Raw genomic sequence first — 72,089 nt, 5'->3', positions numbered from 1 at the left:
AAACAGACGCCATCTTTAAAAAAAAATCATGGTCCACATTCCCGGGTGTGGGAGCCTCAGTAGTGTGTGAGCAACCAAGGCTGGCGCTCGCAGCATGAGCGCACAGCACTCCTGTTAAACGTGTGACCACAGCATCGCCTAATAATGTCATAATATATATATAACTTGTATTATTTAGCCATGATAGTATTATAGAAGAGCCTGAGTGTGATAATGACTGGGTACAATGTTCAAATATCAGTGATTCAATGCTGTTCACGATGTTCACAGCGCTAGCCACAGCACCACAGCATTATTTTGTCCATTTAGGAATCTTCAAACTACTTTTTAGGTTTCTTTTCAAAATAAACTTGTGGTCAATTATTCATTTACAGGAATTAGTGACCAGGATTGTGGTTATAATTAGCGTTGAGCGTAGTATTGTGGAACGAGGAATTTTGGTGAGGGAGGTAGGGAGAGAATTGAGGTAGCCTCACTATGTGGCAGCCACTCTTGTTTTGCTCACCATACTAGCTTCATGGTTCGCTATGGGGAACACACATGTACATGGGTATATACAGTGTGTGTGTATAGTGTAATAACAGCATCAGGAGTTTGAGTGAGGGAGGGGTGGCTGGGTGTGGCTGCTCACACTCGCAGTGTTCTGAGTGTGTTGATGGTGAATGTATATAGTGTGTGACAGTGTATAGTGTGTACATATGTTGTAAATATACATAAATGAACATGAAACATTGGTGTGAATAACTGTATGATGGTAGGAGGAATGTTGGCAAATACAATGTTGGAGGAGTGAGGGAGGGCTGGCTGGGTGTGACAGCTCACACTTGCGGTGTTCTGAGTGTGTTGATCGTGAATGTATATAGTGTTTGACAGTATATAGTCTGTAAATAGATTGTATATATACATAAATTAGCATGGTACATGGCAAATATGTGCAACATATGTGTATACAAGTGTCATGCACGTAGCACAGTGTCCTCGGACAGTACGGATGTTTTACTGCCATAATATAGTGTATGTGTTCATTATACATAGGATTAGCACGTAAAAACAAAAAAACAAATAAAATGTATCTGGAACTGTGCGCAAAAAATTAACAAAAATATATTCGCGGCAACTGGCGCGCCCCACCCCGGGCACCCTACTGGCCCCGGGAGTGTACGTCACAGGCGAACGGAGAATGATGACGTCACACGCCAACTTAAGGACCCCATAGCAGCCAAAGGACGTACAAGTTCGAATTTCTTTTTACATACCCATACTGAGGGAAGGGTTTTTGATACTAAAAAAACGAAAGAATTTTTCAAGAAAATTTATTTCCTGCGCACTGGGGGGGGTTATCATATTTATAGGCCGCTCAGTTAAAGGGTTAAACATGCGACATGAAATAAAGTAAGGTAATTATCAGGTGAAAGTGCTAATTCATTACGATTATATAGCACTTGTGAGGAATAAAGATAAGGATTTGGAAAAAACAGAAGGAAGGAATGTTGCCTAACCACTTGAATGACCGGGATTGAACGCTGACCTGCAAATTTCACATGTAAGCCATTATTGAATGCCACCGAGGTCCTTTCAGTATCATTGTAACTATATAGCTAGCCAGAGCTTGTCGACAAGGGATGTCGACTTGGTAGCATGTCTGAGCGGTGTTATACTCAAATTGAATGTCTGTTGAGACATAACCAATCACAGGCAAGTAGGCCTCTGACGTCATGCCAGACACAGTCACCAGCCGTGCTCCCAGCAGCCTCAGTTCTCCTGACAGACCCAGAGTAGGTGGACCTCGGCTGGCCAGATATACACCTTGTTGTCTCGGTCAATAAATATACAGAAGTGCCTACTGTGTCTACATTCAACCCCGCAAGGCAACGAATATGTTACACTGTCCAGTTATATTAAATTATACAGTAAAGACATAGAATTTACTGAAAATTATAAAGTATACAATAAAAAAAATTATTGCAGTTGAATTTGTTGTGAAAATCAATTTATGTAAATTAATATCTGTATAAAACTGTGTACGAGTTGTAGCAGACTAAACAAGTCCTTGAGGCTCCTCAAACTTGTGCCAGTTAGGCCTTTTCTCTATCCATGCCTTAATAGATGGCAGGGCCTTGACACGATCCATGAGTTCTTTAGACTTGGGAAAACTATCCAGAAGCCCTGGCAGATAATCCTTGTACAAATCCAGGTATGCTGCCACGAACACATCCACCCATGTCATCTGTAAATAACCATATATGTATAATGTCTATCTAAATATACATACTGCTTTAGAAGGTGATAGATATTTAATTAAATAAGAAAATATACCCAATGCATTCTAATGTAAGTATCATCATCAACGCTTGCTAAGCTTAATGTTTAACCACTGGGCTGCTCGGCTTCCAAATACAGCATCCACCCTGTGTGCAGGAAATAAATTCTCTGGAAAAAACCAGTGTTGAATGTAATGAAACGCCATTTTCTGGGCGAGACCCGGAGGCTCTCCGGAGCTATCCAGGCTGATATGCTAATGTCAGACTTTAGCATCAGTCATATGTATGGAGTTCTGTGGGCCTACCGGGGACCATGGCCAGAACCTGGCCCCCTCAGAGAGGCAAGGGGAGCAATGGCCTATAGAAGCCCCCGTGTGGTTGGAAGCATTCTATGTCTGCCATCGACCGGGTCAGGCACCCAGAAAGATAAGTATCCCAAAACAAACCTCTATTCTGGTGAAAATATTGCTACCATAAGCCGAACAAGTGGATAGAACTCCCCCTAAACGAAACAAGTAAACGATCATGACGTCACACATCGCCACGCCGCTGTCTACGCAGCTCCCCCCCTCTCCTCGGGAGGGGGAAGGGGGTGCCCTAGACCCCACACACCGGATATCCACCCTTAGTTCTTAGGCTGGATGTCAAAACACACGATAAACCGCCAACCGGAGGGAGGGAGGGATGCCGAGGGAGCCTCCGGGTCTCACCCAGAGAATGGTGTTTCATTACATTCAACGCTGGTTTTCTGGGGGAGCCCCTTCGGCTCCCTGGAGCTAATTACTCAGAGGAAAAACATAGGGACTTACCTGGGAGGCGGTCGCTGCTCACTCTTCAACTCAAAATCTAGACAACTAGCTGCAACCGCTGACCCAAAGCGACACAGGCCCGACTAGGCCCAGGAACATTCACGAGATAACGAGCAGCCAGGATCCTGTTTGATCGCCAAAATCCCCCCGCCCGAATGTCAGCCCAGGACATATTGCCAAAGACAGCGGCAAGAGCCGCAAACTTGTGAACGTCATGGGCACGGGGATAGAGTGCAGGCTGGCTAGCCTTAATAATCCTACGGACGACCTTGGAGATCTGTACCCGCAAACAGGGAAGAAGGGAAACCGAATCAATCCAAAGCGCGTTCACGAACACAGAAGCTCACATAATGTATAGGTTGTGTGAGGTCTATGTTCTCCTATTCCACATTCCATAACATGGCATTTATTAACATTAAATTCCATTTGCCAAGTGGTGCTCCATATACTTATTTTGTCCAGGTCATCTTGAAGGGCATGACAATCTTTTAAGTTTCTTATCCTTCCTATTATCTTAGCATCATCAGCAAACATGTTCATATAATTCTGTATACCAACTGGTAGATCATTTATGTAGACAATAAACATCACTAGTGCAAGAACTGAACCCTGTGGTACTCCACTTGTGACATTTCTCCAGTCTGATACATTGCCTCTGATCACTGCCCTCATTTTTCTATCGGTCAGAAAATTTTTCATCCATGTTAGAAGCTTACCTGTCACCCCTCCAATATTTTCCAGTTTCCAGAACAACCTCTTATGTGGAACTCTGTCGGTGTAGTGGTGAGAATGGTTTGGAGGATGAGGGGATGATGGAGTGGGGAGGACGAGGGGACGGGGGAGGGGGGAATGGTGGGAGGACTGGGGGACAGGGAAAGGTTGCTGTGGCTCAGCAATGCACATGCGTTGCTGAGCCACAGCAACGCGTGGCCGGGTACAGCTAATTCTTGATATTTATCTAAACATGTGTAACTAGTACTATCAGCACTAAAGTACTTTGGTGCTGGTAGTGTTAAAGTGCTTAATTGTAAGCACTTCAATTTTGTAGTACCAGTGATTAAACTTGTTGTGCATACTTTATGTTGCTCTAAAAACCAACCTTGGCATTATATTTCTATTGCAAATTTGTAATCCAGTCAGAGACTTAACCCTTCAACTGCACAGCACAACTTGGGTTATTTTTAGGTGCAGCATAAGATTTAAGACTCCCACGGGTATATGGTGGGCTCACATCCTCTTCTTCAGGGTGAAGAAGAAAAAAAATATCGTCTGCATCCCAACATCCCTGCATCATGTTAGGGGGCCTGACGGCTGAGTGGATGGTGCTCGGGATTCGTAGTCCTAATGTTCCAAGTTTGATCCCTGGCAGAGGTGGAAACAAATTGGGTAAGGTTTCTTTCACCCTGATGCTTCTGTTCACCTAGCAGTAAATAGGGTCCTGGGAGTTAAGACATCTGCTACGGGCTGCTTCCTGGGGATGTGTAACAAAAAGGAGGGCTGGTCGAGGACCGGGCCGAGGGAAAGCTAAGCCCCGAAATCATCTCAAGATAAACCTCAAGAAGATCCCTCCTGGTTGTGAGAGCCTTGGCACTCAGAGAGCAACCAAGGATATCACATTCAGCAGAAGCTCACAGTACTACTGTGCAGCTATGGACCATAGCACCACTTGAAATGAATAAAATGAGTAACAGCACTTATTTTGTGATCATAGTGTCATAGATGATATTGATTGTGATACAAACTATGTACAAGGTTTCAGATATCAATAAATCAATGCTAGTTATGATGTTCACAGCATGAGGCAGACTTTCGGCCATTGTTTCGTGCATCTACGTCTCATGAAATGAACTCGTGCTCCTTACAATATAACCTTGTGGAAGTGGATTTATATTCAGGATTTAGTGACAGAAATGTAGTGATGATATTAGCAGTTCTCTGGTTAGTCTTAGTGATGTGCATTGTATATTAGAGGCATTTTCTTTCTTCAGATGGTGATGTCTGCTGGCATCATCTGCTCGTATTATGTGGCTCTATGTTGTGCTTTGATTCCATCCACCGCACCCACCAGAACTGCTTATTGGTTCGTTACGGTGTTTAAATATGTTGAGAGAGTGTGAGTGAGTGAGTTATTACATTATATACACAACATATGTAATGTTGTGTATATAATGTAATAAGAGCAAAAACTGTATGTTATATTGTTCAAAGAATATAATATTTGAATTTGAATTAGTAACATAAATATCTGTGTGTACCAATATTTTACAAGTTTTGTGATACAAATATTATTGACATCCTAATGCATCATTACACTTCAAAAAACCATGGTAAAATCATTTAAAATACGCAGAAAATACTATACTATATTCATGCATGCTGAGACAGTATCATGCAAGCAATGCATGACTTGGCTGAACCCCGATAACCATTATATAAGATTATTACACTCACAAGAAACACTTAGTGATTCGTAATGGTGCATGAAAATGTAGATAGTTATACTGTACTAGATATAAAGTGTATATGCAGTGTAAGAACTGCAGAAACATTGTGTTTTATGGTTCTAAGAATATAATATACATGTCACTAATATGTGCACCATATTTTTAAGCATAGCATTTAAGTATTTTTTAGCATAGCATTCCATACATTTAATTATATAAATTTGTAAAATTACACACTAGTCAATAGTTTTATCCTAGCTGCTGCGAGAGACGGATGTGCGTCAGGAGCGTTCCTGGAGGTTAACTTGTGCTAACCACTATAGCGAACCAGTATTTGTGCTTATCAAGCAAATGGAGCGAACTTCTACTATGTGTACAGAGTCTGAGTGAGGATGACATACAATACAACCATTTCAGGTAGTAATGAAAAAGTGGCAGACTATAAACACATGGGTAAGAAGTGAAAGCATGAGTAGTTGGGATGAGAAATGACTGAAAAATTGCAATGATTTATGACAGACAAGACCAAGATCTTTAATTACTCTCCAGTCTCAAAACAGAAGTCTCACCCGACAGACGCAACAGGACTGCACACAGCAAGATGGGCAGTATACTGGAAGGAAGTGGCTGTTATTTCCCTTGACATGTTAACTAACTTTTCAACAGAATCTAGAGTGGACCGTTCAATTGGCCAAGGAATTTGATGAATATGAACCATTATTTAAGGAGGGTGTTCACCGGCCCTACATAACGGTTGGGACAGAAGAGGCAGTGGAACATATATCGTCTGACGGATTTAAGAAAGAATATTGTTTTGGTTTCTCCTGAAGTGGGAATAATTTACACTAAAGTATTTTAAGTATCTGACATACCAGTACTCGGATCCTGAATTTCTTCATCTCAACAATGAAAGTATTGTGTGGGCTAAGAGGAACATTATATATGGTGAAAAACAAAGCCAGATTAAAGGTCTTGTTAAAGGGTGAAAGACTTTTGTACAAGGACTTGTATATAGGAAAGTGTCAAAATATATTGAGGAGCCTACATTATACATGAAGTATTCTCGTTGAGAACACATGGCTTGGAAATGCCAGTTTGACCCCAGATGTTGGTAATGGGGTAAAATGCATGCATGACTCGTGACAGTGTAGTCAGGATTGACAAAGGAGAATTTTGTTTTGCCCTCTTACTGCAATTGTTGAGGCATTCACAATGCTGGTTCCTCTCTATGTCCCATGAAGCCCCTTGTGAGAGATTCCAAGCCGGCACCGGTAAGTAGGGGTAAATGAATTCTCCCAGGAAGGCAAGATCTGACAGCAGGAACAAGGAAAAAACAGTGGTGAGACAATGATAGCCTCTGTGACCAATGTTTGGGTGAAAGGAATGGCAATTAAGGCTAGCCTAGTGGCAGTAGAAAATGAATCTGAAAAAGTGTACCCCCATGGTGAAGGGCAGCGTTGTGAACTCTGCAGTTGGTACACGGATCTTGGAATACCTCAAAGTTGGACAAGAGAATTGAAGCTCTAGAAAAATTAGCTATGACAAACCGATGGGGTGTAGTGGGGAGTGAAGTGAGGAATGAAATGGAGGGGGAAGAAACTAAGAAAGAGGATGGAGTATCATGGATGGAAGAGTTAATGGAAAATTAACTATCTTGAGGTTATCATGAGATGACTTTGGGGCTTAGCGTCCCTGTGGCCATGTTCTCGACCAGGCCTCCTTTTTGTTACACACCCCCAGGAAGCAGCCTGCAGTAGCTGTCTAACATCCAGGTACCTATTTACTGCTAGGTGAACAGGATGTCAGGGTGAAAGAAACTGTCCATTTGTTTCCACCTCCACCGGGTAAGAGCAAGGTGAAAAAGTAAGAACAAGAAGCAAATATATATATAACATTAGAGATCTCTCTTAACCTTTCTAACAAACATGATCTAACATAAGCTTACCCCTTTTTTTTCTTTTTATTTCTCCTCTTATTCTTACGTTCCATTTTCCATCACCTTATTATTACACCCATCCCATCCATACCCCATTTTGCTTCTTGTTCTTACCTTTTTGCCTTGCTTTTACCTCCTAGGAATTACCTCTTCTCACTTGCTTCTCACCTCACTCTTGCCTTTCTTATGCCTGTGCCTCACTCATTCCCAACCTACTAGAACATTTCCTAGTCCTACCAAATAGTGGCTTCTCCCAATAGGCCACCCAGCCTCCACACTGGGGACTTACGGACCAACCAGCACCCTCACAGTCCCTTACATCATGTGCAGGCATTATTCCTAGTCTTATTCGACTAGTGGAGAGGCTTGCAGGACCAGACAACGATTTGTCAAGGAACTCAATGCGCTGTACCTAGCCAACGGCCGGGAGCCTATCATCGCCCCAGATGCAAGTCTCACTGCCTCTACTACCACTCCGGACACTACCACCAGGATAACCACTTGGTCCATCTCAACACAGACTCCAGAACCACCCAAGACCCAGGTGGCACAAACATGGGTATTTTCCCTCTCCAGCTCCCAACATTCATACCATCACCATCTCAGCAGACATGCTGTATACAAATACTAACAGCACCACCAACGCTCCTGAAATAGCTTCTACCACTAATCCACAACACCAGAGCCTACCTTGGGCTGCGAGACGAAAGACAAAACCACCCACTATGGATGTTATGGACTCCTCAGCCGAGGAAATCTTCGTAGAAGCTCTACCGCCACATCACAAATACGACACTCACTCAGTACAAGACCTCCTCATGGAGGCCACCTCCAACGACAGCATGGCCATATCAACTCGCAGCCAGTCTCAGCCAAAGAAAAAATGAAAGACCTAAAGGTCTACACTAACCTACTAGCTCCATAACTGGTACAGCCAGCCCCCATCCCCAAATCTCCAGTATCAGCTATTGATACAGATAATCGCTCCAAGGAGCCTCCACTTACGGGCTCACCATAGCCTGTGCTGCGTGGAACTTTTTGTTCTAAGTAGCTGAATCTAAAACAACAACAACAATCCCTCGCCCCCATCACAATCGACTTGATAATGGTCCAGGACGGACCGAAATGTTCCCATCGCCTCATCTTCTGGTGTGTGGTTTTGTCATCATTTGCAAAGATTGTCTTCTCATTGGGGCAAAGGTCATTGAGGGGTCTTGGGGTGTGAATTGTGTCCTGGGTGGATTGGCCTTTGGTCTGGTAGTGACAGAGGAGACCTTGCTCAGAAAAACTGTGCTGCCTGGGTTAAAAATAAAGTTGTATTTATTACACTGGACCTCAGTCTGTTTTGCTTTCTTATTGAGATTCTTTTCCATTACAGTGTTCCTAAATGTATCAAACATACATTGAGACATGTCATCTTGCTTTTGATTTCCATTGCTGTAGACTGAGGTTTCCCTATGCCAATGGCAGACCCCTCTGTAGAATGTAACTTGCAACAGCTTTGTAATGTGTTGCGATAAGTTGCTCTTCCTTTCCTTCATTTTCTTTTCTACCCTGTCCCTCTCCATAACTACCTTACAGGAGCGAATCCAGCCTTGGTCGGTGATGCGGGCCTCCAGTATCTGCACGAGTTCTGGCAGGCGGGTCTTCACTTTTTCCCACATGAACTGTTGCTGCACCTTGTCCTGACGCATCCTAGAATTACATTTATTTAGTTGTAATTTAAATTGCATTTGGAAGTATGGGGTCAAAACTATGTACAGTACTGCATACTCTTATACATATGATGTCAGACCTGTATATACTTACTTGATTTTTGACAAGTATACACCTGGTTAGCTCCAATGTAAGTATACACTTACAATGTAAGTATACAAGTAGCTCCATTGTAAATGTAAGTATACATTTTCCACCTGGTTAGCTCCAACCCTAAAGTTCTGCACCAGGCCCTTGTGAATCATATGAATGCCTTCTGGGAACTAGAAGGATTGCATCTTGGGGGGGATGGCCACAGCTTTAACGAGCCTGGTCTGAGGACTGGTTGTATTTTCTATTCTTTATTTACCTTGTGGATTGTCTGTTTTGGTTTGCCTACCTTTTGAGTGGCCTTTCCTTGGCTAGGGTGATCTAGTATTACCTGCTTTTTGTACCTCTATAGAGGGGGCCAGGTTTTGACCTTTAAACCCCCAGTAGGCTTACAATGACTCGTTAGGGTCTGGTGTGAACTGAATTGGTGGAACAATCCACAAAGGGCCAACTTTGGAGCCTCCCTGAAAATATAAAGAATTGAGTATTGACTTACTAACCTAGCAAAGAAAGTGAAAGCAACATGAGCAGATGCATCGTGGAAGGCCTCGACAACCTCCTGCTGGAGTGCTGCTTTCCAGATGTCAGTGGAGGCCAGGTGATGCTTCTCCCCCAGGTAACGACAGATGGTGGTGGTCTGGTGCAGTTGCTGTCCTTCACACACAAGGACGGGAACACGGCCCCACTCGAACTCTGACACCAAGAGAGGGGACTATTTACACACAGAAAGATCCAGCTTGGTCTCTTGAAATGAAAGTACTTACAGTATCTATGTGGTCAGTAGTACAAATATGCCGTCATGGATCACCAGAAAGCAGACTTTTGTATTCTTAAATTTGAACAAACGGGAAAAGTTTTTTATATTTACGTTGCTAGTAAAACCTAGGCTAACCATCTTGGTCTTCATACACACTACTTGATGCTTAATATAAAATATACATGTGCTATACCAGACCTAGAAATATTTAATTTTAGTTTTAGTTTTCTGGATGTTATTTAAAAATAGTACAAAAAGTGGTGTTCCGGGCCTCCATTACAACATTTTGCTACTTTTGCCTACATGGTTACACAAAGTAATATTTCAGGAGGCTTGGTTAGAAAGATCTTAAGTTGAGACAAGGAAAAAATTTGAGTAGTGTGTGTGTTATTTTATATATATATATATATATATATATATATATATATATATATATATATATATATATATATATATATATATATATATAATGTCGTACCTAGTAGCCAGAACTCACTTTTTGGCCTACTATTCAAGGCCCGATTTGCCTAATAAGCCAAGTTTTCCTGAATTAATATATTTTTTCTAATTTTTTTCTGATGAAATGATAAAGCTACCCATTTCATTATGTATGAGGTCAATTTTTTTTATTGTAGTTAAAATTAACGTAGATATATGACCGAACCTAACCAACCCTACCTAACCTAACCTAACCTATCTTCATAGGTTAGGTTGGGTTAGGTTGCCGAAAAAGGTAAGTTAGGTTAGGTTAGGTAGGTTAGGTAGTCGAAAAAACATTAATTCATGAAAACTTGGCTTATTAGGCAAATCGGGCCTTGCATAGTAGGCTGAGAAGTGCGTTCTGGCTATTAGGTACGACATATATATATATATATATATATATATATATATATATATATATATAGTACCTAGTAGCCAGAATGCACTTCTCTGCCTACTATGCAAGGCCCGATTTGCCTAATAAGCCAAGTTTTCATGAATTAATTGTTTTTCGACTACCTAACCTAACCTAACTTTTTCGGCTACCTAACCTAAATTATAAAGATAGGTTAGGTAGGGTTGGTCAGGTTCGGTCATATAACTACGTTAATTTTGTCTCCAATAAAAAAAAATTGACCTCATACATAATGAAATGGGTAGCTTTATCATTTCATAAGAACAAAATTAGAGAATATATATTCAGGAAAACTTGGCTTATTAGGCAAATCGGGCCTTGCATAGTAGGCCGAGAAGTGCGTTCTGGCGGCTACTAGGTACGACATATATATATATATATATATATATATATATATATATATATATATATATATATATATATATAATATATATATACACAGTATATATATGTATATATATATCACCTCACCCAAATGCGAGTATATAAGATAAAAGCTGTGTAAATTATAGCATAGTAAAACTCTTTAGTGTTTGCAGGTTATAGTTGTGTGTGTGTAAACTAAAGTCTTTGAAAATGTAATAAGTTATTACGAAATGTGTTCAAGTATCGCGTCAGACTAAAAATAAAAATGAATTTTGGAGAATTGATTTTTCAATTACCATCGACAGTGAAAAGAAACATAAGAAATATTGAGAAAATTCGTGTTTTCGAACGTCATCATCACATTAGACAAATGTGTATCAATGATCCTACCCCAATCGCCCCTTACTTGTTCTACCAAAAATGGATCTAAGTTATATAAGCCACTGCTAATGTTCAAATTACATTCTTTTGTAATCTGTATTAAAGCAGATTCAATTATGTTCCTGTTTTAAGTGCTTTCACAATTCGTTATTGAATAAGACATTTCCCAATCAATTTGGTGAGTATTTTCTGACAACTAAACAAAGCATTAGACAATTGGCCGTGTCTTACAGAGTATTTATGTTTCGAATTTCTACATTTTAAATCTCTAGATGTTTGTCCAACATAGAACCTCTTAGTCTTTACAAGGTATTTTATAAATGACACAATTATCACTACAAGGTCTGTTTCTAACTAATAGTTTACCAACAATATTGTCGTAGTTAAACAATACATTTATATCAAAACGTTTCAAGGCCTTCACCATATTTTCAAACCCAGAGAAATATGATAAACATAACACATTCTTTGGGCGAATTTGTGTTATGTTTACCATATTTCTCTGGGTTTGAAAATCGGCACCATCACCACTAGAACTCGTCACCATCACCACTAGAACTCATCACCACTAGAACTCGTCACCATCACCACTAGAACTCGTCACAATCACCACTAGAACCCATCACCATCACCCCTAGAACTCATCACCTTCACCACTAGAACCCATCACCATCACCACTAGAACCCATCACCATCACTAGCACCCATCACCATCACTAGAACTTGTCACTATCACTAGCACCACAGGTGCCAGCTAATATCACCAATCACCCTCCACCACATCTAGAACAATAACAATCATTGACACCAATATAACCGGTCAGTGTTATCATGACCTCCACATAGTGACTACCACCATCATCAACAGAACCATTCACTATTAATACCACCACCACTACAAGAAGTCAATATTACCAACAGTCCCTGGTACTCTCTCATTACTACTCATACTCCGCCCAAGTAAAACAGAAACAAGCAACACTTAGTGGGCCAGCCAGAGGCTTACGGCCCGCGCAGTGGGCCAGCCAGAGGCTTACGGCCCGCGCACCCTGCAAAAAATAATAATAAAAAATCAAAATAAAGATACTATCACCATCACAAATACATCACTATCATCACTAGTATCAATCACCATCGCCAGTGTCAGTAATAAAAGTTACTATCACCACTAATACCAGTCACTATCACCACTACTACCAGTCACTATCACCATCACTGGTACCTGTCACTATTACCATCACTGGTACTAGTGACTATCACCATCACCTCTAGAACCAGTGACCCTTACCATGCTTCCTGCCTATCCAGTTTTCTAACAAGTCTATCCTCTCCTCTGTGAAGGGGACGTCGAGGGCCCTCAAGATCCACCTCACGGGTTCCCCTCGAGCCCGAAGGTCAAGGTAGGCCAGGTGGTAGGTCATCCTCGTCCTGCTGGAGGGTAGGGAGTAGTTAGCAGGGTGGTAGGTGCTTCTGGACCTACTGACGGAGGGGCAAGTTATTGGTAAGGTGGTAGGTCAGTCACCTGCTGGTGGGGAGGGGTGAGTACAGTGTGTCACTACTGGCTATATGTGTACATCAGTGTGTTTGTGTAGTCTGTGTATGTGTAGTTATCGTGTATAAGTAGCCAGTGTGTATATATATATATATATATATGTAACCAGTGCGTGTATATTGCCAGAGTGTATGCGAGTGTATATATGTAGTCAGAATATATGTATACATAGTCAGAATGTATGTTAATATATACTGCAGCCGGTTTTCATTTACAGTAGACATATTTAATTGAATATTCAGTGTTGATTATTTCCTGTTTAAGGCTTCTATCCCTCTGACTAGTGCTCTTGCATCCTTGTTTAATTGGAAGAGAATTTCTCCAAATATCATGTGTGTTTGAGGTTGACTAAACGAATAAAAATTAACTGTAGAATGTGTTACAATTATTATAAATTTACACAACGTTTCGAACCAACAAGGTTCATTCTCAAGTGAGGAGACAAGGTTGGTTGATGAAAGTTAAGTCACTCAAGAGGTGACGCCGGCATGAATAGCTCGTAAAGGAGACAGGAGTAATTGTTGTTTTAGATTTAGTTACTTTGAAATGAATGTGAAAAAATAAATAAATGTCCATGTAGCACGGACTATAGTGAGCCCGTAATTGAGTTCGGTTATTCGCGATAACCTCGTTACTGTGATAGGATGTTGTTGTTGGTTTAGATTCAGCTTCTGGGAACAAAAGTTCCACGTAGCACGGGCTATGGTGAGCCCGTAGTGGACTTACCTGGCACAGGAGCGAGGCTGTAACTGGGGGAAGGGGTGACATAAGTTATTGTTGTTTTACATTTAGCTATTCAGAACGAAATGTCCATGTAGCACGGGCTATAGTGAGCCCGTGACAGTTGTGCTAGCTTCAGGGGCTCAAGAGGCTCCTCTTAAGTACTTTCGTGTCATTGTTCAGGCAAGTTGTGTCTGCCAGCTGGTCGAGCGCATGATTACTGAGCGTCTCTTGTAGTTCCTGGAACATTGATACCTCTTCCCCGCCCAATTTGGGGTTCGCTTGTTGCCTCATGATCGATATCTTTTTTTCAGTTTCTCGCATACCTCATTATTATTGTCTATGAGCCCCCCCCCCTTATCTCCTTAATTTGGGTGTACGGTCTTGCATTGATATTTTTTTTCCCCTTCCTCCTTATATGACTTTTGCAGCAAAGCAATTTTCAAACTGCCTCTCAGCTTAATTCTCTCCTGTCTTGGTTGTATTTATTTATAGTTCACTTTAGTTGCTGTGTATTGTCCTCTGTTCCTAGTTCTCATTTACAACATTTCTATTGTCTCATTTGCTGTCTTCCATTCCATCTATCTTTCTCGTGCTCGTGTAGTCCCCTTGTCTGTAATCTCTCTTCTTCTTCACCGGGTTTCTTGGTGTAGCCAACTGCTCCAGCGCCACTGTGTATTCAAGCAGCTGGCCAATATTGTGTGTGTAATCACCTAGTTGTGCTCTCAATTAGATGAATACCCTGACATCGCCTCTCAACTGTCAATCAATCAACTGTTACTAACTACTAATTTTTTTTTTTTTGACACACATCCCCAGGAAGCAGCCCGTAACAGCTGTCTAACTCCAAGGTACCTATTTACTGCCAGGTAACAGAGGCATCAGGGGGAAAAAAAAACTGCCCATCTGTTTCCGCCGGCGGCCTGGATCGAACCCGGAGCCCTGGGATAACGAGTCCCAATCGCTGTCCATTCAGCCACGGTCCCTAGATACACGGTGTGTGTATTCACTTAGTTGTATTCACCTAGTTGTGCTTGCGGGGGTTGAGCTTTGACTCTTTGGTCCCGCCTCTCAACTGGTGTACAGATTCCTGAGCCTACTGGGCTCTATCATTTCTACATTTAAAACTGTGTATGGAGTCAGTCTCCACCACATCACTGCCTAATGCATTCCATCTGTTAACTACTCTGACACTGAAAAAGTTCTTTCTAACGTCCCTGTGGCTCATTTGGGTACTCAGTTTCCACCTGTGTCCCCTTGTTCGCGTACCACCAGTGTTGAATAGTTTATCCCTGTCTACCCTGTCAATTCCCCTGAGGATTTTGTAGGTAGTGATCATGTCTCCCCCTTACTCTTCTGTCTTCCAGTGTCGTAAGGTGCATTTCCCGCAGCCTTTCCTCGCAACTCATGCCTCTTAGTTCTGGGACTAGTCTAGTGGCATACCTCTGAACTTTTTCCAGCTTCGTCTTGTGCTTGACTAGGTACGGGCTCCATGCTGGGGCCGCATACTCCAGGATTGGTCTTACATATGCGGTATACAAGATTCTGAATGATTCCTTACACAGGTTTCTGAAGGCTGTTCTGATGTTAGCCAGCCTCGCATATGCCGCAGACGTAATTCTTTTTATGTGGGCTTCAGGAGACAGGTTTGGTATGATATCAACTCCTAGATTTTTCTCTCTGTCCGTTTCATTAAATACTTCATCTCCTATTCTGTATCCTGTGTCTGGCCTCCTGTTTCCACTGCCTAGTTTCATTACTATGGATTTACTCGGGTTGAACTTTAGTAGCCATTTGTTGGACCATTCACTCAGTCTGTCTAGGTCATCTTGTAGCCTCCTACTATCATCCTCTGTTTTAATCCTCCTCATAATTTTTGTATCATCAGCAAACATTGAGAGAAACGAGTTTATACCCTCTGGGAGATCATTTACATATATCAGAAACAGTATAGGTCCAAGGACTGACCCCTACGGGACTCCACTTGTAACGTCTCACCAATCTGAGACCTCACCCCTCACAGTGACTCGTTGTCTTCTGTTGCTTAAGTACTCCCTTATCCAGTGGAGTGCCTTCCCTTTCACTCCAGCCTGCATCTCCAGCTTTTTCACTAGCCTCTTGTGTGGTACTGTATCAAAGGCTTTTTGGCAATCCAAAAATATGCAGTCTGCCCATCCCTCTCTTTCTTGCCTGATTTTTGTTGCCTGGTCGTAGAATTCAATTAACTCTGTGAGGCAGGACTTGCCATCCCTGAACCCATGTTGATGCTGTGTTAGAAAGTTCTTTCGCTCCAGATGCTCCACTAGCTTTCTTTGCACAATCTTCTCCATCAGCTTGCATGGTATGCAGGTTAGGGACACTGGCCTGTAGTTCAGTGCCTCCTGACTATCCCCTTTCGTGTATATCGGGATTACATTAGCTGCCTTCCAAATTTCTGGCAGTTCCCCTGTTGCCAGTGATTTGTTATACGCTATGGAGAGTTGCAGGCAGTGCTTCTGCTCCTTTTTTAGTATCCAAGGGGAGATTCCATCTGGGCCTATAGCCTTTGTCACATTCAACTGTACTAAAAACTGCCTTACTTCCGCACTGGTAATCTCAAACTCTTCCAGTGGTTCCTGGTTAACAACTCCCTCTCTTATCTCTGGAATATCTCCTTGCTTTAAGGTGAAGACCTCCTGGAATTTCTTATTCAGTTCCTCACACACTTCCTTGTCGTTTGTAGTGAATCCTTCTGCCCCCTATCCTTAATTTCATTACCTATTCCTTTACTGCTGTTTTTCTCCTGATGTGGCTGTGCAGCAATTTAGATTGAGTCTTTGCCTTGCTTGCGATGTCATTTTCGTATTGTCTTTCTGCCACTCTTCTCATCCTGACATATTCATTCCTGGCACTCTGGTATCTTTCTCTGCTCTCCAGTGTCCTGTTATTCCTATAGTTTCTCCGTGCCCTTTTAGTTTGCTGCTTAGCTAGCCTACATCTCTGATTAAACCATGGGTTTCTCATCTTCATTTCATTGTTTTCTTTTTGGACTGGGACAAACTTGTTTGGTGCGTCCTTGCACTTCTGCGTGATGTAATCCATCATGTCTTTGGCCGTCTTTTCCCTGAGCTTTGTTTCCCATGTTATATCTGTTAGAAATTTTCTTATCTCCTCATAGTTTCCCTTTTGGAATGCCAGCCTTTTGTTTTCAGTGCCCCTCCTTGAGTTCAATAACCCTTCTTCAACCAGATACTCAAACACCAGTACACTGTGGTCGCTCATTCCTACTGGGGCCTCAAAGCCGATTTCCCTTATGTCGGAGTCGTTCAGAGTGAAGACTAGGTCGAGTCTCACTGGTCCATCATTGCCTCTCATCCTTGTGAGTTCCCTGACATGTTGGCTTAGAAAGTTCTTGTCGCCACCTCCATTAACTTGGCTCTCCATGTATCCTCTCCTCCATGCGGTTCCTTGTTCTCCCAGTCTATCCTTCCGTGATTGAAGTCAGCCATGATGAGCAGATGGGATCTATTTGTACAGGCAGCAGAGACTGTTTTCACCTAGTTGTGTTTTGCGGGGGTTGAACTTTTCTCTTTTGGCCCGCCTCTCAACTGTCAATCAACTGTTTACTAACTTCTTTTTTTTTCCCACACCACACACACACCAGGAAGCAGCCCTTGACAGCTGACTAACTCCCAGGTACCTATTTACTGCTAGGTAACAGGGGCATTCAGGGTAAAAAATAAACTTTGCCCATTTGTTTCTGCCTGGTGCGGGAATCGAACCCACGCCACAGAATTACGAGCCTGCGCGCTATCCACCAGGCTACCAGGCCCCATAATTACCTAAGTGTAATTACCTAAGTGTAGTTACAGGATGAGAGCTACGCTCGTGGTGTCCCGTCTTCCCAGCACTCTTTGTCATATAACGCTTTGAAACCTCTGACGGTCTTGGCCTCCACCATCACCTCCTTCGTGTGTGTGTGTGTGTGTGTGTGTGTACTCACCTAATTGTACTCACCTAATTGTGCTTGCGGGGGTTGAGCTCTGGCTCTTTGGTCCCGCCTCTCAACCGTCAATCAACTGGTGTACAGATTCCTGAGCCTATTGGGCTCTATCATATCTACATTTGAAACTGTGTATGGAGTCAGCCTCCACCACATCACTTCCTAATGCATTCCATTTGCTAACTACTCTGACACTGAAAAAGTTCTTTCTAACGTCTCTGTGGCTCATTTGGGTACTCAGCTTCCACCTGTGTCCCCTTGTTCGCGTCCCACCAGTGTTGAAAAGTTCATCCTTGTTTACCCGGTCGATTCCCCTGAGGATTTTGTAGGTTGTGATCATGTCCCCCCTTACTCTTCTGTCTTCCAGTGTCGTGAGGTGCATTTCCCGCAGCCTTTCCTCATAACTCATGCCTCTTAGTTCTGGGACTAGTCTAGTAGCATACCTTTGGACTTTTTCCAGCTTCGTCTTGTGCTTGACAAGGTACGGGCTCCATGCTGGGGCCGCATACTCCAGGATTGGTCTTACATATGTGGTGTACAAGATTCTGAATGATTCCTTACACAGGTTCCTGAACGTCGTTCTGATGTTAGCCAGCCTCGCATATGCCGCAGACGTTATTCTCTTTATGTGGGCTTCAGGAGACAGGTTTGGTGTGATATCAACTCCTAGATCTTTCTCTCTGTCTGTTTCATTAAGTACTTCATCTCCTATTCTGTATCCTGTGCCTGGCCTCCTGTTTCCACTGCCTAGTTTCATTACTTTGCATTTACTCGGGTTGAACTTCAACAGCCATTTGTTGGACCATTCACTCAGTCTATCCAGGTCATCTTGTAGCCTCCTACTATCATCCTCTGTTTCAATCCTCCTCATAATTTTTGCATCGTCGGCAAACATTGAGAGGAACGAATCTATACCCTCTGGGAGATCATTTACATATACCAGAAACAGTATAGGTCCAAGGACTGACCCCTGCGGGACTCCACTTGTGACGTCTCGCCAATCTGAGACCTCACCCCTCACACAGACTCGTTGTCTCCTGTTGCTTAGGTATTCCTCTATCCACCGGAGTACCTTCCCTCTCACTCCAGCCTGCATCTCCAACTTTCGCACTAGCCTCTTGTGTGGCACTGTATCAAAGGCTTTCTGACAATCCAAAAATATGCAGTCTGCCCACCCTTCTCTTTCTTGCCTTATTTTTGTTGCCTGGTCGTAGAATTCAAGTAACCCTGTGAGGCAGGACCTGCCATCCCTGAACCCATGTTGATGCTGTGTTACAAAGTTCCTTCGCTCCAGATGCTCCACTAGTTTTTTTCGCACAATCTTCTCCATCAGCTTGCATGGTATGCAGGTTAGGGACACTGGCCTGTAGTTCAGTGCCTCCTGTCTATCCCCTTTCTTGTATATCGGGACTACGTTAGCTGCTTTCCAAATATCTGGCAGTTCCCCTGTTGCCAGTGATTTGTTATACACTATGGAGAGTGGTAGGCTCAGTTCTCTTGCTCCTTCCTTTAGAACCCAAGGGGAGATTCCATCTGGGCCTATAGCCTTCGTCACGTCCAACTCTAGTAAACACTTCCTTACTTCCCCACTGGTAATCTCAAACTCTTCCAGTGGTTCCTGGTTAGCTATTCCCTCACTTACCTCTGGAATTTCTCCTTGTTCCAAGGTGAAGACCTCCTGTGTGTGTGTGTGTGTGTGTGTGTGTGTGTGTGTGTGTGTGAGCGCGTGCGTGCGTGCGTGCGTGCGTGCGTGCGGGAAGCTGTTATCACTTGCGACACTCCCGGAAAAACAAACACATGCTTCCATGCGGGGTTCACTCTCCGCTCACTAGATTTTTCTCTTTGATCTCTTGTCACATTTCTTTATCTCTTTCCACCTTATACTCCTCATTATCATCATCGCCATCATCATCACTATCATTATCGTCGACTTCATCATCAACGTTATCTTCATCATCAGCATCACCGTTATCATCATTATCAGTATCATCATTATGAGCATCGTCATCCTCCCATACTAATCATGCTTCCTCAAATTTTCACTCATATTATCCCATTGTTTACCAAACATTCACATTACAAGTAGCATCAGTGCCTGAAGCTGCCACTTGGGGTCTACAGCATTGAGGAGGAGCGTCCCCTGGCAGGTACCTCACCATGCCATGATTACCTTGTCATGATTTCGGGGGCTTGGCGTCCCCGCGGCCTTGTCCCCGACCAGACCTTCGACGTATTGTGTACAGCTCTGCGGGGATAATAACAACACTCTTGATCACAGGTCCGAGCTCCTCCCTCGACTGTTGTGTCGTGCAGAGTGTAGCGGGGAGTGTTGTGGAGCAGGTATTATATGCGCCTCAAGACTGCTGGTAATTCATAATCTCGCTAGGCCAACCAGTTTCAGGATGGCAAGATGGCACCTATTTTTCTTTTAGGTAAATCATTAGTGCTAGTACCAGTTCCTATGATACGATACGCCGGTTCTAATTGAGTGGTTTTTGATTAGCTTAATTAATTAAGAACTACTCTAAGAATCCGGCTTTGAAGAAAGTGTCCATAGAACAGAGCCAGATATACCCCAGTTCTTGTGAGCCTCTTGTTGAATCACTTGTGACACTAAAGATTATTGATGTGTGTATTTGTGTGGGTGATTAAATATGTATGTGTATATATGTATACGAATATATATGTGTATGTATATATGTATACGTATATATATGTGTATGTATATATGTATACGTATATATATGTGTATGTATGTATGAGTATATGTACATGAATATATAACATTAATAATTTTGTAACTAGCGTCAAAAGATTGTTATTTGCTTAGCTAAACGAACTATAGGGTTTAATTCCTGAACCGATTATGTGCCTCTGTAATCCTTTACACCACCGCTCACGGGATGGGTATGGGGTGCATAATAAAGAAAGAAATTGAAAAGAAATTGAACTCTTGTGGCTTTGTCAGTGAGAGGTGGTTGTGTACCCGGCCAGCGACGCCGGCCAGCAGCAACCCTGATCTTTATCTCAGTCAGTGACAGTCACTCTCTGTTGACACATAGGTCACAGGTTCAACAAGAGCTCACTTGCAGACTTTATGGCATAATTTTGTTGGTAACACATTAACAAACATTTTAAAGATAAGCAAATTTGTGTGAGTTATAGGGACATTTTTTCTGATCTGGTGATGGGTGAGGTTTCGGAGCTGAACAGGTGAATATCGATATAACGATTCTGTGAAAAATTAAGTACATATGCTCTATAACATCAGACGGTGTGATGGGTGGTAATCCTTAGCAACAGACGGTGTGATGGGTGGTAATCCTTAGCAACAGACGGTGTGATGGGTGGTAATCCTTAGCAACAGACGGTGTGATGGGTGGTAATCCTTAGCAACAGACGGTGTGATGGGTGGTAATCCTTAGCAACAGACGGTGTGATGGGTGGTAATCCTTAGCAACAGACGGTGTGATGGGTGGTAATCCTTAGCAACAGACGGTGTGATGGGTGGTAATCCTTAGCAACAGACGGTGTGATGGGTGGTAATCCTTAGCAACAGACGGTGTGATGGGTGGTAATCATCTACTGTTTCCTGGGAAGGCTACAGTAGATGTTACTGCTGAGAGCACTACGAGTATTGTGAGGGCTGGCCGGTGGTGAGCGGCTTATATATGCAGCCAGGCCTAGAGTAGATGGCGCTGATGTGCAGGTAACTATCGCCGTCAGTCTTAAATAAGCTGTTTAGCTGGTCAACCGGCGAGTGGCACTGGGCCCCAGACAGCAGGTGTCCAGGTGTCTCAGGTACTAGAAGATGGGGGGGGGGGGTCTTGTCTAGACACAGGCTTCTGAGCACGTATTGTTGACGTAGTTTATATTGATGAATAGGCGGTAAAGGAATAGGCAGAGTCTACTGCCAAAGCTGGAGATTACCGTAACAACTGCGTGCTGTGCTCGCATTTAAATCGTCGGTCCTTACTATGTGGCTGCTATCGCAGGGTAGGATACTGATTGACAGTAGTTATGAGGGTGTCCAGCTGTGAACATTTTTCATTGATGGCTTCACGGTCGTTACTGCAAGATTCAGGGAAAACTCTTCTAAGGTCCTTGGTTGCTTCACATTTCAGGAGATAGTGAAGTAGTGGCTTTTCTGTGATTGTTTGGCAGAAGATGCATTTCCTCTCTAGGTTCACCAATCTCCCAGTTGCATCTGTAACCTAGACGTAGTCTATATAACCGAACTGCTATTTCCCTTTGTGGATATTTAACCTGTCTAACTTGGTTGCCTGAAGATACCACATTGCAGAGGGCGAACCTTCTGCTACTCTCTGGTGTAGATGGGCTTTGTTGAGGTGTGAGAGGTTTTTGGTGATGGTGTTTTCATGTACTCTAGGCTGGGTTGGATTCTTTTGTGGATCACTGGATGACGAGTTGCCAATTTAGCAGTATCATCGGCTTTCTCATTTAATGAAATTCCAACATGGGATGGGATACAGTTTAGGGAGATGTTGAGTCCTTAGCTACTGCTCTTAGATACAAAATGGTGGTAATTATTTCAACGTTATCTTTCCACAGTTTTTGTTTCATAACATTTGAGGTGCAGCTTTTGAGTCTGAGTGTATGATTGCATTTTGAGTGTTTTGTGCAATCACAAAATGCCAATGTCTGTTTTATGGCAAACAGCTCAGTTTGGATTTATGGTACTGGTCCTCCCAGTCTCCAATATGCCTGTTCGCTGTCCGTGCAAAGGCACAGGCACTCTCATATTTTGTGTCCACTGATCCTTCTATAAAGATGTGGGTGGCTCCTGCTACTGCAATGTTGCACATTTGTTTTTCAAATATGTGCCACAGGATTGTTTTATCATAGGCAGCCTTGTTCAACGGAAGACCTTCAGTTACTATTTAGAAGGTAGGCTCCTTCCACGGTGGGGAAGAAATGTAGTTTGGGTGTCATCATCTCTGTCAAGAATCATGCTTTTTAATTGTAGTCTGTATAGGACTTTCCCTGCTCTTGCAGCCCAAGAGTTACCATTGTTTTGGTCAGGTCTTACCACCAAGGTCTGTCATACTGAGACTGGATCAGGGGAAGCAATTATCTTACTGCTTTACATAGCTTTTCTTTGAGATATTCTTTCTTGAAGAGTGGGCAAACCCGGAGAGCTGAGGTTCAAGCCTGGTCCACATTGGGGCTCCCAGTGCAGCTCTCATAGCATTGTTTTGGACTTCAAGCTTTTTCCACTGTTGGTGTGATAGACTTGTGAGTGCAGGTGCGGCATAATCGATCACTGATCTGAATGCCTGTACATAGTATGTGTGAAGGACTTGTAGATTGCTTCCTTCAAAGAGGGAGGTTAGCGACCTGAGGATTGCCGTCCGGGCCGCAGTTCGCTCTCTCAAGGCTTCAGCCTTAACATTTATGTGTCTAGGATTTCTCCTAGATACTGATAAGTGTCCACCCATTCAATTGGTTGACCCTGTACTGTGAGTTGGCTGGGAGGCTTCACTATTTTGATGGGCATGGCTTTTGTCTTGGTGGTGTTGAGTTTGATACCAATCTGCTTTGCCTCTTCACTGATGCAGGCGCATCAGTGGGTGCGCTGCATCCCTTCCTTTTATGATGATGACAAAGTCGTCCGCGTAGTTTAGCAGCCTGCAGTGATGTGGGAGTTTCAACCTCATTATTCTTTCCATTAAACAGTTGAAGAGAAGGGGGCTGAGAATGCCTCCTTGCGGTGTACCATTTTCATGTGTTTTATATTCATAGACTGGGCCATGAAGTTTCACTCTTGCTTCTCTGTCTATGAGAGTTTTTGGTCCAGGAGAGCAGGTTGTCTTTGACCTATTTGTCGATGAGGCAGCAAAGAATAGCTGGGGCGCTAGCCAGTTCAAAGGCTTTCTCGAGGTCCAGGAATATCAGCATTCCTGGTCTGTCATTCAAGTGGGCTAACAGAGTGGTAATACATTCCACTGTGCCAAACCCCTTTATTTATAGGACTATATATATCATGGTGCAGTTTAGGCATTTTCCACTCCAGTCTGTTGAGTGCCATTCTGTCAGCCGTCTTGGCTGCACAGCTTTGGAGAGAGATGGGTCTGGGATTAGCTGGATTTTTGGGTTTTGGGATCGGCACTATATCTGCTCTATTCCAAGCTGTAGGTCTAGTTTGAGAAGTCCAGGTTAAATTAATTACGAAACAATTACGTAATTGTTTACGTAGTAAACGAAACAATTCAGCGATCTCACTTCTACTTGGGATTGCCCGAAACGCTCTGCGTACTAGTGGCTTTAGGTATTGTATGTACTACCTCTATCTTTAAATCAGAATGTTTGTACTGTAACTCTGCAACTATGTATGTACTTTTCCTAAATAAATTATTATTACTATTATTATTATTACGTTACCCGGTAATTTGTTCCATAAATCATTAACCGGTTCCTAACCAGTAATTAACCAGGTCTTTTATGACTTTAAAATTCTCCAGTTTGTATCCATTGTTTTGAGTTCTCTTGTTGATATACTTAAAATATTGTATTCCATGTTGTTGTTGTTCTCGATTTAGCTACTCGGAACGAAATGTCCATGTAGCACGGGCTATGGTGAGCCCGTAATTGAGTACCATTGTATTCCATTTGTTCTACCCTTATCTCTGATTACATTCTTGAGTCATGTCACTCCTTACTCTTCTTCTAACCAGAGAATGTAAATTAAGTTTGTTTGTTAATCTTTCTTCATAAGGGAAGTTTATAATTATTGGGATTAACTTTTATCAACCTTCTCTGAACACGTTCATGATAATGTATCTCCATCCTCTAGCGCGGTGCCTAAAATTAAACTGCATTATCTAAATGAGTGGTAAGTGTAAGATAAAGCTGCAGTGTGAACACACCTCAGCTGTCATCCACAGCAGCACCCCGACGCTTCATAATACAAGGTGTACTCTTTATGTGTTAATTGTCATATTCATTAATTACAAACACATTCACTCTCTACCTGCACACTGCTTCCAATATCTTTATTTTATATATTTTTACACTGAATGGAACCACATGTGTCCTTGTTCCTTATCACGTCCCGCGTGTTGTTCACTCTCATTCTCCACTTCCTCACACTCGCTCCACACTTCCTCACACACTCGCTCCCCACTTCCTCACACACTCGCTCCCCACTTCCTCACACTCTCGCTCCCCACTTCCTCACACTCTCGCTCCCCACTTCCTCACACACTCGCTCCGCACTTCCTCACACTCTCGCTCCCCACTTCCTCACACTCTCGCTCCCCACTTCCTCACACACTCGCTCCCCACTTCCTCACACTCTCGCTCCCCACTTCCTCACACACTCGCTCCCCACTTCCTCACACTCTTGCTCCCCACTTCCTCACACACTCGCTCCCCACTTCCTCACACTCTCGCTCCACACTTCCTCACACACTCGCTCCCCACTTCCTCACACACTCGCTCCCCACTTCCTCACACTCTCGCTCCACACTTCCTCACACACTCGCTCCCCACTTCCTCACACACTCGCTCCCCACTTCCTCACACTCTCGCTCCACACTTCCTCACACACTCGCTCCCCACTTCCTCACACTCTCGCTCCCCACTTCCTCACACTCTCGCTCCACACTTCCTCACACACTCGCTCCCCACTTCCTCACACACTCGCTCCCCACTTCCTCACACTCTCGCTCCCCACTTCCTCACACTCGCTCCTCACTTCCTCACACACTCGCTCCCCACTTCCTCACACACTCGCTCCCCACTTCCTCACACTCTCGCTCCACACTTCCTCACACACTCACTCCCCACTTCCTCACACTCTCGCTCCCCACTTCCTCACACTAAGTCTGCCTAATCTCTTGTCCTGCCTCTCATCCTACACTAAGATATACTGGAATACTTTCTCTTTTTTAGTCCACAATCATCCATTCGTCTCAACATGGCCGAATGATCTGAGTTATGGTGTCATCCTCGGGGGGGGGGGGGTAGCCACTCTCCATATTCCTTTCTCCAGCTCCTCACCAAACACCACGATTCTGATTCCTTTATACAAAGTTCTGATCACTTGATCTGATTGTTGACGCCACTGGCTGCTAGTTTATTGTGCACCCCATCCTCATCCGGTGAGCGGTAGTTTATTGTGCACCCCATACTCATCCTGTGAGCGGTAGTTTATTGTGCACCCCATCCTCATCCTGTGAGCAGTAGTTTATTGTGATAAACATTAGTGATACCGACAACGTTTTTCACTGTTATCTAGCGAGGGAAGTCCCCGCAGGCTGTCGTACTGACGGAGTGCGGAGGTGAGGTGGCGCCACACAGCTCCCGGGAACATTAATATTAAACCCGCCACTCATTACACCGTTAACTCTCACACTCTGCTTCTTGCAAACCAATTTCCTCGCCAGACCCCCCCCCCCCATGGTGCTGTGTCCCACGGCCGCCGTGTAAACTGTGGCCAGCGCTCGCTGCAAGTTCTTACTAAGTTTACAAATGTTGCGACGCCCCGTCCGTCTGACATTGTGGTCGACATTCCGAGCGGCGATGATCTTACCATTTGGTATATTCTAAATAAATACTGAATTAGACTTTAAAGTCAAAGTTACAGCATTTATAGTTTTGTTTGGTTTAGCGTATTCTAAGCTAGTTTACCTTAGTGAAAAAATTGTATCTTTATGCGTATACAAAAAATCTATGTGCTTGCCGAATGTGCTCAGCTCCTGAGCCCCGCCTTTCACCGACCTATGTTACAATGACATTTTCTCATTGTAATGACAAAACACTTGTTTGACACTTGCTTTTTTGTTATACCTGCTCTTGATAATATCCCTTAAACTTTAATTCAGATTTTCTTAAAAAAAAAAAAAAAATGTGAAATGGCAAACACTCACGTAGCAGGTGAAACGTGGGAGTAGCTGCGACACAAATATGAGAGGGACGAGAAGGTGAGAGGTGGTGATGGTGAGAGTGACCGGCGGCTACTGAGTACTGGAGCATCAGGCCCAGTCCAGCCGGCCCGGCTCGCTCCCCCCCCCCCCACGCCTACCATGTTATCTCCCGCGCTTTCCCCCCAGTTTCCCTTGTTTTTCTATCCTCCTCTTGTCGCAGATTTACTCCTACGCTTAAGTGGCTTAACTCTTTATCTCTCTGCATGGGAGGTAATGTACAGGCCAACAAGGAAGCCTGTTTTTAAGTTTTTTTTAAGTTTTTAAAATGCTGAAACGCTACGCATGTCTTTACAAGAATGTAAAATCATCAATGATATCTACTCTCATAAACCCAATGTACCTTATTGTGTATATACTTATATATATATATATATATATATATATATATATATATATATATATATATATATATATATATATATATATATATATATATATATATATATATATATATATATATATATATATATATACATATATAATTATATTTTGGTAGCAGTCTTTCTTGTAAACATATGTTGTTAAATATGACCGAAAAAGTAAGATTAATAATTCTAACACGAATTTTCTCAATATTTCTTATGTTTCTTTTTACTGTTGATGGTAATTGAAAAATCAATTCTCCAAAATTCATTTTAATTTCTAGTCTGACGCGACACTTGAACGTGTTTCGTAATAACTTATTACATTTTCAAAGAGTTTAGTTTACACACACACAACTGTAACCTGCGAACACTAAACAGTTTTACTATGGTAATATTTAAACAGCTTTTGTCTTATATACTCGCATTTTGGTGAGGTGATATGTTACAACAGTTTTGGATGAGGTGAACAAACTTTCAACACAAGACAGAACACGGTTCAATGGGTATAGATGAAAGGGAAGAATGGAAGTAACTGCAAAGGGCCTATTGGCTCATATTTCCTCTTGATGCTTCTATATTGGTACGGTGTCTTGAAGTGGGTAGAATATAGTTGTGCATTAATTGGCTGTTGATTGCTGGTGTTGACTTCTTGATGTGTAGTGCCTCGCAGATGTCAAGCCGCCTGCTATCGCTATATCTATCGATGATTTCTGTGTTGTTTGTTAAGACTTCTCTGGTGATGGTCTGGTTATGGGAAGAGATTATATGTTCCGTAATGGAGCCCTGTTGCTTATGCATAGTTAATCGCCTGGAAAGAGATGTTGTTGTCTTGCCTATATACTGAATTCTTTAAGGCTTACAGTCCCCAAGTGGGCATTTGAAGGCATAGACGACGTTGGTCTCTTTTAAAGCGTTCTGCTTTGTCTGGAGAGTTTCTCATGAGTAGGCTGGCCGTTTTTCTGGTTTTATAGTAAATCGTCAGTTGTATCCTCTGATTTTTGTCTGTAGGGATAACGTTTCTATTAACAATATCTTTCAGGACCCTTTCCTCCGTTTTATGAGCTGTGGAAAAGAAGTTCCTGTAAAATAGTCTAATAGGGGGTATAGGTGTTGTGTTAGTTGTCTCTTCAGAGGTTGCATGGCGTTTCAAATGCCCTCTTGGGGACTGTAAGCCCCCCAAAAAAAACAGTATATAGGCAAGACAACAACATCTCTTTCTAGGCGTTTAACGATGCATTGTGGTTTATGCATTGCAGAGCCAAAGCAACCTTCCACTTTCTCCTAGTCCTCCCCACCATCCCACACTCCCTCGTCCGATGAATTCCCAAATGATCTGATGTTCCCATCAGAAAATTGGGAACATCAAATGATCTGATGTTCCAATCACTGAAATATAAGAAAAACAGTTAAAAAACGGAATGAAAAAAATGAAAAAATAAAAAAATTAACTATACTCATGAAATAAACGGTATGGTAAACAACACAGCTCAATTCCAATGCAATGTCACACAAAATAATTAAATGAAAAAGAAAATAAATGGAAAATTATTCAAATTCAATTTATCAAAGAAATCAGAAACATTGAAATGAAATCGTAATATATTTACTATAGCGTTTTTTGTTCGTGCACGCAAGAGATGGCGCTGTTTTTCAAAAAAAGCATGTGTTAACCTGTCGCAGGTGTGGCATCTATACTTATACTCATGAAATGAAAGGTATGGTAAAAACACAGCTCAATTTCAATGCAATGTCACAAAAAAATAATTAAATTTAAATGAAAATAAATCAAAACCTATAAAAAATAAATTTGTCAATGCAATCGGAAACATTGAAATGGAATTGTAACATATTTTGTATAGCATGTGTTGCTCCTATGTGCAACAGATGGCGCTGTTTCTTAAAAAAAGAATGTTTTTACCTGTCACTGGTGTGGCATCTATACTTATACTTACAAAATGAACGGTACGGTAAACAACACAGCTCAATTCCATCGCAATGTCACACAAAATAATTAAATCAAAATGAAAATAAATCGAAATCTATGAAAATTCAATTTATCAATGCAATTGGAAACATTGAAATGGAATTGTAACATATTTAGTATAAGGAGTGTTGCTATTACGTGTAACAGATGGCACTGTTTAAAAAAAAAACATGTTTTCCCTGTTACTTGTGTGTGGCATCTATATAGCAGGTATATAAAAACACACGCGTATTCAAATGGAACGTTGTGTCAAAATTTCAAAGCAATCGGTGAAGAAACTTTCGGAGATTACAGCGTGTGTTGCTCTTATGTCCAACTGATGGCGCTATTTTTTCAAAAAAGCATGTTTTTTCCTGTCACAGGTGAGGCATGTATATAATAGGTATATTAAAACACGCGGCTATTTGAATGCAACGTTATGTCAAAATTTTAAGGCACAGTGAAATCGGTAAAGAGCTTTCAAAGATTTCCCTCACATGCAGGTGATGAGTCACAATAACGTGGCTGAAGTATGTTGACCAGACCACACACTAGAAAATGAAAGGACGACGACGTTTCGGTCCGTCCTGGACCATTCTCAAGTCGATTGTGATGAGGAGGTAGGGACAGGCAATAAATAGGCAAGAGAGAGCTGAGGAGGAAAGTCAGGTGTAGGGGACAGTAGTAATGAGAACTGCAGCAGGCCTATTGGCCCATACGAGGCAGCTCCTATTATAACCACCGAAGGAGATAGTAATAGGAAAAAGAAGAGGATAGCAAGGATTCCCTCACATGAAAAACACAGTTAAAAAAAAAACATGTTTTTTCCCATTACAGACGTGACATCTATATAGTTTTTATATAAAAACACGCTTGGATGCGAATGGAACGTTGTGTAAAATTTTTAATGCAATCGCTGAAGAACTTTCGGAGATAAGCGATTTTGAACAAACGAACATTTACATCTATATAAATAAAAATGTAAATGTTCGTTTGTTCAAAATCGCTAATCTCCGAAAGTTCTTCACCGATTGCTTTTTTCACACAACGTTCCAGTCGCATCCGAGCAGGTTTTTATATACATACTATGCTGTCACGTCTGAGACGGTAAAAAAAACATGCTTTTTCTGAAAAACTGTTTTTCATGTTTTTTATGTGAGGGAAATCTTCGAAACCTCTTTACCGATCGCTTTGAAATTTTGACACGACGTTGCATTCGAATAGGCGCGTCTTTTCATATATTTACTATATACATGCCTCACCTGTGACAGGAAAAAACATTTTTTTTTTTTTAAACAGCGCCATCTGTTGGACGTAAGAGCAACACACGCTGTACTCTCTGAAAGTTCTTCACTGATTGCTTTGAAATTTTGACACAACTTTGCATTCGAATAGGCGCATCTTTTTATATACCTGCTATATAGATCCCCCCACCCCACCCCCCTCTGACAGGTAAAAACATGCGTTTTTGAAAAACAGCGCCATCTGTTACACATAATAGCAACATGCACGCTATACTAAATATATCACAAATTCCATTTCAATGTTTCCAATTGCATTGATCAATTTTATTTTCATAGATTTCTATTTATTTTATTTTTTATTGAATTATTTTGTGTGACATTGTGTTGGAATTGAACTGAGTTCTTTACCATACCATTCATTTCGTACGTATAAGTATAGATGACAAACCTGTGACAGGTAAAACTATGTTTTTCTTGAAAAACAGCGCCATCTGTTTCATCATAAGAGCAACACATATGCTATACTAAATATGTTACAATTACATTTCAATGTTTCTGATTGCATTGATCAATTTAATTTTCATAGATTTTGATTTATTTTCATTTTGATTTCATTATTTTGTGCGAATTGCATTGGACTTGAGCTGTGTTGTTGACCATAAAGTTCATTTAGTGAGTATAGTTTATTTTTATATTTTTTTATATTTTCATTTCATTTTTTAACTGTTTTTCTTATATTTCAGTGATGGGAACATCAGATCACTTGATGTTCCCAATTTTCTGATGGGAACATCAGACCATTTGGGAAGGCATTGGACGAGGGAGTGGGGAATGGTGGGGAGGACGAGAGGACGGAAGTGAGAGATGGTGGGGAGGACGAGGGGACAAGGGAGGGGGTAATGGTGGGGAGGACGAGAGGACGGAAGTGAGAGATGGTGGGGAGGACGAGGGGACAAGGGAGGGGGTAATGGTGGGGAGGACGAGAGGACGGGGGAGTTTGGGATGTTAGGTACGAGGGGATGGGGAAATAGAGGATGGAGGAGGACAAAGGGACAGGGGAGTGAGGCATGGTGAGAAGGAAGAGGGGATGGTGGAGTGGGGAATGGTGGGGAGGCCAAGGAGACGGGTGAAGGGGGAATGGTGGGGAGGACAGGGCAGATTGCTGTGGCTCAGCAACACACACGCGTTGCTGAGCCACAGCAACGCGTGGCCGGGTACTGCTAGTTTATATATATATATATATATATATATATATATATATATATATATATATATATATATATATATATATATATATATATATATATATATATATATATATATATATATATTATATTAATAAAGTGTAGGGACCCATAGCCTTGGAGAAGAAAATAAAAAGTACTCAGAGAAGACCTTGGGGATCCTCACTGAACACTTTAATATTTTCTTCAAAGTGATAATATTTGAAATATTATCACTTAGAATAATATTCATAATTGAAATATTAACTCTCCAAAGTTAATTTTCTCATTTTTTTATTTATGGTCTGACACCTAAAACAGTTTCACAAGGACTTCATACTTTTTCAAAGACAGGTTTACACATATCATTTCATGCTTATATTCGTTTTGGGTGAGGTGATATGACATAAATGTATTTGGGGAGAGTTAATATTTCAATTACCCCCAACAGTGAAGAAAAACGAAAGAAATATTGAGAAGATTCGTGTTTGAATCATTAATCTTACCCTTTCGGTCATATTTGGTAAAGAATATATATCTTTATATATCCATCATACATATGATGGATATATATTATAGAGCCACCACTGACTTGGGAGGACTGACTTGTACTCTGTGCCCTCCCTCCCCCCCCCTCCTCTGTCCCCTGTGCCCTCCCTCCCCCCCCCTCCTCTGTCCCCTGGACCCTGTGCCCTCCCTCCCCCCCCCCTCCTCTGTCCCCTGTCCCCTGTGCCCTCCATCCCCCCCCCCTCCTCTGTCCCCTGTACCCCGTGCCCTCCATCCCCCCCCACCTCCTTCATCCTGAACGTCTTTTCCCTCGGAAAAATGGGGGATAGAGATTGGAGGGCGAGGGGGGAAAGGAAGGAGGAGTTCTCTCCCCCTTCCTCTCTCCCGCTTAGGCCGCCTTCACTTTATTAAAATATATTCCTTCGCCGAAGGAACCTTCACATAAAATATATTGTTATGGAGCAATGAAATCACTAATGTATTAAGGAACTTTTTTAATTAACACATTTAGGTACATGTGCATTTATGCAGCAACCCTAGACTATATGAAGGGGCGTGCAGTGTGTGCCTATACTCCCCTTCTGAAATCTGAAGGGGCAAAGTGAAATCTACAACAGAAATTCCATCTATCATCATACTATCATGCAATAAGAGTCACATATATTAATCATCCAACAAAATCAGCAAACTGAATGTTACTACTGCTCGGCTTAGACTCAGCTATAAGTATTTCTGAGAATTTTCATTGCCTCCTAATGTAGACCTCACTTTATGTATCCTCTTGCGTCGCCGTCGTCAAGTCCGTTGTTTCCTCAACCAGCGGTCCTCTTGCGTCGCCGTCGTCAAGTCCGTCGTTTCCTCAACCAGCGGTCCTCTTGCGTCGCCGTCGTCAGGTTCGTCGTTTCCTCAACCAGCGGTCCTCTTGCGTCGCCGTCGTCAAGTCCGTTGTTTCCTCAACCAGCGGTCCTCTTGCGTCGCCGTCGTCAAGTCCGTCGTTTCCTCAACCAGCGGTCCTCTTGCGTCGCCGTCGTCAGGTTCGTCGTTTCCTCAACCAGCGGTCCTCTTGCGTCGCCGTCGTCAGGTTCGTCGTTTCCTCAACCAGCGGTCCTCTTGCGTCGCCGTCGTCAGGTTCGTCGTTTCCTCAACCAGCGGCCATCTTGCGTCGCCGTCGTCAGGTCCGTCGTTTCTTCAGCCATCGTCTTGGTCGTCGTCCCCGGCAGCGGGGCGCCACGCCACAGTGTACCTAGGAGCCCGCCAGGACACAATGTTAGCGATCACCTCCACGCCATGTGAACCTCGCCGCTGAACACTATTTATGAGAATTCGGTGCTGCGCTGTGCATTATTACTGCTGTTTATATCATAAACAGACTCATGTTTTTTTCTTCAAGTAATATAACCTTTTTTTCTAGTGCGGAGCCTCAGGCCCGAAGATTTGTCTACACAGCAAGTTTAGGAATGCAACCCCTTTGGAGCTGTTGTGAGGTGGAAGAGAATAAGGTCACTGTGGAAGTGTAGTGAGGTTACTGTAGGAGAGTATAGTGAGGTTACTGTAGGAGAGTGTAGTGTGGTTACTGTAGGAGAGTGTAGTGAGGTTACTGTAGGAGAGTGTAGTGAGGTTACTGTTGGAGAATGTAGTGAGGTTACTGTAGGAGAGTGTAGTGAGGTTACTGTAGGAGAGTGTAGTGAGGTTACTGTAGGAGAGTGTAGTGAGGTTACTGTAGGAGAGTGTAGTGAGGTTACTGTAGGAGAGTGTAGTGAGGTTACTGTAGGAGAGTGTAGTGAGGTTACTGTAGGAGAGTGTAGTGAGGTTACTGTAGGAGAGTGTAGTGAGGTTACTGTAGGAGAGTGTAGTGAGGTTACTGTAGGAGAGTGTAGTGAGTTTACTGTAGGAGAGTGTAGTGAGGTTACTGTAGGAGAGTGTAGTGTGGTTACTGTAGGAGAGTGTAGTGAGGTTACTGTAGGAGAGTGTAGTGAGGTTACTGTAGGAGAGTGTAGTGAGGTTACTGTAGGAGAGTGTAGTGAGGTTACTGTAGGAGAGTGTGGTGTGGTCACTATGGGAGAGTGTAGTGTGGTCACTATGGGAGAGGGTAGTGTGGTCACTATGGGAGAGTGTAGTGTGGTCACTATGGGAGAGCGTAGTGTGGTCACTATGGGAGAGTGTAGTGTGGTCACTATGGGAGAGTGTAGTGTGGTCACTATGGGAGAGCGTAGTGTGGTCACTATGGGAGAGTGTAGTGTGGTCACTATGGGAGAGTGTAGTGTGGTCACTATGGGAGAGCGTAGTGTGATACCTGAAGCAAGAAGAGGTAGGAGGGAGGCTGCTGGGGCCTCCACCAGCAGCACCAGCAGGAGGCCAGCCACACCGCTCATCACCACATCTCCCACCACTAAGTACACCTGCAACACCAAACATAATACACTGAAAGACATGATGCTGTAGTGTAATACATTACTAGGTATCTGTACCATGCAGTATGTAATAATTCATTACAAAACATTACCCTTCAATATTATGCACTTCAATAACATGAGAAAAATATACGCATGCAAAATATTATACCATACGGTAATGCACGAGGCTAAGGGAAGATGATATTCAAGAGTAGGTGTTGCAGGAAAAGGAGTTGGTCCCACCAGGTAGGCCAGTCACGCAGGGATAGTTCAGTGTAATGGAAAGGTTGCGGGGTGAGGGCCGGCGCCACCACGATTACGTCAAGGACAGAGGATTTCACGGAATATATATATTTATTATTAACAATAGTGCAAGTAGTAATCCTATGTTGAAATTTCTTTCAAAATGTTGCAATACTTGACGGTTTAAAAGTCTATGTATGTTGTTATGTTGCTTCTTTCTTTGATGGTGAGTTGAGTCCTTCAAATTCTGTAATGTACATAGCCCACGGCATTTCATGACGAAATGTGGGAGACATTTTAAGCAGACACAAGCTCAGCCAGATATTGACACAACGCAAATTCAACTCTTGTAAATCGCAAGAATTCATTGATAACGACAAAAGGCTATTATATTAATATTTTGAAAACAATAGACAATAAGTATGTAGACAGGTATTTCATGACGCTGATCGTAAGAGCAATTACAGCTGTTTTTGACTCTACCGATCAAAGATCAGAAAGAAAAAGAGATCAATCTTGACAGTTATAGAGGAAATTTATCTTTCTCATGGACTGCGACCTATCAGACAAATACTTTTTTTGCACCATGCATTGGCGAATATTATTCATTAGATAAAGAACTATTGAAAATGTAACAAGGATCTTGAATGGAAAGAATAGATGACTTGAGATGAATTTATGTATGAGGCAGATGTGAACAGAAGTGAGGAGTTGGAGTGAGGTGGTATACCGGATGAAGCCTCGCGTGTTTTGTGAGTATAATTAATGTCATCCGACAACTACAAGAGACAAGGAGGTCTCTGTGGAGCTTGGCAGCTAGTCAGGTGCCTGGAAGGATGGAAATAGCTTGTACACCGTGTCTTATGCCCATATGGCGTAAGAAAATAGAAATTCAGAGGGGATGTATTTTGTACCAAAGGGATGATTCTGAGAGGGATAGACAATAAGACTTGTTTGGGAGAAAATTAAGACTGGTGGAGTGTCCTGCTTGAGGAGCTGAGAGACGGCCTCAGAACACCAGGTCAGTATTTGCAGCCACCGCGGTTAACCAACCATTCCGGATGATATCCTTATGGATGACCGGATGATAGTGTGAAGCAAAAGTCAGAAAGCCTATCTCCAATGACGTCAGATGCTAAGCGTCTACAGAAATCAGAAAACCTAGCGCCGGAAACATGGGTACAGGAAAGTGGCGTAGCAGGGAGGTGGGCATAGGAAAGCTGAGTAATAGGTCCAGGGGAAATGCTGTGAATGGGATAAACTTACAGCTGTGAGGTGGTGGTAGTGGAGCTTGTGAGGGGCGGCGGCGATGAGTGTCTGCAGCGGCAGCGACACAAGGAACACGCTGTAGGAGAGACGACCCAGCGGCGCCCACATGGGACGGGACGCTAGCCTCGCCACCATTCCTGTACACATCAACATTACTGTACGATTCTCAGATTCTCATTACAGTGATATTATTAATAAAAAACTAAGTTATGTACTGTGAATACATAGGAGGAAATAGGAATAGCAGAAAGCGGCAAGGCAAAATTAGTTTGCTACCTTGAAGAACTCTACCTGCTTGAGCAAGCCCATGAGCTCGTAGAAATGTTGCTATAATATTAATTAATAGTAAATAGTGAGAGTTAGAATTGCTATGATTATTACAAATTGTATGGGAAAATTGTATACTCGTACTGAACCAAGAGTTTTATATATTGATGTATATTGATTTTGTATATTGATGTTTATATGATGTACAAGAATGTAACAACTCTTGTATATATCTCAAAAAAAAAAATATTAACATTGCCTGGCGATGAGTCACAATAACGTGACTAAAGTAAGTTGACCAGACCACACACTAGAAGATTTTTATTATTATTATTATTATTTTCTACCACAGACGTGGCCACACATTTACAATGCTAACCAGCATATATACATTTTCTTCTGTCCTCCATGGACAGGGTTAGAGATGTGTTAAACATATAGTTCAGGGGTTTATTGAACAATCAACCACAGAAGGTGATTCGGTACTTTTAAAATGCAAACCTAACCTACATACGTAAATACATAGATACACAGATTTACGTATGCCCTACATAAAGTGTTCGATGTGTCTTTTACATAGTGTCATTAATGTGCATTTACAAAGGTGAAATGTAATTCTGATCAGCTTCCATATATTCTTTATACACATACATATACATACACACATATACGTACATATACATATATACATACATATATATATACACACACACATGCATTCACATACATTTGTCTCTTTTACTCTGACAGGGTGAGATAGCTGATAGAGAAACTAGTGTGCAATAAGCACTTAATCACTGAAGGTGATTAAGGTGCTTTTACAAGCTCAGGTTATATAGTTACATCATATACATACATTGTATAATTGATACATTACATGGTTAATCTTGGGTACAAGTCCAATATATCATCAAGTGTTCCAGTACTCATATAGTAATTACAGAGTTCAGCATACCTTAGCCCAGGAGGGCGAAAGTCAGTCAGTATGGGACATTCTACAATATAATGTTCAAGAGAGTGCATGTTTTCTTTCACAAAGTTGACACATTGTGTACTCGACATTTGGGTTTTGAGAAAGCTGCCAGATACGTCTATATCCCAGGCGTATTCTGGCCACACAGAAGGACGAGAGAGGTACACAAGTCAGCACTCTGGACAAGATGGAGAGGAAGATAGATGATGGTGAAGATGATGGTGAAGATGATGGATGCTGGAGGATGGCCCACACTGCTTGAATACTGTGTGTGTGTATTATTTTATCTCTGTGTATTTTCATGTAATAAATGTTTGTCTGTCGACAACTGATTTTTGCTCTTGTCCTGGTGAGGATTTCTAGGAAAAGTGGGAGAGATACAGCTGCAAATTGGTTGACACCGGACAGTAACATCATGAAGGGGGGAGGGGGGGGGGGGTAGGATTAGAAGATTATCCCAAAACAAGGAGAGTGTTGGTGAGTCACGGAGGCTCGACAGGGTGTGTATTCATGACCAAGAGACCAGATAGGAGTCAGACAGCTGACTCTCGCAAGTAAAGGTGATGTTGAACCCCACTCCATGATAAGACGATTTCAGTGTGATCCTTCAATATGTACTCCAGTGTCCATTACTGGGTAATTGACGACAGCAGCAGTACGTAGTAGTTGCCGTGGTTAATCTTTTATTATCAGGGAAGTGATAAGTGGTAAGTTCGTTAGAAGATAAGTGAAGGAAAGTAAAGTTTGAGTACATAAGTTTAGTTATAAAAATCCCTATCCCTGATTCAACCCAGCCGGCGCTGTTCATTTAAATACATTTAAATGAGAGGTGTTTCATTTCCCCCTTTTGTGGCTTCTCCTGAACACTAATATTATCAGGCCAACATTATTCAAATCGTGGAAAAACATTTGAATGAAACTTCCCACGGGCAAACCTCCTGGCCGAGCTATAGAACTCGTCCTAATCATATACTTAGACCTTTATAATGCACTCAGGAGAATACTAAGTTATTTCATTTATAAATTATGCACCCCATACCCATGCTGGGGGGGTGGTGGAAAGGATTACAGAGGCATATAATGGGTTCAGTGACTGAACCCCAAGACTTGGTGTAGTTCAAATCTTTACATAAAACACAACACATACTTAAATGTAGGTTTTTATCCTACGTTATCATGTCTGTTTTAAGAAGTTACCAGTAATGATTATTATTATCATTATTATTATTATTATTATTTATTATTAGTAGTAATGGTAATGTCTTCTCATAGACATAATAACATAGGATAAAAATCCACACTTGTGTATTTGTGAAATTTATGCCAGTAATTTACACTAAGTCTTTCGCACTCTCCTGAGTGCCTTGTCAAGGTCTGAGTGTATGATTATGACGAGACTTAGATTAGACATTGAGATGTAAGCCTCGTCCTAATCACACACTCAGACCTTGACAAAGCACTCAGAAGACTGCGAAAGACTTGGTGTTTATGCCTTACATAAATTTCACATATACACTTTTTTTCAATACATTAGGTACATCTGCATTTGTGCAGCTACCCTAGACTATATGTAGGGAAGTACAGTGTGTCAAAAAGCTAGCTACGTGATGCTAAAAAATCCCCATCACATAGGATAGTTAGTCATACAGAGGCATGTGATAAGTAGTCTGCACTGACAGGCTCTGGGTTCCTTATGAGGATATCATGAACACAACAGTGAATAAGGCAGCAGTGATAATAAAAGTCCCCATCTCGCAGGATGGTTAGTCATACAGGGTTGTATGCACTGTGAGGATACATATACGTGTATACATATACCTCACATACACTGTGAGGATATCTTCAAGAATACGAGAATGAATAAAGTAATTGCAAAGCTCCAGGTACCTCATGCCAACTGGTCTGAAAGGTATAATAACTGGGCATTCGGTGATGTAGTGCGAGAGATCATGTCCCAGTTTCTGCTCACAGAGTTTGCACCTGGAGTGCTCAGGATTGGGAGATCCGTCACCTGTAGCCACCTGCCACAGGTAACGGTAACCCAACCTGATCCTGGCAACCACTGTGTCGCACAGTCTGGTGGACGTTTTGTGCTGTCCATAGATATAGGTTTCAGATCTGAACAAATCATATTTTTTATACTGGTGCTTTCAGGTCGTTGGGAGTCAGTAATTTCTTTCCTGTCAGACCTGAGTGTTTGGACCAATACAGTTTTGACAGCAGAGATGGGGATACCTAGATCTAATTCAACTTCATCTTTGTTACACGCTAATTTGGCCGCAATGTGTCTCATTATGATGGGTTATATTTATGTGTGATGGTATCCATACAAAGGAGATTCGAGACCCTTTACTCTGTGCATCTGGAGGTTATCTGGAGATGATTTCGGGGCTTTATTGTCCCCGCGGCCCGGTCCTCGACCAGGCCTCCACCCCCAGGAAGCAGCCCGTGACAGCTGACTAACACCCAGGTACCTATTTTACTGCTAGGTAACAGGGGCATAGGGTGAAAGAAACGTTGCCCATTGTTTCTCGCCGGCGCCTGGGATCGAACCCAGGACCACAGGATCACAAGTCCAGCGTGCTGTCCGCTCGGCCGACCGGCACGCAGCAATTAGGTCATTTATAATTGGTAGTATATTCTTGCTGTCGATCTTCCAGGAGAAGTTTTCGATTGCTTGAAGAGCAGACTTTGAATCACAAAATATTATTCCTCCTCCAATGTTTTTTAATGTACTGGTAGCTAGTTGTAATGCTGCTAGTTCTGCTTGTGTGGAGGTCAGCCAGTTGTTTAACCTGACACTGACAGTCTTTGTGCAAATATTATTTCTATAAAACCTACATGCCGCTGCAGTCCGTCCAGTAGAAGATTGGACTGAGCCGTCGGTGTAGACACAGTGCTCGTGAGATCTTATATTCTCGATGGAGAGGCAATTGTTTCAAGTTTCACAAATGCACAAGTGTGGGCTTTTATCCTATTATAATTGCTGTTATTATTATTATTATTATTATTATTATTATTATTATTATTATTATTATTATTATTATTATTAGTATATTGTGGAAATATAATACAAGAGGAACTTGTAAAAGAGAGTCTGCTGGGTAGTGTTAGATTGCTTAATGAGTACATCTGGAAAAGTTAATATGTAGATGACGTCAAGGACTCGTGGGACTGACCTGGAGTTCCCTTGACAGCGTTGATCACGAAGACGGCGAGGACGCAGGCCCAGGCGGGTCTAGCGAGGGAGGAGTAGAGGGCGGCCCAGTACGGCCCCCGCCCGGCAAGGTAGCTGGGGCCCATCAACACGGCCACCACCACCACACACGCCCACCCCCACGCCCGAACCCAGCTCTGCACATACGCGGGTAGCGGCACCAACACACACATGTAAGAGAGACACTACACCTAACTTTGCGATGGATTGATTTATCAAGATTAAGCCACCCAAGAGGTGGCACGAGCATGAATAAGTGGTAGTAAGTGATAGATTTTTTGGGGGAGTGAATGTGATCTTTGGTCGTGAAAGGATATACTGCGTGCTGTGCTCGCATCTAGATCGTCAGTCCTTACTATGTGGCTGCTATCGCGGGAAGGACACTGCTTGGCAGTATTTATGAGGGTGTCCAGCTGCTGAACATTTTTCATTACCAGAAGAGTGGTTGTGTTGATGGCTTCAGGGTGATTACTGCAAGATTCAGGGACTCTTAAAGTTCTTCTAAGGTCCTTGGTTGCTTCACATTCCAGGAGATAGTGAAGTAGTGGCTTTTCTGTGATTGATTACCAGAAGATGCATTCCCTCTGTCGGGGTTCACTAATTTCCCAGTTGCATCTGTAACCTAGACGTAGTCTATATAACCGAACTGTTATTTCCCTGTGGATTCCTTTCGGGATATTTAACCTGTCTAACTTGGTGGTCTGAAGATACAATATTGCAGATGGCGAACCTTCTGCTACTCATTGGTGTAGATGGGCTTTGCTGATGTGTGAGAGTTTTTTGGTGATGGCGTTTTTCATGTACTCTAGGCTGGGTTGGATTCTTTTCTGTATCACTGGATGACGAGTTGCCAGTTTAGCAGTATCATCGGCTTTCTCATTTAATGGGATTCCAACATGGGATGGGATCCAGTTTAAGGTGATGTTGAGTCCTTTGCCTTTAGATACTTCTCCAAGATACAAAATTGTAGTAATTATTTCAACGTTGTCTTTCCACTGTGTTTTTTCCTAATATTTGAAGTGCAGCTTTTGAGTCTGTGTATGATTGCATTTTGAGTGTCTTGTGCAATCACATATGCGAATGCCTGTTGTATGGCAAACAGCTCAGTTTGGGTTGATGATACTAGTCCTCCCAGTCTCCAATATGCCTGAACGCTGGTCGTGCAAAGAGCAGCGCCAGCACTCTCATATTCTGTGTCAACCGATCCGTCTGTGAAGATGTGGGTGGCTCCTGCTACTGCAATGTTGCACATTTGCTTGTCTATGATGCGCCTTAGGATTGTTGGATTATAGGCAGCTTTTTTCATCGGAAGACTTTCTATTACTATGTTTAAGGTAGACTCCTCCTACCTAACCTCATCTACTGAGGCATAGAAAATGTGGATATTTGTGTGCCGCAACTTTTAACAGTACTCTCTAATTTGTTCGTTGGGGGACCATAACGTACAAAATGCGACGCACTGGATCAGAGGGCGGGTTGCAGCATATCCGGGTCCTGTCTCTTGTCAGCACCATTTGCTCACTCGCGCGCCTCTGTGTGGGTCCCTCAGCCTTCTTGTTGACACTCCTTATCACTATTGGCATTTTGAATATGTATAAAAATTGTAGTGAACTTTCACAGTTTTTCCCTATTGTACCGTGTGTCAATTCTCGCAGTTGTGCACGTCGCTAATAATTATTGTGAAAATTATATGGGATTGCTAATGTTATTTGAATATGGTTAATGTCTGACTGCCAGTTCTGTGTCTAAAGTTGCACTGGACCTCCTAGACAGGAGTGTTGGAATGGAGTTAAAGTTAGAGTAATGTTGTGGTGACTTACGAGGTTAAGAAGGCGGTGGTGGTGGTGGTCCAGCCAGAGGTAGAGGCAGCCGGCCCCGAGACCCACCAGGTAGGGCCCTGCACGGCACCACGGCACTATGTAGTACACATTGTAGTACACCCTGGAGGCCACACATTCCAGCCCCAGTGTAACGGGATTGAAAAAAGCTGAAAACTTGGAATTGAAATATGGAAGTCGGAAGGTAGGAATAGATAGGCAATGAGATTGAATGAACATGTTTGAAGGAATGAATGAGAACATGGACACGATAAGAAGTCATCAAACAATCATATTAATTGCAATTAAATCAATACACAATAAAAAAAATAACAAACTCACCGTAATCACGGAAATTAGAGAACCACTAATTACACTGACGCTGCATAACCTAAACTACTCATCAAAACACTCATAAAACAAGGCACGAATCACGAAACATCAATATATGGAAAATACTAATCTTACTGAATCACCGAATACCAGTCTCCTCTCATCTAATTTCCTCGACACTCAGTATTCAGAATACATCTCCACTCCGTTGCTTGTAGAAGCCATACAATAATTAGTATAAGCAGACCAACACGAAACATACTTCTCGCGACGACCAAACCACACACCAGAAGATATAGAAACGACGTGATAACGGTCCACGACAGACACAAACGTCGTCGTCTCTTCATTTATTTATTTACATATATACAAGAAGGTACATTGGGATTGTGAGGATACATAGCGAAGTAATTACATTCTTGTAAAGCCACTAGTACGCGCAGCGTTTCGGGCAGGTCCTTAATCTAAGAAACTCTTCTGACGCGAGGTCTGGGTCATAATATCTTCACACACGTTATTGTGACTCATTATATGTATACTTCCTACGTCTTGAACAAGTCTTTACCAGGTCACAACACTATGTCTTACTGGAAGACATCCACCAATATTCCCTGGACACACTAACTCATAAATTGGAACGAAATCACTGAGGGAGAAAGGGAGAGTAAAGGTGTGAGGGAGGAGGGAGTAGAGGTGTGAGGGAGGAGGGAGTAGAGGTGTGAGGGAGGAGGGAGTAGAGGTGTGAGGGAGGAGGGAGTAGAGGTGTGAGGGAGGAGGGAGTAGAGGTGTGAGGGAGGAGGGAGTAGAGGTGTGAGGGAGGAGGGAGTAGAGGTGTGAGGGAGGAGGGGTGTGAGGGAGGAGGGAGTAGAGGTGTGAGGGAGTAGAGGTGTGAGGGAGGAGGGAGTAGAGGTGTGAGGGAGGAGGGAGTAGAGGTGTGAGGGAGGAGGGGTGTGAGGGAGGAGGGAGTAGAGGTGTGAGGGAGTAGAGGTGTGAGGGAGTAGAGGTGTGAGGGAGGAGGGGTGTGAGGGAGGAGGGAGTAGAGGTGTGAGGGAGTAGAGGTGTGAGGGAGTAGAGGTGTGAGGGAGGAGGGAGTAGAGGTGTGAGGGAGATAATTGTCAGCTCCGGGGCCTCGGGGAATCCCACAATGGACGCGTGACTAGTGACTCACTCTGTTAAAGAGAAATGAAGTTAACATAATGGTGCTCTTCTGTGGACACACACACACACACACACACACACACACACACACATGCAGAGGTAGTGTGTGTGTGTGTGTGTGTGTGTGTGTACTCCAATCCTGGAGTATGCGGCCCCAGCATGGAGCCCGTACATTGTCAAGCACAAGACGAAGCTGGAAAAGTCCAAAGGTATGCCACTAGACTAGTCCCAGAACTAAGAGGCATGAGTTACGAGGAAAGGCTGCGGGAAATGCACCTAACGACACTGGAAGACAGAAGAGTACGGGGAGACGTGATCACTACCTACAAAATCCTCAGGGGGAATAGACCGGGTAGACAAGGATAAACTATTCAACACTGGCGGGACGCGAACAAGGGGACACAGGTGGTAACTGAGTACCCACATGAGCCACAGGGACGTTAGAAAGAACTTTTTCAGTGTCAGAGTAGTTAACGGATGGAATGCATTAGGCAGTGATGTGGTGGAGGCTGACTCCATACACAGTTTCAAATGTAGATATGATAGAGCCCAGTAGGCTCAGGAATCTGTACACCAGTTGATTGACAAATGAGAGGCGGGACCAAAGAGCCAGAGCTCAACACCAGCAAGCACAATTAGGTGAGTACACACACACACAATAGTGGGACATGATCACCACGAACAAGATTCTCAGAGGATTTGATAGGGTAGATAAAGACAGGCTGTTTAACACAAGGGGAACACGCACTAGGGGACACAGGTGGAAACTGAGTGCCCAAATGAGCCACAGAGATATTAGAAAGAATTATTTTAGTGTCAGAGTGGTTGACAAATGGAATGCATTAGGAAGTGATGTGGTGGAGGCTGACTCCATACACAGTTTCAAGTGTAGATATGGTAGAGCTGAATAGGCTCAGGAACCTGTACACCAGTAGATTGACATTTAAGAGGCGGGACCAAAGAGCCAGAGCTAAACCCCCACAAGCACAAATAGGTAAGCACAATTACGTGAGTACACACACACACACACACACACACACACACACACACACACACACACACACACACACACACACACACACACACACACACACACACACACACACACACACACACACACACACAAAGAACGAACACACACTATTGCTAAGTGGCAATAGGTGAGTACACACACACAAAAAGAATAGGGGTGGTAGGAGAAGAAAATGTTAAAGTGTTCAGTGAGAACCACAAGGTCTTCTCTGAATACTCATTATTTTCTTCTTCGAGGGTATGAGGGTACCAACTCTGGTGCAATTATAGGGACCCATAGTCTCGGAGAAGAAAATAAAGTGTTTAGAGAAGACCTTGTCGGTTCTCACTGAACACTAAAATTTTCTTCTCCTACCACCCCTATTCTTTTTGTATATATATGTATATAATATATATAAACTTTGTTACAAAAAGAGGTTCCATATAAGATAGAAAGATGATTATCATAAGTTGTCGAGTTCTTCCAGCTCGTCAGATGGCGGGCAGGAATCCTGAATGCAGTGTGCATTTCCCCTCTGTATCGCCACGCTGAGGCACTAGAAGAGGAAGCTGGAAGCTCTGGGGTCTCTTGTTGTTTCAATTAGCCTAGACCCCAATTCCTTCAAAAAACTAGTGGCACTCTTACCCCAGGCACAGAGTGTTTCAAAAGCAATGGGGACAAAATTGCAGCGGTGATCCAGTTCTCTGTACTTACGGGACTTTGCTAGCCAGTGTTGATACACACATGTGTAGTCCCACACCAACTGCTTGCCATTCTTCCAGAGGTTCATTGTGATACCATCTGGGCGACCAATAAGAGCAGCAGAGTTACGGGGTGTTAGGTAATGGGGCTCTCTCTCAGCTGGGCATCCAGCTGTGGTGAGACTCCTCTTGATGATGTCGTTAACTTCACTGCCTCGAGTGCCATCCCCCTGTGCTTTGGCAGAGTAGGCCATGGTGGTTGCACCTGTCAGCCACCACCTCGCCGCAAATACACCTATTTTTGGTGTGGATTGGGGCAGCGAGGCGGAGGGCCACAGCAATTCAGAGGGTGTGTGGTGTGAGATGTGTGCCAGTTGCCGACATTGGGGTTACTGACAGGAAGTCTCCTGCATGTGGGGCTGCTACTGCTGTGAGGCGAGCAATGTTGTTTGGTGTTGTTGCAGCACCCAGGCACTCTGCAGCAGCTTGGTCTACAATGGGGCCATCCCAGCTGGATTGCTGGTGGGCTTTTGATAGTGTTGGTTGAAATGCTTGGCTTGCAAGAGAGGCCCACTTGGTGACACCGCATATAAAATTGGGATCGTGTACACCTGCCAGCTGATCTAAGTAGGCTGGTAAAATTTCATTTACAAGGTTGTCGGATGCTGAGGAGGAGGACAGGAAGGCTGGTACAGCGATTTGCGTTGCTGTTCGAACTCCGAGGCCCCCAAGTCTTACGGGAAGAGAGGCTTGTTTCCACTCTAGGTCATCAAGAGAGAGGTTGAGGGCTTTTTCTAGCATTGATTTTAGTAACCGGTCATACTTAGTATGACCGGTTACTAAATTGATTTTAGTAACCGGTCATACCGGTTTTTGGCTACTGTAAGATGGTGAACACCTCAGAAAGTAGGTTAACCTGGGGAGGGACAGACATCTGGTGATGAGGTAGAGTGCATCATGAGCATCAATATCCTCAATCCTCCCATCCATCCTCTTAAGGTCGGCGATTTTCTTATCAAGGACCTCATCGATGGCTTTCAACCCCAGGGGAGCTCCTAGGAGTGTGCTGTCTTCTGGTTTAGTTATATGTCAGCAATCTCTGTCAGCAATTGAGTCCTCACTGGTGATGACTCTTATTGTGCCAATAGGTTTTCCTACTTCTATTTTCTAGGTGACTGATGCTCTGATTTTTGATGTCTCGGATATGCCACTGTTGCTCTTCCTGCCGTGGGTGTTTCTCGCGCGAGTGGGAAGGCGCACCTGGTTGTCCTCCCTGGGAAAATCATTTATAGCTTTGATGACTGAGGCAGCTAAGGTTTTGTCTCTCCTTGCAGGGGTGGCTAGACATATGTTGCCAAACAGTAGGAGGTTGTGCCATGCTTGGGTCGTTCCAGGAGAGTCGTTGACCTTTCTCAGGAGGGCAGATAGTTTGGCTGTTGCATGGGGGCGGGCTATTATAGGAATGTGTTGCAAGGTTCTGGCCGATGTCGCTTTGATAGCTTCTAATAAATTATTTGTAGAAATGAAGCTCTGGAAGGTGTGCGCAGAGAACCCAAACACCTGGCTCCGTTGTGGAAATGATTGCGCAGAGCAGATACCGTCACTCGACCGGATATAGTCGACCGGACCTTGTCACACGTCTGACACCTGCCTTGTCTTCCCTCGCTTGATGGCTCATCTTGGCTTGGAGAAGCCTGGCTGTGTGTTGAGAGCTGCTACATGGGCGGGCGCTGGGTGGGAGGGTGGACGACGGGTTGAGGCTGGAGGGATGGTCAGCAGATGCCCATGGCACTTACCACTCAGATGAGTGGTAATACATATACCCCCACCACTATACACAATGGGTGGGTATACACCCACTAAGCAATGGATGGGTGGGTGCGGTGGTGGGTGCCCTGGTAGTGGGTGGCGTGGACACTTGGGAGCTGCCCGGGTTCTGTGGGCGGGTGGCAAGGTGGCCTCGCTGAGAGAGAGAGAGAGAGAGAGAGAGAGAGAGAGAGAGAGAGAGAGAGAGAGAGAGAGAGAGAGAGAGAGAGAGAGAGAGAGACAGAGAGAGAGAGAGAGAGAAAGAGAGAGAGAGAGAGAGAGAGAGAGAGAGAGAAAGAGAGAGAGAGAGAGAGAGAGAGAGAGAGAGAGAGAGAGAGAGAGAGAGAGAGAGAGAGAGAGAGAGAGAGAGAGAGAGAGAAGAGAGAGAGAAAGAGAGAGAGAGAGAGAGAGAGAGAGAGAGAGAGAGAGAGAGAGAGAGAGAGAGAGAGAGAGAGAGAGAGAGAGAGAGAGAGAGAGAGAGAGAGAGAGAGAGAGAGAGAGAGAGAGAGAGAGAGAGAGAGAGAGAGAGAGAGAGAGAGAGAGAGAGAGAGAGAGAGAGAGAGAGAGAGAGAGAGAGAGAGAGAGAGAGAGAGAGAGAGAGAGAGAGAGAGAGAGAGAGAGAGAGAGAGAGAGAGAGAGAGACCTTGTCACACGAGAGAGAGAGAGAGAGAGAGAGAGAGAGAGAGAGAGAGAGAGAGAGAGAGAGAGAGAGAGAGAGAGAGAGAGAGAGACAGAGAGAGAGAGAGAGAGAGAGAGAGAGAGAGAGAGAGAGAGAGAGAGAGAGAGAGAGAGAGAGAGAGAGAGAGAGAGAGAGAGAGAGAGAGAGAGAGAGACAGAGAGAGAGAGAGAGAGAGAGAGAGAGAGAGAGAGAGAGAGAGAGAGAGAGAGAGAGAGAGAGAGAGAGAGAGAGAGAGAGAGAGAGACAGAGAGAGAGAGAGAGAGAGAGAGAGAGAGAGAGAGAGAGAGAGAGAGAGAGAGAGAGAGAGAGAGAGAGAGAGAGAGAGAGAGAGAGAGACAGAGACAGAGACAGAGACAGAGACAGAGACAGAGACAGAGACAGAGACAGAGACAGAGACAGAGACAGAGACAGAGAGAGAGAGAGAGAGAGAGAGAGAGAGAGAGAGAGAGAGAGAGAGAGAGAGAGAAAAGGGTCCATAAACTCACTTGGTAGCAGTGTAGTCCCAGAAGGTTGGAGTTGGAGGCAGGTGGTACTGGAGTGTGAGGGCGGCAGGCAGGAGGAGGGACAAGGTGAAGCAGGCTGAGAGGGGCAGCCAGCGCAGGCGGGAGGCAGGGCAGCGGTAGGCCGGGAGCAGCAGGAGAGGCGTCACCATATACAGCTGCCACTCCACCGCCAGCGACCACAGGTGGCCCAGACACTACTCATCACCATCATTACTGGTAATGCTCATATATTTCCACCTATATTCACTATGTCAACATTACAGATTAATAATTATCAAATATCTGTCTTTCTATGGTGCCATCATATTGTATAAAGACTACCGTGGGCCTCCTCTTGAACTATTTGTGATATAAAAGACCATATATACATATATGGATATGTGTAAAGCTTAATTAGTCTCTAGGCCTATGCACATCTATAAACTCTAAGACCCCTCACGGATTCGAACCTGGTCTGCCCGGGTACCAAACTCCTGGCAGTCCCAGCCCATCCTCCAAAGATCCAAAAGGGATTCCATGCACCCGCCAAACCGTCTGTTTATGAATGAAAAACGGTTTACACACTACTTGCAACTGATTTCATTCGAACACTTCCGGAACAAGTGCATCACTGACGAATTTTCTTCGAACCACAACGCTGTAAATGCTTCACCCACGTACTACAAATACAAATAATCGTGAACAGAACCTAAACACCTAACCTAACCTATGTCAATATATGCACAATATGATAATACAGTATATTATAATTTTAATTAATATTTGAGAAAATTCTCGTTTTGAATGAACAGCATGTAAAAATTTATGAATGCGTCTGTGGATGTAATGGACTTGAGTGGAGGACGGGTTGCATAAACAGGGGGTTTAGCGGGTGGATGGAATGGACTTTGACCTTTGTTAATGAAGACTGGCTGCATTCATTTACAACGTAAATGCAAATGAATCTAAGCTCACCATATGATTAGCATCATTGAAGTTGTTAAGGAGAAGCATGTTGGTCCAGGCAGTGTGAGAGCAGGGTCGGCCGAACATGGCGTCGTAGGTCCTGTTCCATACCGGCCCCGAGGCTACGTGACGCAACACACTGCTACACCCCCACGTCACATACCCCATGGCGGGCACCAACCTGTCACCATATCACAGGCATCACATACCCACATTATTATTATTATTAACATCTTTATTGACAAAAATTCATTATAAGTTTGCCTAATCTGAGGAACTCAATCAGAGGATCATACAGAAGATAATAAGTCTAAACTGTAAGCTGAAGCACATGTATATCATGGTTACAATCGACTACATTAGACTGTATACACGTTTCAATGTACGAATATGTAAATACAAATTTCTATTGTGCACTGCCACACGAGGGCAGGGATGGGTTCATAAGTGATGCACCTTAAAAATAATATAAATAAAATTGTTCTTCATTCTATAAAATGGACAAGCAAATGTTGGATAAATTGTTAGGATGTCGTCCACTACACCAGATTAAATTAAATAATTACACAGTTGGTGGTACAATAGGCCAGGAGGTCTAAAATCTTTTACGATTTCACATTCAACAATATAATGTTCTAGTGAATGCATTAAAGGTTTATCACAGAGTTTACAATCTGAATATTCTGGTAGTGGCTCAGCCTCACTAACCTGCCAGATGTGTCTATAGCCAAGGTGAATTCGCGCAATAACTACATCACATTGCCTGGTCCGGTTGCTGTACTGACCATACAAATACCTATTATTACAAAAGTTATCATAGCTTTTAATACTGCAGCCTTAAGGTCTGTGGGCATTTTCTAGTTCTTCTAAATCTGAAGTAATTTCTTCAATTTATATGTTATAATAATTGCATTAGATAGTCCAAAATAATAATCAGTGTTTTCTTTGTTGCAAACCTCATTGGCCAATCGATCTACAAAGTCATGTTTTCCAACTCCAACATGGGATGGGATCCACACAAATTTTATACAATAATTATTATCATTGGCAAAAATTACATTCCATTTAATATTACAAGCTACTTCAGACATACATTGTGATGGGTTATTTAAGGACTGTAGAGCACTTTTAGAGTCACAAAATTTCACTCCACCACCATTGAGCTTAAGGTACTCGGTGGCTAGATAAATGCCCGATAGCTCGGTCTGTGTCGTGCTTGCCCAGTTGTTCACTCTCTGTGTACTAGACATGATCATTTCATTCCCTTTATATATTGCACATGCACAACCTGTTTTACAAGTGCCTAATTGCACAGTACCATCAGTAAAGGCATAAGATTCAGATGGTTCGAGATTTTGAAGATGACTGTCAATAGCTTCTAGTGTTATACATCTCATAATTTCAGTGTTATAGATTTGTTTTGCACTGATGGGTGTATAATCATTTGATATAGAAACTTGCACATCTTTCCAAGGGGGAATATAGTGCAGTCCTCTCTGTGCCTCGGGAGAGAACGGTGGCACCAGGCCTACTTTCATCATGAATTTACTACAAAATGGGTTCAGTCGGCGCTAAGGCGTTATACAACCTAGCAGTGATATACATGACCTGGGCCACACCTACAGAATAGGTGAGTCTGAGGTATGGTCATCACCTGCACTGGTAAAGAGGAAGTGCCCTTGATGGCGAGCAAGGTGGACCATGCAGCGTGCTGGGAAGGTGGTGGTGAGGGGACAACCCTCAGGCCTCCCCTCCTCACTCGCCATTGGGCTTATACCACACGTGTATCGGGCGCACGAAAATAGCTCTTGTGCCTTACTGCCTACAGAGCCGTGATTGCCTTGTTCTTCATCCGGCGACGTTGGTGGATTTGAAACAATCAGCCTCAGTTCAGTGTATATAGGTCGTGTCATGCTTTAACTTGACCCACCTCTACATTCGTTAATCCTGTGTGTGTGTGCAGTGTTGTTGACGTTTGAGGGAGGTGTGTTGGCCTTAAGTGTAAATGTTGCAGTGAAGTGAATATCTGCCCGAAACGCTTTGCGTAATAGTGGCTTTAGGCATTTTATGTACTAGCTCCTATCTATAAAGCCAACAAACTTTGTAGAATCTCTTTATGTATGTACCTTTGCCTAAATAAAAATTATTATTATTATTATTATTATAAGGTGACCCATAAGCAACTGTGCTGGTGTACTGGATTCTAATTAAAGCAGAAAAAGAGGTTGGTGCCCTCCGGAGACCCTGGTGCCAAATCTCCTTCCACCACTCCTGTGCTAAGGAGTGAACAACGTGCTATTGGCTGTTCAGTGTAAGTGATGCTGCATGATAATCTGCAGCTTCAATCCCAGCTAGCAGTTTCATCGACGAACATGCTTTCTTGTTATCACTGTAATATTAATAATCTGTACAAATAACAAGATTAACAAAATTATGGCAACCGCCCTTGCCGCAGGTGAGTCGCCGCTGCTGCCAGATGTGCATTCACCTGTCCAGATTGTTCCTGATTGACCTGCTGCTGATACACAAGTCTCTCTCCAGGCAGGAGAGAGCTAAGAAGAAAATGGGGCTGTATTCCAAGAGCTGGTGAGCAAGAAGGAAGAAAGGCGACTCCAGAGGGAAAGAATTCAACTAACCCGAGTGTTTTCCCTCATGGCAATGGTCTTGCTGACAGATTTCAATGGTTTTCTGCAGCCTCAAAAGCCCATCACACTAAATATATAAATAAATAAAAAATAATTAAATAAACGCATGAAGGTAAACAGAGATGAAGACAATCAAGTCTTTGTCACAAATAATGATGCATTTAACGACATGTTAACAAAGGAATATGTAAATGTCAACCCATGTCTTGCTATTTTTAAACAATGCTCTTCCCCACACCTTGCCCGAAACACTATTCGTATTAGTGGCTTTAGGTAATGTATGTACTAGCTCTATCTATAAATCCAACATTATGTTTGTAAAGCATCTATGTATGTACTTTTCCTGAATAAAAAATTTGAATTTGAATTTGAATTTGCTGGGATAAAAATGTTGTCAGCACCATGTGATAATTCAATGAAGGTGAAAATTGTTTTCTTTGGTGATAACAAGTGCATTAACCCTGAGTGTTTCCGGTCCGACGATGTGGGAAAAGCCACACCGCATTAAGAATAACCTGATTGTCGCAAGCTGGACAGCATCAACGGATACTGTATTCCCAAGCGACACTCCGCGCCCAGGGCGTTGGGCAGAACTTACAGAGTGGCTCGCTATCTGCCTCCACGCAGGATGTGCTAGAAATGTCAGCGTTGGGGCCACACTGCAGTGAGCTGCACCTCCAGGACCCACTGATGTGCAGTGTGTGCTGGTGACCATGATTCTAAGACTTATTATTTATTTATTTATTTATTTTTGCATTCTTGTAAAGCCACTAGCACGCATAGCGTTTCGGGCATATCCTTAATCTAACATAATTTTAAGAAGGTAGTATCTAGCAAAATTAAAAAAAAAGTTTACAGGTACATTGTAAGAAATTACACAAATACATTGTAAGAAAGTACAAAAAATAACATTGTATAAGAAATTTGACAAAAAATGTAGGTACATTAAAACAAATTTAAGGGTAATCCACAGGTACATTTCAGCATAATTTGAGGATTATTGCAAGATATAATGTAGCAAACTATGTGAATAAAATGATACAAGATAGCAGCAATAATTACAATGGTAAAGTTGTACGGCATAGGTACATATATTGAGGAATTGGGTAGCACTAGTTACAGTGCAAGTTTCAAGCACTAGGTAGGAAACTATGAAGATGAAATTGAAATTAGGTACTTTTAGGTTTTATCTTTGAATAAGGAAAAAGTTTGAAAGTTTTTCAATTTGTTAGAGAGTGAGTTCCATAGACTAGGTCCCTTTATTTGCATAGAGTGTTTACACAGATTAAGTTTGACTCTGGGGATATCAAAGAGATATTTATGTCTGGTATGGTGATTATGGGTCCTATTACATCTGTCCAGGGAGAGTTTCAGAACAGGGTTTGCACTTAAGAAAAGGGTTTTGTAAATGTAATTGGCACGAGAGAATGTGTGGAGTGAATTTATGTTTAGCTTGTTTAGAGGTTTAAACAGGGGAGTTGTGTGTTGTCTAAAAGCAGAGTTTGTTATTGTTCTGATAGCAGATTCTTGCTGGATGATGATGGGCTTGAGGTAGTTTGCACTGGTTAAACCCCATGCACAGATTCCATAAGTAAGATAGGGATAGATTAATGCATAGTATAGTGAGAGGAGAGCAGAGTTAAGTACATAATATCTGATTTTAGAGAGTATACCAACTGTTTTAGAAACTTTCTTAGTTATGTGTTGAATATGGGTGTTGAAATTAAGTCTCTTGTCTAAGTATAGGCCAAGGAACTTTCCATCATTTTTATTGCCGATGTTAACATTGTCTATCTGAAGCTGAATTGCATTTGTTGATTGCTCTCCCTAAGATGGGTGCACTGTGGCAACTAGATGCGTTAATTGTCGTGCTCCTGGCATGAAGGCAACTCATCAGAGCTGCTCAGCTGTTGACCAGACCACACACTAGAAATTGAAGGGACGACGACGTTTCGGTCCGTCCTGGACCATTCTCAAGTCGATTGTCGATTGCAAATGACAATCGACTTGAGAATGGTCCAGGACGGACCGAAACGTCGTCGTCCCTTCAATTTCTAGTGTGTGGTCTGGTCAACATACTTCAGCCACGTTATTGTGACTCATCGCCTGCTCAGCTGCTTCTAGGCCGCCCCGTACAAGCAGTGCCCCGCTCTTTAAGTCGCCACGTCATGATGATGGAGTGTCACCATCAGTGGAAGTTGTCCTATGCCATCAACTACGGGGGGCCACAGCTGGCACTCTGACTCCCCGCTTGCCCTTGGCTCACTCTGGACAGCGAAATAACGGCGAGTGTCTTTGTCCACCCATCTGGGTGTCGGGTGCCACAGTACTCGGCTGGCAGGTGTGACCTGCTCCTGCTGGCGGGGTGATTGGTCTCCACCCCCCCCTCTCTTGAGGTGGGGGCCGCTGCCAGCACCGCCTCCCCTTCCCACCCACAGTCAACTATACCCCCCTCAAGGTCTACGTCTCAGGGTGGGGCGCTATCTGTGAAGGCGCAGGAATTTAAACGCCCTGTAGAGCGGCTGACCTCTGGACAGTAGTACGAGCAATTGTTCCAATTGAGTCCGAAAAAGTTGCAACAGTGGTAGACATTGTCACTACCGAGGAAGTGGTAGTGAAGTGAGGAAGTGAATGCAAATGATAATTAAGTGCACTAGGCATAAGAAATACAGTACACACAAAAAGAATAAAACACTGAAAAAAAAATATCAAACTTGGTTAAAGTAAGGAAATGGCAGAATTAAGATTATTAAATTGTACTAGGCAACAAAATAATTAAAAGCAAACAAAATTTTGAATTAAATTAGCAATCTGGTATGAATATGGATGGAATTAGAGGTAAGTAAATTAATTAAACCAGTATAAGCACAGCAATTTAGAATGAAAACTGGAAACTGCAATTGCAAAATTTCATTGAAAAAATGATTCAACACAACAAGTGGCCATGCAAGAAATATGAGTTTAGCACAAACAAACTGGACACGTGGGTACGCTGCCCTCAATATCTTTAACCTGTAGGCTCCTTAGAGATAAGTTTAATTATACTGACTCCTTGTCATCATTAACTGCCTTCAGCTCCCCCCAAGGCATAACTGTGACGTGCTTGTCTCTGAAGCTTGACACAAATATAGTGAAATAATCAATGATGGAGTTAGAGTTTGTCTCCTGTGGATTCCTTCCCATATTGGTCTCCCGATGCATGATAGAACTGATGAGTTAGCAAAAACTTTTGCTCATAAAGAGGGAACTGATTCCTTGGACTGCCTTTGAGCAGCCTGAGGGGCAGTAATATTCCGGGAACATCAACAAAATCTCTAGACTTGAGGCAAAGTGAAATTCACACCAGTTCCTCCATCTATCATCATTCTATTATGTAGGAAGAACCGCACGTCTATGGGTCATCCAATAAGGTTAGCAGACTTTTAGATGTTACCATTGCTAGGCTTAGGCTCGGCTACAAGTACCTCTGGGAGTTTGTAACATCTGCTGAAATAGATTTCACTAAACGTAAACTCTATCAGCAGAAATATTTGCATACTGTGCGTCATTATATAATGGAATGTGAAAAAAATCGCCGAATTCAGAGATAACCCCATCAATGGAGTCCAAGAAATGTGTAAGTACTTCATTCATAATGATGTGCTGCCAGGAATCTTAGCGAAGTATCCAAAGTTAGCTTACTGTAGGTAATGCATGGGCATGACTGTAAAGCTGCCGCCCAGTTGGGTGGGTGTGGAGCACATGACTGTAAAGCTGCCGCCCAGTTGGGTGGGTGTGGAGCACATGACTGTAAAGCTGCCGCCCAGTTGGGTGGGTGTGGAGCACATGACTGTAAAGCTGCCGCCCAGTTGGGTGGGTGTGGAGCACATGACTGTAAAGCTGCCGCCCAGTTGGGTGGGTGTGGAGCACATGACTGTAAAGCTGCCGCCCAGTTGGGTGGGTGTGGAGCACATGACTGTAAAGCTGCCGCCCAGTTGGGTGGGTGTGGAGCAAGACTAGTAACTGTGTGACTCACCATAGATGTAAAGTGCCTTGTATAGTGACTGTTGTGAGCCTCTTGTTGAATCACTTGTGATACAAAAGATTATCGATGTGTATATGCAATTTGTATAAATGATTGTATATATATGTACATGTATATATAACTTTAATAATTGTGTAACAAACGTCATATGATTGTTACTTGTTAAGCTAAACGAACTATGGAGTGCAGTTCCTGAACCGATTATGTGCCTCTGTAATCTTTTCCACCACCGCCCACGGGATGGGTATGGGGTGCATAATAAAGAAAGAAAGGGAATATAGTGAACAGTTTTATCAGGAATAAGAGACACATTCAGTTTCATAACTTCTTTGGGGATTGTAAGTTTAAGACAAAGATAAAACTATCCTATACACAACAAATATTGCTACACTTTTCCCAAGCCTGTGATAAGGTCGACACCACACCCGTACACTAGCCTTAATGTGTATCCCACAAAGTGTAAATAAACTTATTAATTATACGTAATATAAATTCTTTACTCACAATCTTGAATTATTCTGTGGGTAATTACTTATGATCCGTCACACCTGATCCCATTACCGACGGAACAAATTCCTGGTGCCGAACCTGCCAACCCTCCGATAAAAAGCACTATAAATCCACTCAGCCAATTGAATATTAATATATAAGGGTGCCTGTTGCAAAACCATGCCCTCGGGTAGAGTCTAGCATAGTTACAAAGCTTGCCTACGCTTTGGTCTTTGCTCAGGCACCTCGTTGATGCCTGAGCATAGCACAGCATACCACCTTCTTAGCAAATTTAAGAGTAACTGACTGAAGTGTTTACCAGAGTCATGACAGCATCTTGGCGACACAAGTGAGAAAAACGACCAGGTTTAATATTACGTGAACCATCTGCTCACCTGAGATAGCGCTGGAAATAGAAGCTGGAGAAGGTAAACTGGTGGAGGCGTTTCTTTAGGTAAATGGAGACCAGGAAGGCAGAGATGAAGAAAAATGTGTCGACAGCCGGGTAGGCGTTGAACACCCACCAGAACCTCCAGTCCCACGCATGCTGTACTTCCCCACAGAGACCGCGCCGGGGTAGCATTTTATATTTTTGATAATATTACAATGTTTATTAACGTAAGAAGAATTATACACAATTTTTAAAAAAATTAATAATGTGAGAAGAGTTATACACAATTATTATAAAATAGAATAATGTGAGAAGAATTATACACAATTATTAAGAGTTAGAATGATGTAAGAAGAATTATACACAATTATTTAGAATCATACAAAATTAAAAAATATTTTTTTAATATTATTAAAAAATATTATTTTTCTTATAGAATAATGTTAGAAGAATTATACAGATGTCTCCAAATTTGATCTAATTATAGACCAATAACTTTTGGTCAATATAAATGATTCTCTGTCTGTCTGTCTGTCTGTCTGTCTGTCTGTCTGTCTGTCTGTCTGTCTGTCTGTCAAACACAAGGGTGGCTCACCTGAGTAAGGTCACGAGGAGTGGCAGAGGAGACGAGGAGCAGCATGTAGCGATGAGCGAGTATCACCCACACCACCATCACCACCCTGTGGAACACCAACACTCACCACTATATATATATATATATATATATATATATATATATATATATATATATATATATATATATATATATATATATATATATATATATATATATATATATATATATATATATATATATATATATATATATATATATATATATATATACAAACCACTCCAGGGGAAGGAGGGATAGTGTCATTAGTATTGATGTTAACTCTTTACTTAGGACCCGGTTGATTAAACTGTAAATATATTCAGAAGGATTTTACTTGACCTTATTAGAATTGTCTGTAAGAGCTAATAAATTCTTTGAACCAGTAAAACTGATCATCACTAGGTTTACAGGTGGAATGAGGCGGTGTACAGGTGGTTGCAGTGAGGCTACCACCTGTACACCAGGTGGGAACCAGGACACACCTGAGTCCGTCCAGAATATTCAGGTGGGTCGAGGCAGTATCGATAGCGGTGAGGCGACTCCAGTTACGACCTAAGGAGAAGCAGTGTAGCATCCTCGCCCCTGTGAATTGCAGGGAATAAATAAGAGGCGTGAAGTCACTCATATGAGCTTTCAGGGCGAACAATAGCCCCTTGGACCCCGTTTTTCAGTCGTCTAAAAACGCCTTTACATCACCCCCGTTCGTACTCGATCACCCACCTCGGGGGCAGGTGCAGGAGGCCAGGTTGGCGACGCAGGGGCTGGTCGTCTCCCGTGCCGTGGCCACCGCTATCGTCGCCATCAGGGCCCCTGTCACCAGCCTGAGAGGGAACCGAGACCAGCGTCAACAACCTCTGGTTGTGTCACGTCTGCGGGTGAGCACTACAGGAAGACAAGTGAGGTGTTGCTGCTCCGTCTGGTGTCTACTGCAGCGAATCATTTTATTATTGTTAATTATACGCCACTAGTATTACCTCACTCATCTGGCTCTTACTGCGTCTGTAGAGTGGCTAGTGTGTGTGTGTATGTGTAGAGTGGCTAGTGTGTATATGTGTAGAGTGGCTAGTGTGTATATGTGTATGTGTAGAGTGGGTAGTGTGTATATGTGTATGTGTAGAGTGGCTAGTGTGTGTGTATGTGTAGGCTGGCCAGTGTGTGTATAGAGTGGGGAGTGACTCACAGGAAGGAGAGGTCAGAGGTGGTCCAGGTGTAGTTGTAGTCATCGTGGCAGTTGACACTGAGGGAGATGGCCGCCTCCTCCTGCTGCTGCTGCAGCGACTCCTGCGGGAGAAGCCACACGGTTACACTTAACCCACCGCTCACTGCAGAGAGAAATAATCTAGCCTTTGTAACACACGGGAAGCCATATACACAAGCTCTATTGATCTTGCAAGATGTCAGGAGCGATTACGTGGTGTATCAATTGACTAGATTGTCAGACCCGCCAGTGGGTAAGTATGTGAAGGTGACTCACACGAAGGAAGAGCGAGGTGCAGGTGTCGGGGACACAGGTGGCGTAGGTGTGCTCCCACCTGCCTGCCAGGGACCTCACAGCTCCCCATGACCCGCCACCACCATCACTCCTTCCCTCAGTGTCCTCCTCCTCCCTACGAAGTAAACGTATAATTAATCCCGGTTGTCGGAGACAGGAAGTTTGCACTTAGGCCTCTAGAGGTCCCTCATGGGCCAATTACTGACCTTCACACACGATGGAGCCCACAACAGTTGCCTGTCTCCTGGGAACATCGTTTACTCTTAAGTGAAAAGAGGCAGAAAAAAAGTATCCAATAATTTTTTAATAATGATAAATACGATTGTTTTTACAATTGTTTGGTTATGCCTAAAACTAAATTTACCATTATTGAAAAACAAAATATGGCGAATTTTTAAAACAGTTTTTTATTAACCCTAAGACAATTAACTTCGTTCATAAAAATATAGCATTTTACCTGTTTATTAAACGGTTTCTCTATTACTCAAAGCCACTTCCATAATCTCAGCAAAACAAAATTCAGCATTATTAAAAAGAATAATACACTTCCTTGTTCTTAAACGGTTTGATCTTTTTCTTGCGTTCTGAACACAAACCTCAACATTACAAACAATAAAACATTCTATATAGTAAAAATGCAAAGAATTTTGTCAATGTTTCTAGAGCTGTCCATAAAGTAAGTCAAGTGGACCAAGAGGACCAAGAAGTGGTCCATGTGTTAGAGAAATAAACTAGTCCGTATTAGTTAACATTAAAACACTCCACTACTGACGTCTCATATACAGCGGCCTCAATAGGTTGGGTGGGTTGCTTGGGTCCTTATGTTTATTGTTAGACAATACTGTTGCTTTTTTTACCCATATTCTGGGTCCCTTGATTTGTAGAGCATATTTACTTTGATTAAGTCGTACTCTTGGAATATCAAAGACGTATTTGTTTCTGGTGTGGTGCTCATGGGTTCTGTTACAACCTTCAATGAAGCTTTTAAGGTCAGGATTGACATTACAGTTCAGCGTTATATATAAATATATATATATATATATATATATATATATATATATATATATATATATATATATATATATATATATATATATATATATATATATATATATATGTATATAATACACATGAGAGGATGTGCAGTGACTTAATATCTAACATATTCAGAGATTTGAGTAGGGACACCGAGTGATGTCTGGGGCCAGAGTTGGGTATTGTCCTAACAGCAGCTTTGTGTTGAGTATTTAGAGGACGTAAATTAGATGAGGGAGTAATAGAGAGTAACCAGAGCAGGGCGAGGTACATAATATCTGATCTTAGAAAGAATGCCAACAGTTTTTGAAACTTTTTTGATATATTTAGAATGTGTCCCTGGAAATTCAGCTTTTGGTCAATGAGAACTCCAAGGAATTTGCCATCTACTTTGTTACAAATTTGGGTATTGTTTATTCTGAGATTTATTTCATTTGAGGATTTATTGCCAAACAAAATATAGAAAGTTTTGTGTTTTGTCAATGTTGAGGGTGAGTTTGTTGGCAGTTAGCCAAAGATGGACTTTATTTAGCTCAGTATTCACTGTGACATTTAGAGCAAGGGGGTCAGGACTGGAGTAAATGAAGGTTGTGTCGTCAGCAAATAAGATTGGTTTGAGGTGTTGGGAGGCATTTGGAAGGTCATTAATGTAGATGAGAAAGAGGAGAGGGCCAAGTATGCTGCCCTGAGGAATACCAATGTTGATGGGTAGGGTGGGAGAAATTGAATTATTCACAGAAACATACTGGAGCCTGTCAGTAAGGTAAGATTTGAAGTTCAAGTGAATTCCCTCATCGTCCTTTGCTCTGATGAGGGAACTGTTGTGCAAATAAAAGTATTGAGATTAACATAATACTTTTGGGTTCAATTATCCGTCCATAGGACAGCTAATTGAATTCTCAAGCTAATTAAAGGTAATTAGTGTCATCATACTGAATTCACACAGTGATGAGGGACTGTCTGGGGGCAACAGTATTTGATTTAACGTATTTGCTCAGTATTAATTACCTGTCCATGGAACAGTTAATTAATTACTCAAGTTAATTAGGGTAATTAGCGTCATACACTGACAGTTGTGGGTGAAGTCATTGGGATAGTGTAAATTCGTTCTAGATTAATTGCCTGTCCGTGTAACAGTTAATTAATTGCTCAGGTTAATTAAAAATAATTAACACCACCAAGTGAATTCACAGTGTTTTGATGAGAACTGTTGAGACAGTGTTGAGAGTAATGTAATTCGTCAGTATTAATTAACTGTCCATGGGACAGTTAATTAATACTGACGGATATTACATAATTAACGTCATCCAAGTGTACTGACTTAGGATAATTAACGTCATCCAAGTGTACTGACTTAGGATAATTAACGTCATCCAAGTGTACTGACTTAGGATAATTAACGTCATCCAAGTGTACTGACTTAGGATAATTAACGTCATCCAAGTGTACTGACTTAGGATAATTAACGTCATCCAAGTGTACTGACTTAGGATAATTAACGTCATCCAAGTGTACTGACTTAGGATAATTAACGTCATCCAAGTGTACTGACTTAGGATAATTAACGTCATCCAAGTGTACTGACTTAGGATAATTAACGTCATCCAAGTGTACTGACTTAGGATAATTAACGTCATCCAAGTGTACTGACTTAGGATAATTAACGTCATCCAAGTGTACTGACTTAGGATAATTAACGTCATCCAAGTGTACTGACTTAGGATAATTAACGTCATCCAAGTGTACTGACTTAGGATAATTAACGTCATCCAAGTGTACTGACTTAGGATAATTAACGTCATCCAAGTGTACTGACTTAGGATAATTAACGTCATCCAAGTGTACTGACTTAGGATAATTAACGTCATCCAAGTGTACTGACTTAGGATAATTAACGTCATCCAAGTGTACTGACTTAGGATAATTAACGTCATCCAAGTGTACTGACTTAGGATAATTAACGTCATCCAAGTGTACTGACTTAGGATAATTAACGTCATCCAAGTGTACTGACTTAGGATAATTAACGTCATCCAAGTGTACTGACTTAGGATAATTAACGTCATCCAAGTGTACTGACTTAGGATAATTAACGTCATCCAAGTGTACTGACTTAGGATAATTAACGTCATCCAAGTGTACTGACTTAGGATAATTAACGTCATCCAAGTGTACTGACTTAGGATAATTAACGTCATCCAAGTGTACTGACTTAGGATAATTAACGTCATCCAAGTGTACTGACTTAGGATAATTAACGTCATCCAAGTGTACTGACTTAGGATAATTAACGTCATCCAAGTGTACTGACTTAGGATAATTAACGTCATCCAAGTGTACTGACTTAGGATAATTAACGTCATCCAAGTGTACTGACTTAGGATAATTAACGTCATCCAAGTGTACTGACTTAGGATAATTAACGTCATCCAAGTGTACTGACTTAGGATGTCATCCAAGTGTACTGACTTAGGATAATTAACGTCATCCAAGTGTACTGACTTAGGATAATTAACGTCATCCAAGTGTACTGACTTAGGATAATTAACGTCATCCAAGTGTACTGACTTAGGATAATTAACGTCATCCAAGTGTACTGACTTAGGATAATTAACGTCATCCAAGTGTACTGACTTAGGATAATTAACGTCATCCAAGTGTACTGACTTAGGATAATTAACGTCATCCAAGTGTACTGACTTAGGATAATTAACGTCATCCAAGTGTACTGACTTAGGATAATTAACGTCATCCAAGTGTACTGACACAGACTTGTGGGTGGCAGCTGCCGAGCGGGTGGCAGCAGTGTCTAACGTAACTTGTTTCGATTAATTAGCTGTCCGTTTGATTTGTCAGGTGTTTGTGTAATTAAGAGTTTGCGAGTTATCATGTTGACAGTTTGACTTGCCTGTAGGAGACAAGGTTGTGATTAACGTAGACTATTTGTTGCTGACTGCAGTTGACAGTCAATTAACGCAATTATTCGCTGAGATCAATTAGTGTCTTGGATTAGTCTGTGTTTTGTTTGTCGTCCTTGGGACGAAGTGTTAACTGATAGAGGGTTACCGGAGTTGTCTCATTAACCTGTATGTTCATTGTGATATAATTGCAGAGTGCTGCAAGTGCTCTTTATTGCGATTTGCATCCTCTGTGAACACTGATATTGTACAGAATGAATGTTCTTCTGGCTAGTGTACAGAATGAATGTTCTTCTGGCTAGTGTACAGAATGAATGTTCTTCTGGCTAGTGTACGAAATTAATTCAGCCATGCACTACTGCTGATATAAGAAGGTACTGAGTGGAATAAGGTGAACTTAATTTTATTTTAAATTTAAGAACATTAATAGATATAAGATAGGGAAAGTAACAAGTAATTTATAGCTGAGTGAGCGGAGTTGGCATTGTGGAGCTGATAAATATGTTAGGCTAGATGTTGAGTCACGAGGTTGTGTCAGGTGAAGCAGGACCTACCGGACGGTGACGAGGCAGTACTTCGCCACAAGCTTGGTGTTCTCCTGCAGGAGTGCCTGGGGGTGTAGCGTGTGTAGTGTGAGGTTGAGCGAGGCCAGCTGAGCACGCTGATGGTAGAGGTGAGAGGCCAGCGTGCCTGGGAGTCTCACTCGGACACTCTCACAAAGGGCAGGGTGTCCACGCGCTTCAGTGCCTCCTGCACCCACTCCATCAGATACCTTCCCACTGGCGTCCCACACTTGGCCAGGAGAAAGACACCATTAGCAGTGAAATACAGTACAGCTGTGAGATTAAATTTATGTTATTAGAAGGAATGTAATGTTACCAGTAAGTGAAGACTACAACACAGGGTCGGGGTGGGTGGCCCGGACCACACCTCATGTTGCACAAGTGAGGAGGGTGGAGTGCTGAACGGGAATTTAGTGCGGAAATTAACCTGGATCTGAGAACCAATGAAGCGCTAGACAGAAATGATATGAATGCGAGGCTTGTGGTTGCATGAATGGTGTTGATTTTGGCTTTATTTACGTGAAGGCAGTGTTCGGTTGTGGCAGCAATAGGGACACGGAGCCGGCAGCGGGTGGACACTTGCTTTGTTCTTTATCATAACCTTTTCAAGGTGTATTTTGAACTGTAGCAATACTTAAGCTTTTATTATTTCAGCGTTTGGCGATTCCTGGGGCTGATTACACTGTGGATGGAAAAAATCTACTGTTGTCTGTCCTACATTGCGGCATCTTGAAATTGAATCTGGTCTCCTTTATGTGAGTCATATTGACCCTTCTAAGTGTTTAGTCTGGATTAACGTCTTCCAACTTGTTCAGCAATGTAAAAGTCCCAGCGAGATCAGCCTTGTTTGTAGTGCTGTTACCTCTGACGTCCACAGACTGTCTTGGTATGAGAGTTTTTATGTGATGATTTTTGTCACCTTACGCTGAACGCTCTGCAGTGATCTCTTGCTAGTACTTGAGGGCCAGAGTTGGTGTGAATGAGACTTACGAGTGTGTATCTGAGGGAGAGAGAGAGAGGGTGTAGGCTGATGTGCTTCACACAGAATTAAAGTTGAAGGCCAAGAGAGACGAGAGACATCTTACTAGTGTAGCTCCATGATTGTGTAGAGACGAGGGCGAGAGCAGAGTGAGCCAGGCAGAGGCTGTCAGCTAAATTCTGGCTCCGCTGTGGCGACGCCTTCGTCGGGTAGTAGTGTCTGCCCATGTGTCGTCTGCAACACACGCGGCCCTTGTCAGACATACCAACATGACACAGAAACATCCTACATACTTCTCCCCCCCCCCCTCCCTTGTATTTGGTAGTATTTTAATGATATAATTTAATTATATTTGAACGATTCATTTTGCTACTGTTTGTGTTGTGTTGCTACTGTTCCAGATGCTGCCCTTGATGCTAGTGGTATTACGGATCCAGTTGCTACTGCAGTTATCTGCAAGTTATGCTACTTGGAATCAGAGTGGAATATTTTATTCGTAACAACTTGTACAAATCGTTTCATATCTGGCTTGTTTGAGCAGGTGTATAGCAGTAAACAATCTTACACGTGAGACATAACTTTAATAATATTTGTCTTACAATTTGAGTGAGGTTGTGTATATATGTACTGTTGGTACAACATAATGTGGTAGTGATTAATTACATTTAGAAAAGACAATATTGTTATCATAATAACACATGCAGGAAAATCTGTAACTCGCCTACATATATATTAAAGGTTGGACAAATTTTCTGCTAATATTAATTATTTTATATTATCAATACACTTGGCCATTACAACACAGCTATAGCAACACGGCGAGGGAGGCAGTTCAGGTGTAGTGGTGTCCTGGTCAACACCTGAGACCGTCCTGGTGCTCTACAGCCAGGGCCAACATAGCAGAGGCAATCACACAATTCACCTACTATTACACCAGCGCCGATCTCTTGAGCTGGGATATATAAACAATCGAAAATCACTAGCTTCTTAACATCTACTCAACGGCCAATGAACCAAATTTTATCTGCAATGCTAATAAGAGGTAAGAGCCAAGTATCTTCATTAGACAAAAGTGCTTCAGTTGAGGCATGTTGAGGTCCAGCCCACAGTCAGCAGGGGTCGACTCTTTTTTTTTTTTTTTTTTTTTTTGAGATATATACAAGAGTTGTTACATTCTTGTACAGCCACTAGTACGCGTAGCGTTTCGGGCAAGTCCCTGGAATACGATCCCCCGCCGCGAAGAATCGTTTTTTCATCCAAGTACACATTTTACTGTTGCGTTAAACAGAGGCTACAGTTAAGGAATTGTGCCCAGTAAATCCTCCCCGGCCAGGATACGAACCCATGACATAGCGCTCGCGGAACGCCAGGCGAGTGTCTTACCACTACACCACGGAGACTGCATACAGAGACTCTGGCAGCCCACAGTCAGCAGGGGTCGACTCTGGCAGCCCACAGTCAGCAGGGGTCGACTCTGGCAGCCCACAGTCAGCAGGGGTCGACTCTGGCAGCCCACAGTCAGCAGGGGTCGACTCTGGCAGCCCACAGTCAGCAGGGGTCGACTCTGGCAGATCACACTCCCCAGGGGATGACCAAGCACGAGGCCTAGGACCAAGCACGAGGCCTAGGACCAAGCACGATGCCCAGGACCAAGCACGAGGCCCAGGACCAAGCACGAGGCCCAGGACCAAGCACAAGGCCTAGGACCAAGCACGAGGCCTAGGACCAAGCACGAGGCCCAGGACCAAGCACAAGGCCTAGGACCAAGCACGAGGCCTAGGACCAAGCACGAGGCCCAGGACCAAGCACAAGGCCTAGGACCAAGCACGAGGCCTAGGACCAAGCACGAGGCCCAGGACCAAGCACAAGGCCTAGAACCAAGCACGAGGCCTAGGACCAAGCACGAGGCCCAGGACCAAGCACGAGGCCCAGGACCAAGCACAAGGCCTAGGACCAAGCACGAGGCCTAGGACCAAGCACGAGGCCTAGGACCAAGCACGAGGCCTAGGACCAAGCACGAGGCCTAGGACCAAGCACGATGCCCAGGACCAAGCACGAGGCCCAGGACCAAGCACAAGGCCTAGAACCAAGCACGAGGCCCAGGACCAAGCACGAGGCCCAGGACCAAGCACGAGGCCCAGGGCCAAGCACAAGGCCTAGGACCAAGCACGAGGCCTAGGACCAAGCACGAGGCCTAGGACCAAGCACGAGGCCTCAAAGTGTTCAAGTGGTGGATGCGGAGGGCTGGCTCTGGCACTATGAGCGCGAGGCTCTCTGGAGAGTGCCATAAGTTGAAGGTGTATGATATTTACCTGAGTCCGTCGAGGACCTCTCTTGTATGTCCGGGGATGGTGACACTTGCTGCCAGGCTCACCATCGTCACCATTACCTCCATCACGAGCACCATCACCCTGGCCATGTCCTGGGCTGGTAGATAAGAATAGGATTATTGTACAAGCATGGCTGTAATCAAAGGGTATGAAGTAATTCCTCAGTGACCTAGACAACACCAATTTTCCAATTACTTGTTCTCTTTAGTCATAAAGTTTATTATATAAGCATCTGTGTGAAAAATTCCTTCCACTATATCAATATTATAATCTAAGAAATGGATTATTTCAATATCACATCAGAATCATATCGGTATCCTATATCATATCAGAATCATATCGGTATCTTATATCATATCAGAATCATATTAGTATCCTATATCATATCAGAACCATATCTACATCCTACATCTATTGATCTAAATTCTACATCAGAATCAGATTCATTATCTTGTATCATACATCATATTTATACCCTACAGGACAACACCATAAAGGTCACGTCCGTCATTATGCCTATGGATGCCAACGTGACTTTGGCATGTATCTTCAAGGATCCGGAAGCTTCGATAAGAAGCTATCTTAATTGAAATACCATTGGAAGATGATTTGACTTCCGGTGATGGTTATTTCAAATCCATAATAAAGAATCAATTTGTACTATAACTACCTATAATCATTAAATCCAATATATATTTATCTAACAATCATACTTTATCTCGAATTAATCGTCTAGATGAGAAAATATTAATCAATATATCATGGCCAATCAACCGTCAACAGAGATGGGGTTGGTGGCTAGGGAACCAAGCACCCACTACCGCCCCGGACCAGAATCTATTGTTTACATACAGAGTGAATACATGACGGTCTGAATCTATCAACAGGATCCGAACCGCACAAATTAATCTTAATTCCCAGTAATAATTCACAAAAATAGCTCTCTAAGATACTCAGGGAGGTGTTGAGCTGTAAATCAGGACAAATTACTGATACATTTATCTAAATTCGAGTGTAAAAAGTGGCCATTAGAAAGAACTTATTCAGTGTCAGAAAAGTTAATAAATGGAATGCACTAGGAAGTGATGTGGTGGAGGCTGACTCCATACACAGTTTGAAATATAGATATTATAGAGCCCAATAGGCTCAGGAATCTGTACACCAGTTGATTGACGGTTGAGTGGCGTGACCAAAGAGCCAAAGCTCAACTCCGCAACAACAATTGGTGAGTACAACCAGGTGAGTTCTGTGAGACTCAACCAATGGGTATAGTCCTATTGGGAGACACAACTAGTTAGTATAGTCCTACTGTGAGAATCAACTAGTGGGTATAGTCATACTGGGAGACACAACCAGTGGGTATAGTCCTACTGTGAGATGCAACCATTGGGTATAGTTCTACTGTGGGATGCAACCAGTGGGTATAGTCCTACTTGGAGACACACCAGTGGGTATAGTCCTTCTGGGAGACATTACCATTGGGTATAGTCCTGCTGTGAGACACAACCAGTGAGTATAGTCCTACTGGGAGATGCAACCAGTGGGTATAGTCCTACTGGGAGATGCAACCAGTGGGTATAGTCCTACTGGGAGATGCAACCAGTGGGTATAGTCCAACTCGGGGACGCAACCAGTGGGTATAGTCCTACTCGGGGACGCAACCAGTGGTTTAGTCCTATTGAGAGACGCAAGCAGTGTGTACCTACTCAGGGATTGACCACGGATCCCTCAGTTTTAAGAAGATGACATAGTCTACTATGTTACAAGAATAATCTTAGAGGCTAATGATGTGTACCGAGGCATTCGTACTGATAACAAAATGACCACGTAGCTCTTAGTCATTCTGGAGAGGATCGTATGTACCCTCCAGTGGGAGTTTGTAAGAAGCTTTTAGCAATAAATGGGATATTATAGAAATTGTGAATATAACTCTAAGGATTGTGAGGAAGGCATCAGCAGGATACACTTGGCTTGAGAGGAAAGTCATAAGGAAGTCACAGACACGAGTGTAGAGCTTACCGTAGTGTTGAGGAAGGCGTCCGGCGCCAAGACTTGAGTGGGTCGTTCCAGGGCTTGGTGGCAGACTCGACGGAAGAGTTTCTTTCCTATAGTTTGATCTCTATCATCGTTTCTTGTATTATGACCTAGGAGAGCCTGGGATGAGCTGCGGCAGCGAGGGTAGGAGACCCCGCTCAGTTCAACCCTGGAGATGAAGACACGGAGGACACTGTGAGGTGGTGTCAGGAGGCCGCCCCGGACGCTGCTACAGGCAGGACTCTGAGCCGGACCTGGGCTGGACCACCACATAAGCCTGGCCACAAGTGTGCTCGGCGCCCACCTGTGTTGCTGGCACCGTCGGCGCCAGAACTACTCGCCCTCGCACTCGGCGCCCGTCCTCAAGACTCTCCAGGTCTCGCAGGATAATGCACAATTGTTCACATGTCAGTGTGAATAATTTTGTATAATCGATTTATTAAACGTGCTAGAGTTAAAAAAAATTGAAAAAATTAATAATATACCTAATTTTTGTTGTAAACTAAATCTATTATAAATGTACAATCATTTATGATTACGAATTTTTAAATAGAAGTTTTTAGTTGACATATTTATCATAGATCATTTTCATTGAAGATGTGATATATTATCCACAATCTAATGAACCATTAACTTTGTTCCCATCTTGGTTGTTAAGACTAAACTGCTCCAGACATACAGGTGTGATGCCACACCTGAAACATCCAGTATATACATTTATGATTTATATAGATATGATAAATATACAGGCAACAAATCGTCCAACAATATGACGTATTTGTCGCCAGGATCAGGTTGGGCTACCGTTACCTGTGGCTGGTGGCTACCGTTACCTGTGGCAGGTGGCTACCGTTACCTGTGGCTGGTGGCTACCGTTACCTGTGGCTGGTGGCTACCGTTACCTGTGGCAGGTGGCTACCGTTACCTGTGGCTGGTGGCTACCGTTACCTGTGGCTGGTGGCTACCGTTACCTGTGGCTGGTGGCTACCGTTACCTGTGGCAGGTGGCTACCGTTACCTGTGGCAGGTGGCTACCGTTACCTGTGGCAGGTGGCTACCGTTACCTGTGGCTGGTGGCTACCGTTACCTGTGGCAGGTGGCTACCGTTACCTGTGGCAGGTGGCTACCGTTACCTGTGGCAGGTGGCTACCGTTACCTGTGGCTGGTGGCTACCGTTACCTGTGGCAGGTGGCTACCGTTACCTGTGGCAGGTGGCTACCGTTACCTGTGGCAGGTGGCTACCGTTACCTGTGGCAGGTGGCTACCGTTACCTGTGGCTGGTGGCTACCGTTACCTGTGGCTGGTGGCTACCGTTACCTGTGGCTGGTGGCTACTGTCGGAAAATCCGACACCATTTAATATATCATACAGATAATAACTGTATTACCAACAAGTTACCCATAGAAAACGTAACTTGTAGTGGAATTACCGTCTAAAGAAAACGGGATATCATAACCACATACTATTATAATTCACCAGCTATTCTGCTGGGAATTATTCTTAAATACATAAGTCTTTGGACTTTACCATCATAAAAACATCTTATATAAATTAACTTAATTATCAATATTAAAGTAGAGTAAATGTGACCCTTCTATCACGTTCTGAAATCTGGACAATGTAAGCCAGGCGTCAGAGTGGAGGAAGGAGGGCAGCCATTGTTGTTATACGAGACCAGAGGCTCACACGGGAGCAAATTCGGCTCCTGTTAAATTTACTTGGACGTAGTGTTATGGAAACCAAAGGTGTACCATTTGTCAACACGCTGTCTACAAATTCAAGTTAAGTGTCTATCCGAAACCCGTTTATCATTCATTTATGGCCATTAATGTCAGGATATAGGGTTGACCCGGTTAGATCACGTGGAAGCCTCAAACTAAAGGTAATTAAGCCAGGTCTTCATGTTCCATGTACTGTTTTCTCTGATATACTTGTCATATATAGGTATCTGGCTTCACAGCTAGCGCACTTTTGACAGGTCAAGACGAGGATGCAAGATTTTGTGCACCAGTTACTGGGTGATGGAAGCTGCCTCAAAGAGGATAATTTGGTGTCTACACCCTAGTTATACCTGGTGGACTAACCTGCTGTACTATAAGATAAGGAACCTCATCAATGTATGTAGCTATTACTGTAGTTTGATTGGCTGCATATATATTAATTTAATAACCCCCCCCTAATGTGTAGAGGATCGATTTGTGAGATTATGAGATTATTGCAGAAATACAGTCCACTTATCATTATACAAATTGCTATCGAAGTATATAAATTAACGTAAATATAAATTCATATAAATTAAATAAATATAAATCTCACAGGTCGGTTCCCACATTATTTGGTCATCTTCGAACCGGATGACGGATTATTTGATCCTTTGAACCCACATTTGGTCATCTTAGTACCGGATGAACCAGTTAACCAAACCAGTGGATTCATTAAATATACTAGTGCAGTGTTATTTAAACAAAGCCAGTCAAGACAGCGGCGTTGCCTCGTGGGAGCTCAGGAGCCTCCCTCAGCCCAGTTCAGCTTCGTCAGCGGTTTCATGCACACCCACAGATATTTGGTGGCGTGTTATTTCGTGAAATGACAGCGCTAATATTGAAGCCAGCCAAATGTAGTGGCTGTGGTGTCGCGTGATTCTACGAATTTTGTGGACTTTATTTCGCGAGGTCACTAATAACATTTAATACTTCTAGATAATATTAGAAGTTTCATAGAGGCTAATTAAGAGGCTATTATCAATAATTGTGTATATTATTTCTCCAAAATAGAGAATCATTTAATATATACTGCACTAGTGTTCACAATATAATATTTACTAATTGCCAACCCACAACAGGGTAGGATATTAACCATTGACTAGTTGAACTATTATCGTTCATCCTAGTCCCATTATTACAATAGTCAGTTGTACTATATTGAACAACCTAACACCATTAATGAATGGTCCAGACCCTATTTTGGGTGTAATTTTTATCAACTCGAGTTGAGTTGTATATATAATAAATTACTTATGATCATTACACCTTTGAGTGATTAATTAGTGTCTCTACCATCCTAGGGTGATATAGAAGAGCTAACCTAAAGGTACTTCCA

At 42.8% G+C, this 72,089-nt stretch overlaps 2 protein-coding genes across 9 annotated transcripts; both read right to left on the bottom strand.

The window, feature by feature from the left end:
* Positions 1-1,299: 1,299 nt before the first annotated feature.
* On the bottom strand, positions 1,300-26,897 carry LOC123763993 (hematopoietic prostaglandin D synthase). Of its 6 annotated transcripts, none has more exons than XM_045751411.2 (5): positions 26,801-26,897; positions 12,944-13,083; positions 9,757-9,949; positions 9,025-9,145; positions 1,300-2,227 (listed from the first exon to the last, which is right to left on the bottom strand). In XM_045751411.2, exons 2-5 carry the CDS (start codon positions 13,074-13,076, stop codon positions 2,039-2,041), a joined length of 636 nt encoding a protein of 211 aa, XP_045607367.1. In that variant the 5' UTR covers positions 13,077-13,083; positions 26,801-26,897; the 3' UTR covers positions 1,300-2,038. The 6 variants fall into 6 exon arrangements, with proteins under 6 accessions (XP_045607367.1, XP_069186234.1, XP_069186235.1 ...); XM_069330133.1 differs by having other exon boundaries at positions 12,944-13,134; positions 26,801-26,887; XM_069330134.1 differs by having other exon boundaries at positions 12,944-13,131; positions 26,801-26,887.
* Positions 26,898-32,638: 5,741 nt separating this feature from the next.
* On the bottom strand, positions 32,639-66,298 carry LOC123763992 (O-acyltransferase like protein). Of its 3 annotated transcripts, none has more exons than XM_069330127.1 (13): positions 63,640-66,298; positions 59,115-59,247; positions 58,821-58,921; positions 58,361-58,461; positions 58,123-58,222; positions 57,620-57,704; positions 57,029-57,180; positions 49,485-49,656; positions 48,513-48,724; positions 42,342-42,462; positions 40,484-40,658; positions 36,062-36,201; positions 32,639-34,558 (listed from the first exon to the last, which is right to left on the bottom strand). In XM_069330127.1, the coding sequence occupies exons 4-13, from the start codon at positions 58,440-58,442 to the stop codon at positions 33,611-33,613; spliced, it is 2,187 nt and encodes a 728-aa protein (XP_069186228.1). In that variant the 5' UTR covers positions 58,443-58,461; positions 58,821-58,921; positions 59,115-59,247; positions 63,640-66,298; the 3' UTR covers positions 32,639-33,610. The 3 variants fall into 3 exon arrangements, with proteins under 3 accessions (XP_069186228.1, XP_069186230.1, XP_069186227.1); XM_069330129.1 differs by having other exon boundaries at positions 32,639-33,402; positions 34,453-34,558; positions 58,361-58,921; positions 63,640-64,925; XM_069330126.1 differs by having other exon boundaries at positions 58,361-58,921.
* Positions 66,299-72,089: the final 5,791 nt, after the last annotated feature.

Source organism: Procambarus clarkii, chromosome 23 (genome assembly GCF_040958095.1).
Source record: "Procambarus clarkii isolate CNS0578487 chromosome 23, FALCON_Pclarkii_2.0, whole genome shotgun sequence".
Taxonomy (NCBI): domain Eukaryota; kingdom Metazoa; phylum Arthropoda; class Malacostraca; order Decapoda; family Cambaridae; genus Procambarus; species Procambarus clarkii.
The sequence above is the reverse complement of the archived record's forward strand: the minus strand, read 5'-3'. Positions and strand labels throughout refer to the sequence as shown.

Coding starts and splice junctions, on each gene's coding strand:
- LOC123763993 (XM_045751409.2), bottom strand. Junction 9,146..9,756: donor GCTTTCACTTTCTTTGCTAG/GTTAGTAAGTCA, acceptor ATGTAATTCTAG/GATGCGTCAGGACAAGGTGC. Junction 2,228..9,024: donor GCTGGATTCGCTCCTGTAAG/GTAGTTATGGAG, acceptor GGTTATTTACAG/ATGACATGGGTGGATGTGTT.
- LOC123763992 (XM_069330126.1), bottom strand. CDS start 58,442: ATGGCGACGATAGCGGTGGCCACGGCACGGGAGACGACCAGCCCCTGC. Junction 42,463..48,512: donor TGGGACTACACTGCTACCAA/GTGAGTTTATGG, acceptor TGTGGCCTCCAG/GGTGTACTACAATGTGTACT. Junction 36,202..40,483: donor CGCTGTCAAGGGAACTCCAG/GTCAGTCCCACG, acceptor TGATGTGTACAG/GAATGGTGGCGAGGCTAGCG.